Source organism: Tachypleus tridentatus, chromosome 3 (assembly GCF_004210375.1).
Source record: "Tachypleus tridentatus isolate NWPU-2018 chromosome 3, ASM421037v1, whole genome shotgun sequence".
Taxonomy (NCBI): Eukaryota; Metazoa; Arthropoda; class Merostomata; order Xiphosura; family Limulidae; genus Tachypleus; species Tachypleus tridentatus.
This window is the reverse complement of record NC_134827.1, coordinates 32,424,405-32,496,493: the sequence shown is the minus strand read 5'-3', so window position 1 is coordinate 32,496,493 and position 72,089 is coordinate 32,424,405. Positions and strand designations below refer to the sequence as shown.

Sequence of the window (72,089 nt, the reverse complement as noted above, 5' to 3'; positions counted from 1 at the left end):
AATGTCTTTAGTCACACATCATACTGTAGGTGTGTTATTATACTTATATATACAAGTATTATATCTGTATTAATGTCTTTAGTCACACATCATACTGTAGGTGTGTTATGATACTTATATATACAAGTATTATATCTGTATTAATGTCTTTAGTCACACATCATACTGTAGGTGTGTTATGTACTTATATATACAAGTATTATATCTGTATTAACGTCTTTAGTCACACATCATACTGTAGGTGTGTTATGATACTTATATATACAAGTATTATATCTGTATTAACGTCTTTAGTCACACATCATACTGTAGGTGTGTTATGATACTTATATATACAAGTATTATATCTGTATTAATGTCTTTAGTCACACATCATACTGTAGGTGTGTTATGATACTTATATATACAAGTATTATATCTGTATTAACGTCTTTAGTCACACATCATACTGTAGGTGTGTTATGATACTTATATATACAAGTATTATATCTGTATTAACGTCTTTAGTCACACATCATACTGTAGGTGTGTTATGATACTTATATATACAAGTATTATATCTGTATTAACGTCTTTAGTCACACATCATACTGTAGGTGTGTTATGATACTTATATATACAAGTATTATATCTGTATTAACGTCTTTAGTCACACATCATACTGTAGGTGTGTTATGATACTTATATATACAAGTATTATATCTGTATTAACGTCTTTAGTCACACATCATACTGTAGGTGTGTTATGATACTTATATATACAAGTATTATATCTGTATTAACGTCTTTAGTCACACATCATACTGTAGGTGTGTTATGATACTTATATATACAAGTATTATATCTGTATTAATGTCTTTAGTCACACATCATACTGTAGGTGTGTTATGATACTTATATATACAAGTATTATATCTGTATTAACGTCTTTAGTCACACATCATACTGTAGGTGTGTTATGATACTTATATATACAAGTATTATATCTGTATTAACGTCTTTAGTCACACATCATACTGTAGGTGTGTTATGATACTTATATATACAAGTATTATATCTGTATTAACGTCTTTAGTCACACATCATACTGTAGGTGTGTTATGATACTTATATATACAAGTATTATATCTGTATTAACGTCTTTAGTCACACATCATACTGTAGGTGTGTTATGATACTTATATATACAAGTATTATATCTGTATTAACGTCTTTAGTCACACATCATACTGTAGGTGTGTTATGATACTTATATATACAAGTATTATATCTGTATTAATGTCTTTAGTCACACATCATACTGTAGGTGTGTTATGATACTTATATATACAAGTATTATATCTGTATTAACGTCTTTAGTCACACATCATACTGTAGGTGTGTTATGATACTTATATATACAAGTATTATATCTGTATTAACGTCTTTAGTCACACATCATACTGTAGGTGTGTTATGATACTTATATATACAAGTATTATATCTGTATTAACGTCTTTAGTCACACATCATACTGTAGGTGTGTTATGATACTTATATATACAAGTATTATATCTGTATTAACGTCTTTAGTCACACATCATACTGTAGGTGTGTTATGATACTTATATATACAAGTATTATATCTGTATTAACGTCTTTAGTCACACATCATACTGTAGGTGTGTTATGATACTTATATATACAAGTATTATATCTGTATTAATGTCTTTAGTCACACATCATACTGTAGGTGTGTTATGATACTTATATATACAAGTATTATATCTGTATTAACGTCTTTAGTCACACATCATACTGTAGGTGTGTTATGATACTTATATATACAAGTATTATATCTGTATTAACGTCTTTAGTCACACATCATACTGTAGGTGTGTTATTATACTTATATATACAAGTATTATATCTGTATTAACGTCTTTAGTCACACATCATACTGTAGGTGTGTTATGATACTTATATATACAAGTATTATATCTGTATTAATGTCTTTAGTCACACATCATACTGTAGGTGTGTTATGATACTTATATATACAAGTATTATATCTGTATTAATGTCTTTAGTCACACATCATACTGTAGGTGTGTTATGATACTTATATATACAAGTATTATATCTGTATTAATGTCTTTAGTCACACATCATACTGTAGGTGTGTTATGATACTTATATATACAAGTATTATATCTGTATTAACGTCTTTAGTCACACATCATACTGTAGGTGTGTTATGATACTTATATATACAAGTATTATATCTGTATTAACGTCTTTAGTCACACATCATACTGTAGGTGTGTTATGATACTTATATATACAAGTATTATATCTGTATTAACGTCTTTAGTCACACATCATACTGTAGGTGTGTTATGATACTTATATATACAAGTATTATATCTGTATTAACGTCTTTAGTCACACATCATACTGTAGGTGTGTTATGATACTTATATATACAAGTATTATATCTGTATTAACGTCTTTAGTCACACATCATACTGTAGGTGTGTTATGATACTTATATATACAAGTATTATATCTGTATTAACGTCTTTAGTCACACATCATACTGTAGGTGTGTTATGATACTTATATATACAAGTATTATATCTGTATTAACGTCTTTAGTCACACATCATACTGTAGGTGTGTTATGATACTTATATATACAAGTATTATATCTGTATTAATGTCTTTAGTCACACATCATACTGTAGGTGTGTTATGATACTTATATATACAAGTATTATATCTGTATTAATGTCTTTAGTCACACATCATACTGTAGGTGTGTTATGATACTTATATATACAAGTATTATATCTGTATTAACGTCTTTAGTCACACATCATACTGTAGGTGTGTTATGATACTTATATATACAAGTATTATATCTGTATTAACGTCTTTAGTCACACATCATACTGTAGGTGTGTTATGATACTTATATATACAAGTATTATATCTGTATTAACGTCTTTAGTCACACATCATACTGTAGGTGTGTTATTATACTTATATATACAAGTATTATATCTGTATTAACGTCTTTAGTCACACATCATACTGTAGGTGTGTTATGATACTTATATATACAAGTATTATATCTGTATTAACGTCTTTAGTCACACATCATACTGTAGGTGTGTTATGATACTTATATATACAAGTATTATATCTGTATTAATGTCTTTAGTCACACATCATACTGTAGGTGTGTTATGATACTTATATATACAAGTATTATATCTGTATTAACGTCTTTAGTCACACATCATACTGTAGGTGTGTTATGATACTTATATATACAAGTATTATATCTGTATTAACGTCTTTAGTCACACATCATACTGTAGGTGTGTTATGATACTTATATATACAAGTATTATATCTGTATTAACGTCTTTAGTCACACATCATACTGTAGGTGTGTTATGATACTTATATATACAAGTATTATATCTGTATTAACGTCTTTAGTCACACATCATACTGTAGGTGTGTTATGATACTTATATATACAAGTATTATATCTGTATTAACGTCTTTAGTCACACATCATACTGTAGGTGTGTTATGATACTTATATATACAAGTATTATATCTGTATTAACGTCTTTAGTCACACATCATACTGTAGGTGTGTTATGATACTTATATATACAAGTATTATATCTGTATTAAGGTGTGTTATGATACTTATATATACAAGTCTTTAGTCTTATATATACACATTAACATACACATCATAGGTGTGTTATGATACTTATATATACAAGTATTATATCTGTATTAACGTCTTTAGTCACACATCATACTGTAGGTGTGTTATGATACTTATATATACAAGTATTATATCTGTATTATAGTCACACATCATACTGTAGGTGTGTTATATACTTATATATACAAGTATTATATCTGTATTAACGTCTTTAGTCACACATCATACTGTAGGTGTGTTATGATACTTATATATACAAGTATTATATCTGTATTAACGTCTTTAGTCACACATCATACTGTAGGTGTGTTATGATACTTATATATACAAGTATTATATCTGTATTAATGTCTTTAGTCACACATCATACTGTAGGTGTGTTATTATACTTATATATACAAGTATTATATCTGTATTAACGTCTTTAGTCACACATCATACTGTAGGTGTGTTATGATACTTATATATACAAGTATTATATCTGTATTAATGTCTTTAGTCACACATCATACTGTAGGTGTGTTATGATACTTATATATACAAGTATTATATCTGTATTAACGTCTTTAGTCACACATCATACTGTAGGTGTGTTATGATACTTATATATACAAGTATTATATCTGTATTAACGTCTTTAGTCACACATCATACTGTAGGTGTGTTATGATACTTATATATACAAGTATTATATCTGTATTAACGTCTTTAGTCACACATCATACTGTAGGTGTGTTATGATACTTATATATACAAGTATTATATCTGTATTAACGTCTTTAGTCACACATCATACTGTAGGTGTGTTATGATACTTATATATACAAGTATTATATCTGTATTAACGTCTTTAGTCACACATCATACTGTAGGTGTGTTATGATACTTATATATACAAGTATTATATCTGTATTAACGTCTTTAGTCACACATCATACTGTAGGTGTGTTATGATACTTATATATACAAGTATTATATCTGTATTAACGTCTTTAGTCACACATCATACTGTAGGTGTGTTATGATACTTATATATACAAGTATTATATCTGTATTAACGTCTTTAGTCACACATCATACTGTAGGTGTGTTATGATACTTATATATACAAGTATTATATCTGTATTAACGTCTTTAGTCACACATCATACTGTAGGTGTGTTATTATACTTATATATACAAGTATTATATCTGTATTAATGTCTTTAGTCACACATCATACTGTAGGTGTGTTATGATACTTATATATACAAGTATTATATCTGTATTAACGTCTTTAGTCACACATCATACTGTAGGTGTGTTATGATACTTATATATACAAGTATTATATCTGTATTAATGTCTTTAGTCACACATCATACTGTAGGTGTGTTATGATACTTATATATACAAGTATTATATCTGTATTAACGTCTTTAGTCACACATCATACTGTAGGTGTGTTATGATACTTATATATACAAGTATTATATCTGTATTAACGTCTTTAGTCACACATCATACTGTAGGTGTGTTATGATACTTATATATACAAGTATTATATCTGTATTAACGTCTTTAGTCACACATCATACTGTAGGTGTGTTATGATACTTATATATACAAGTATTATATCTGTATTAACGTCTTTAGTCACACATCATACTGTAGGTGTGTTATGATACTTATATATACAAGTATTATATCTGTATTAACGTCTTTAGTCACACATCATACTGTAGGTGTGTTATGATACTTATATATACAAGTATTATATCTGTATTAACGTCTTTAGTCACACATCATACTGTAGGTGTGTTATGATACTTATATATACAAGTATTATATCTGTATTAACGTCTTTAGTCACACATCATACTGTAGGTGTGTTATGATACTTATATATACAAGTATTATATCTGTATTAACGTCTTTAGTCACACATCATACTGTAGGTGTGTTATGATACTTATATATACAAGTATTATATCTGTATTAATGTCTTTAGTCACACATCATACTGTAGGTGTGTTATGATACTTATATATACAAGTATTATATCTGTATTAACGTCTTTAGTCACACATCATACTGTAGGTGTGTTATGATACTTATATATACAAGTATTATATCTGTATTAATGTCTTTAGTCACACATCATACTGTAGGTGTGTTATGATACTTATATATACAAGTATTATATCTGTATTAATGTCTTTAGTCACACATCATACTGTAGGTGTGTTATGATACTTATATATACAAGTATTATATCTGTATTAACGTCTTTAGTCACACATCATACTGTAGGTGTGTTATGATACTTATATATACAAGTATTATATCTGTATTAACGTCTTTAGTCACACATCATACTGTAGGTGTGTTATGATACTTATATATACAAGTATTATATCTGTATTAATGTCTTTAGTCACACATCATACTGTAGGTGTGTTATGATACTTATATATACAAGTATTATATCTGTATTAACGTCTTTAGTCACACATCATACTGTAGGTGTGTTATGTAGGTGTGTTATACTTATATATACAAGTATTATATCTGTATTAACGTCTTTAGTCACACATCATACTGTAGGTGTGTTATGATACGTATTATATCTGTATTAACGTCTTTAGTCACATCATACTGTAGGTGTGTTATGATACTTATATATACAAGTATTATATCTGTATTAACGTCTTTAGTCACACATCATACTGTAGGTGTGTTATGATACTTATATATACAAGTATTATATCTGTATTAACGTCTTTAGTCACACATCATACTGTAGGTGTGTTATGATACTTATATATACAAGTATTATATCTGTATTAACGTCTTTAGTCACACATCATACTGTAGGTGTGTTATGATACTTATATATACAAGTATTATATCTGTATTAACGTCTTTAGTCACACATCATACTGTAGGTGTGTTATGATACTTATATATACAAGTATTATATCTGTATTAATGTCTTTAGTCACACATCATACTGTAGGTGTGTTATGATACTTATATATACAAGTATTATATCTGTATTAACGTCTTTAGTCACACATCATACTGTAGGTGTGTTATGATACTTATATATACAAGTATTATATCTGTATTAATGTCTTTAGTCACACATCATACTGTAGGTGTGTTATGATACTTATATATACAAGTATTATATCTGTATTAATGTCTTTAGTCACACATCATACTGTAGGTGTGTTATGATACTTATATATACAAGTATTATATCTGTATTAACGTCTTTAGTCACACATCATACTGTAGGTGTGTTATGATACTTATATATACAAGTATTATATCTGTATTAACGTCTTTAGTCACACATCATACTGTAGGTGTGTTATGATACTTATATATACAAGTATTATATCTGTATTAACGTCTTTAGTCACACATCATACTGTAGGTGTGTTATGATACTTATATATACAAGTATTATATCTGTATTAACGTCTTTAGTCACACATCATACTGTAGGTGTGTTATGATACTTATATATACAAGTATTATATCTGTATTAATGTCTTTAGTCACACATCATACTGTAGGTGTGTTATGATACTTATATATACAAGTATTATATCTGTATTAACGTCTTTAGTCACACATCATACTGTAGGTGTGTTATGATACTTATATATACAAGTATTATATCTGTATTAATGTCTTTAGTCACACATCATACTGTAGGTGTGTTATGATACTTATATATACAAGTATTATATCTGTATTAACGTCTTTAGTCACACATCATACTGTAGGTGTGTTATGATACTTATATATACAAGTATTATATCTGTATTAATGTCTTTAGTCACACATCATACTGTAGGTGTGTTATGATACTTATATATACAAGTATTATATCTGTATTAACGTCTTTAGTCACACATCATACTGTAGGTGTGTTATGATACTTATATATACAAGTATTATATCTGTATTAATGTCTTTAGTCACACATCATACTGTAGGTGTGTTATGATACTTATATATACAAGTATTATATCTGTATTAATGTCTTTAGTCACACATCATACTGTAGGTGTGTTATGATACTTATATATACAAGTATTATATCTGTATTAACGTCTTTAGTCACACATCATACTGTAGGTGTGTTATGATACTTATATATACAAGTATTATATCTGTATTAACGTCTTTAGTCACACATCATACTGTAGGTGTGTTATGATACTTATATATACAAGTATTATATCTGTATTAATGTCTTTAGTCACACATCATACTGTAGGTGTGTTATGATACTTATATATACAAGTATTATATCTGTATTAACGTCTTTAGTCACACATCATACTGTAGGTGTGTTATGATACTTATATATACAAGTATTATATCTGTATTAACGTCTTTAGTCACACATCATACTGTAGGTGTGTTATGATACTTATATATACAAGTATTATATCTGTATTAACGTCTTTAGTCACACATCATACTGTAGGTGTGTTATGATACTTATATATACAAGTATTATATCTGTATTAACGTCTTTAGTCACACATCATACTGTAGGTGTGTTATGATACTTATATATACAAGTATTATATCTGTATTAACGTCTTTAGTCACACATCATACTGTAGGTGTGTTATGATACTTATATATACAAGTATTATATCTGTATTAATGTCTTTAGTCACACATCATACTGTAGGTGTGTTATGATACTTATATATACAAGTATTATATCTGTATTAATGTCTTTAGTCACACATCATACTGTAGGTGTGTTATGATACTTATATATACAAGTATTATATCTGTATTAATGTCTTTAGTCACACATCATACTGTAGGTGTGTTATTATACTTATATATACAAGTATTATATCTGTATTAATGTCTTTAGTCACACATCATACTGTAGGTGTGTTATTATACTTATATATACAAGTATTATATCTGTATTAACGTCTTTAGTCACACATCATACTGTAGGTGTGTTATGATACTTATATATACAAGTATTATATCTGTATTAATGTCTTTAGTCACACATCATACTGTAGGTGTGTTATGATACTTATATATACAAGTATTATATCTGTATTAACGTCTTTAGTCACACATCATACTGTAGGTGTGTTATTATACTTATATATACAAGTATTATATCTGTATTAACGTCTTTAGTCACACATCATACTGTAGGTGTGTTATGATACTTATATATACAAGTATTATATCTGTATTAATGTCTTTAGTCACACATCATACTGTAGGTGTGTTATGATACTTATATATACAAGTATTATATCTGTATTAACGTCTTTAGTCACACATCATACTGTAGGTGTGTTATGATACTTATATATACAAGTATTATATCTGTATTAACGTCTTTAGTCACACATCATACTGTAGGTGTGTTATTATACTTATATATACAAGTATTATATCTGTATTAACGTCTTTAGTCACACATCATACTGTAGGTGTGTTATGATACTTATATATACAAGTATTATATCTGTATTAATGTCTTTAGTCACACATCATACTGTAGGTGTGTTATGATACTTATATATACAAGTATTATATCTGTATTAACGTCTTTAGTCACACATCATACTGTAGGTGTGTTATGATACTTATATATACAAGTATTATATCTGTATTAACGTCTTTAGTCACACATCATACTGTAGGTGTGTTATGATACTTATATATACAAGTATTATATCTGTATTAACGTCTTTAGTCACACATCATACTGTAGGTGTGTTATTATACTTATATATACAAGTATTATATCTGTATTAACGTCTTTAGTCACACATCATACTGTAGGTGTGTTATGATACTTATATATACAAGTATTATATCTGTATTAATGTCTTTAGTCACACATCATACTGTAGGTGTGTTATGATACTTATATATACAAGTATTATATCTGTATTAATGTCTTTAGTCACACATCATACTGTAGGTGTGTTATGATACTTATATATACAAGTATTATATCTGTATTAATGTCTTTAGTCACACATCATACTGTAGGTGTGTTATGATACTTATATATACAAGTATTATATCTGTATTAATGTCTTTAGTCACACATCATACTGTAGGTGTGTTATGATACTTATATATACAAGTATTATATCTGTATTAACGTCTTTAGTCACACATCATACTGTAGGTGTGTTATGATACTTATATATACAAGTATTATATCTGTATTAACGTCTTTAGTCACACATCATACTGTAGGTGTGTTATGATACTTATATATACAAGTATTATATCTGTATTAATGTCTTTAGTCACACATCATACTGTAGGTGTGTTATGATACTTATATATACAAGTATTATATCTGTATTAACGTCTTTAGTCACACATCATACTGTAGGTGTGTTATGATACTTATATATACAAGTATTATATCTGTATTAACGTCTTTAGTCACACATCATACTGTAGGTGTGTTATGATACTTATATATACAAGTATTATATCTGTATTAACGTCTTTAGTCACACATCATACTGTAGGTGTGTTATGATACTTATATATACAAGTATTATATCTGTATTAACGTCTTTAGTCACACATCATACTGTAGGTGTGTTATGATACTTATATATACAAGTATTATATCTGTATTAATGTCTTTAGTCACACATCATACTGTAGGTGTGTTATTATACTTATATATACAAGTATTATATCTGTATTAATGTCTTTAGTCACACATCATACTGTAGGTGTGTTATGATACTTATATATACAAGTATTATATCTGTATTAATGTCTTTAGTCACACATCATACTGTAGGTGTGTTATTATACTTATATATACAAGTATTATATCTGTATTAACGTCTTTAGTCACACATCATACTGTAGGTGTGTTATGATACTTATATATACAAGTATTATATCTGTATTAATGTCTTTAGTCACACATCATACTGTAGGTGTGTTATGATACTTATATATACAAGTATTATATCTGTATTAACGTCTTTAGTCACACATCATACTGTAGGTGTGTTATGATACTTATATATACAAGTATTATATCTGTATTAACGTCTTTAGTCACACATCATACTGTAGGTGTGTTATGATACTTATATATACAAGTATTATATCTGTATTAACGTCTTTAGTCACACATCATACTGTAGGTGTGTTATGATACTTATATATACAAGTATTATATCTGTATTAACGTCTTTAGTCACACATCATACTGTAGGTGTGTTATTATACTTATATATACAAGTATTATATCTGTATTAACGTCTTTAGTCACACATCATACTGTAGGTGTGTTATGATACTTATATATACAAGTATTATATCTGTATTAATGTCTTTAGTCACACATCATACTGTAGGTGTGTTATGATACTTATATATACAAGTATTATATCTGTATTAATGTCTTTAGTCACACATCATACTGTAGGTGTGTTATGATACTTATATATACAAGTATTATATCTGTATTAATGTCTTTAGTCACACATCATACTGTAGGTGTGTTATGATACTTATATATACAAGTATTATATCTGTATTAATGTCTTTAGTCACACATCATACTGTAGGTGTGTTATGATACTTATATATACAAGTATTATATCTGTATTAACGTCTTTAGTCACACATCATACTGTAGGTGTGTTATGATACTTATATATACAAGTATTATATCTGTATTAACGTCTTTAGTCACACATCATACTGTAGGTGTGTTATGATACTTATATATACAAGTATTATATCTGTATTAATGTCTTTAGTCACACATCATACTGTAGGTGTGTTATGATACTTATATATACAAGTATTATATCTGTATTAACGTCTTTAGTCACACATCATACTGTAGGTGTGTTATGATACTTATATATACAAGTATTATATCTGTATTAACGTCTTTAGTCACACATCATACTGTAGGTGTGTTATGATACTTATATATACAAGTATTATATCTGTATTAACGTCTTTAGTCACACATCATACTGTAGGTGTGTTATGATACTTATATATACAAGTATTATATCTGTATTAACGTCTTTAGTCACACATCATACTGTAGGTGTGTTATTATACTTATATATACAAGTATTATATCTGTATTAATGTCTTTAGTCACACATCATACTGTAGGTGTGTTATGATACTTATATATACAAGTATTATATCTGTATTAATGTCTTTAGTCACACATCATACTGTAGGTGTGTTATGATACTTATATATACAAGTATTATATCTGTATTAATGTCTTTAGTCACACATCATACTGTAGGTGTGTTATGATACTTATATATACAAGTATTATATCTGTATTAACGTCTTTAGTCACACATCATACTGTAGGTGTGTTATGATACTTATATATACAAGTATTATATCTGTATTAATGTCTTTAGTCACACATCATACTGTAGGTGTGTTATGATACTTATATATACAAGTATTATATCTGTATTAACGTCTTTAGTCACACATCATACTGTAGGTGTGTTATTATACTTATATATACAAGTATTATATCTGTATTAACGTCTTTAGTCACACATCATACTGTAGGTGTGTTATTATACTTATATATACAAGTATTATATCTGTATTAACGTCTTTAGTCACACATCATACTGTAGGTGTGTTATTATACTTATATATACAAGTATTATATCTGTATTAATGTCTTTAGTCACACATCATACTGTAGGTGTGTTATGATACTTATATATACAAGTATTATATCTGTATTAACGTCTTTAGTCACACATCATACTGTAGGTGTGTTATGATACTTATATATACAAGTATTATATCTGTATTAATGTCTTTAGTCACACATCATACTGTAGGTGTGTTATGATACTTATATATACAAGTATTATATCTGTATTAACGTCTTTAGTCACACATCATACTGTAGGTGTGTTATTATACTTATATATACAAGTATTATATCTGTATTAACGTCTTTAGTCACACATCATACTGTAGGTGTGTTATGATACTTATATATACAAGTATTATATCTGTATTAACGTCTTTAGTCACACATCATACTGTAGGTGTGTTATGATACTTATATATACAAGTATTATATCTGTATTAATGTCTTTAGTCACACATCATACTGTAGGTGTGTTATGATACTTATATATACAAGTATTATATCTGTATTAACGTCTTTAGTCACACATCATACTGTAGGTGTGTTATTATACTTATATATACAAGTATTATATCTGTATTAATGTCTTTAGTCACACATCATACTGTAGGTGTGTTATTATACTTATATATACAAGTATTATATCTGTATTAATGTCTTTAGTCACACATCATACTGTAGGTGTGTTATGATACTTATATATACAAGTATTATATCTGTATTAATGTCTTTAGTCACACATCATACTGTAGGTGTGTTATTATACTTATATATACAAGTATTATATCTGTATTAATGTCTTTAGTCACACATCATACTGTAGGTGTGTTATTATACTTATATATACAAGTATTATATCTGTATTAATGTCTTTAGTCACACATCATACTGTAGGTGTGTTATTATACTTATATATACAAGTATTATATCTGTATTAACGTCTTTAGTCACACATCATACTGTAGGTGTGTTATGATACTTATATATACAAGTATTATATCTGTATTAACGTCTTTAGTCACACATCATACTGTAGGTGTGTTATGATACTTATATATACAAGTATTATATCTGTATTAACGTCTTTAGTCACACATCATACTGTAGGTGTGTTATTATACTTATATATACAAGTATTATATCTGTATTAACGTCTTTAGTCACACATCATACTGTAGGTGTGTTATGATACTTATATATACAAGTATTATATCTGTATTAATGTCTTTAGTCACACATCATACTGTAGGTGTGTTATGATACTTATATATACAAGTATTATATCTGTATTAACGTCTTTAGTCACACATCATACTGTAGGTGTGTTATGATACTTATATATACAAGTATTATATCTGTATTAACGTCTTTAGTCACACATCATACTGTAGGTGTGTTATGATACTTATATATACAAGTATTATATCTGTATTAACGTCTTTAGTCACACATCATACTGTAGGTGTGTTATGATACTTATATATACAAGTATTATATCTGTATTAATGTCTTTAGTCACACATCATACTGTAGGTGTGTTATGATACTTATATATACAAGTATTATATCTGTATTAACGTCTTTAGTCACACATCATACTGTAGGTGTGTTATGATACTTATATATACAAGTATTATATCTGTATTAACGTCTTTAGTCACACATCATACTGTAGGTGTGTTATGATACTTATATATACAAGTATTATATCTGTATTAACGTCTTTAGTCACACATCATACTGTAGGTGTGTTATTATACTTATATATACAAGTATTATATCTGTATTAACGTCTTTAGTCACACATCATACTGTAGGTGTGTTATGATACTTATATATACAAGTATTATATCTGTATTAACGTCTTTAGTCACACATCATACTGTAGGTGTGTTATGATACTTATATATACAAGTATTATATCTGTATTAATGTCTTTAGTCACACATCATACTGTAGGTGTGTTATGATACTTATATATACAAGTATTATATCTGTATTAACGTCTTTAGTCACACATCATACTGTAGGTGTGTTATTATACTTATATATACAAGTATTATATCTGTATTAATGTCTTTAGTCACACATCATACTGTAGGTGTGTTATGATACTTATATATACAAGTATTATATCTGTATTAATGTCTTTAGTCACACATCATACTGTAGGTGTGTTATGATACTTATATATACAAGTATTATATCTGTATTAATGTCTTTAGTCACACATCATACTGTAGGTGTGTTATGATACTTATATATACAAGTATTATATCTGTATTAACGTCTTTAGTCACACATCATACTGTAGGTGTGTTATGATACTTATATATACAAGTATTATATCTGTATTAACGTCTTTAGTCACACATCATACTGTAGGTGTGTTATGATACTTATATATACAAGTATTATATCTGTATTAACGTCTTTAGTCACACATCATACTGTAGGTGTGTTATTATACTTATATATACAAGTATTATATCTGTATTAACGTCTTTAGTCACACATCATACTGTAGGTGTGTTATGATACTTATATATACAAGTATTATATCTGTATTAACGTCTTTAGTCACACATCATACTGTAGGTGTGTTATGATACTTATATATACAAGTATTATATCTGTATTAACGTCTTTAGTCACACATCATACTGTAGGTGTGTTATGATACTTATATATACAAGTATTATATCTGTATTAACGTCTTTAGTCACACATCATACTGTAGGTGTGTTATTATACTTATATATACAAGTATTATATCTGTATTAATGTCTTTAGTCACACATCATACTGTAGGTGTGTTATTATACTTATATATACAAGTATTATATCTGTATTAATGTCTTTAGTCACACATCATACTGTAGGTGTGTTATGATACTTATATATACAAGTATTATATCTGTATTAATGTCTTTAGTCACACATCATACTGTAGGTGTGTTATGATACTTATATATACAAGTATTATATCTGTATTAACGTCTTTAGTCACACATCATACTGTAGGTGTGTTATTATACTTATATATACAAGTATTATATCTGTATTAACGTCTTTAGTCACACATCATACTGTAGGTGTGTTATTATACTTATATATACAAGTATTATATCTGTATTAATGTCTTTAGTCACACATCATACTGTAGGTGTGTTATGATACTTATATATACAAGTATTATATCTGTATTAACGTCTTTAGTCACACATCATACTGTAGGTGTGTTATGATACTTATATATACAAGTATTATATCTGTATTAATGTCTTTAGTCACACATCATACTGTAGGTGTGTTATGATACTTATATATACAAGTATTATATCTGTATTAACGTCTTTAGTCACACATCATACTGTAGGTGTGTTATTATACTTATATATACAAGTATTATATCTGTATTAACGTCTTTAGTCACACATCATACTGTAGGTGTGTTATTATACTTATATATACAAGTATTATATCTGTATTAACGTCTTTAGTCACACATCATACTGTAGGTGTGTTATGATACTTATATATACAAGTATTATATCTGTATTAATGTCTTTAGTCACACATCATACTGTAGGTGTGTTATGATACTTATATATACAAGTATTATATCTGTATTAACGTCTTTAGTCACACATCATACTGTAGGTGTGTTATTATACTTATATATACAAGTATTATATCTGTATTAATGTCTTTAGTCACACATCATACTGTAGGTGTGTTATTATACTTATATATACAAGTATTATATCTGTATTAATGTCTTTAGACACACATCATACTGTAGGTGTGTTATCATACTTATATATACAAGTATTATATCTGTATTAATGTCTTTAGTCACACATCATACTGTAGGTGTGTTATTATACTTATATATACAAGTATTATATCTGTATTAACGTCTTTAGTCACACATCATACTGTAGGTGTGTTATGATACTTATATATACAAGTATTATATCTGTATTAACGTCTTTAGTCACACATCATACTGTAGGTGTGTTATGATACTTATATATACAAGTATTATATCTGTATTAATGTCTTTAGTCACACATCATACTGTAGGTGTGTTATGATACTTATATATACAAGTATTATATCTGTATTAACGTCTTTAGTCACACATCATACTGTAGGTGTGTTATTATACTTATATATACAAGTATTATATCTGTATTAATGTCTTTAGTCACACATCATACTGTAGGTGTGTTATGATACTTATATATACAAGTATTATATCTGTATTAACGTCTTTAGTCCTACATCATACTGTAGGTGTGTTATTATACTTATATATACAAGTATTATATCTGTATTAACGTCTTTAGTCACACATCATACTGTAGGTGTGTTATGATACTTATATATACAAGTATTATATCTGTATTAACGTCTTTAGTCACACATCATACTGTAGGTGTGTTATTATACTTATATATACAAGTATTATATCTGTATTAATGTCTTTAGTCACACATCATACTGTAGGTGTGTTATCATACTTATATATACAAGTATTATATCTGTATTAATGTCTTTAGACACACATCATACTGTAGGTGTGTTATCATACTTATATATACAAGTATTATATCTGTATTAACGTCTTTAGTCACACATCATACTGTAGGTGTGTTATTATACTTATATATACAAGTATTATATCTGTATTAATGTCTTTAGTCACACATCATACTGTAGGTGTGTTATTATACTTATATATACAAGTATTATATCTGTATTAATGTCTTTAGACACACATCATACTGTAGGTGTGTTATTATACTTATATATACAAGTATTATATCTGTATTAACGTCTTTAGTCACACATCATACTGTAGGTGTGTTATGATACTTATATATACAAGTATTATATCTGTATTAATGTCTTTAGTCACACATCATACTGTAGGTGTGTTATGATACTTATATATACAAGTATTATATCTGTATTAACGTCTTTAGTCACACATCATACTGTAGGTGTGTTATGATACTTATATATACAAGTATTATATCTGTATTAACGTCTTTAGTCACACATCATACTGTAGGTGTGTTATTATACTTATATATACAAGTATTATATCTGTATTAATGTCTTTAGTCACACATCATACTGTAGGTGTGTTATTATACTTATATATACAAGTATTATATCTGTATTAACGTCTTTAGTCACACATCATACTGTAGGTGTGTTATGATACTTATATATACAAGTATTATATCTGTATTAACGTCTTTAGTCACACATCATACTGTAGGTGTGTTATGATACTTATATATACAAGTATTATATCTGTATTAACGTCTTTAGTCACACATCATACTGTAGGTGTGTTATGATACTTATATATACAAGTATTATATCTGTATTAATGTCTTTAGTCACACATCATACTGTAGGTGTGTTATGATACTTATATATACAAGTATTATATCTGTATTAATGTCTTTAGTCACACATCATACTGTAGGGTTGTTATTATACTTATATATACAAGTATTATATCTGTATTAATGTCTTTAGTCACACATCATACTGTAGGTGTGTTATGATACTTATATATACAAGTATTATATCTGTATTAACGTCTTTAGTCACACATCATACTGTAGGTGTGTTATTATACTTATATGTACAAGTATTATATCTGTATTAACGTCTTTAGTCACACATCATACTGTAGGTGTGTTATGATACTTATATATACAAGTATTATATCTGTATTAACGTCTTTCGTCACACATCATACTGTAGGTGTGTTATCATACTTATATATACAAGTATTATATCTGTATTAATGTCTTTAGTCACACATCATACTGTAGGTGTGTTATGATACTTATATATACAAGTATTATATCTGTATTAACGTCTTTAGTCACACATCATACTGTAAGTGTGTTATGATACTTATATATACAAGTATTATATTTGTATTTATGTCTTTAGACAAACATCATTCTGTAGTTGTGTTATAATACTTATATATACAAGTATTATATCTGTATTAACGTCTTTAGACACACATCACATAACTGTTGTCTCATAATTTAGATACATAAGTATTATTGTATTAATTAAGGCTTTTATATTGTTTATTGTATATTTATTTATACTCATGTATGTTGGTTGTGTTTATGTCTCTGTACATACATTATAATACATATGTATGGTGGTTGTGTTTAGGTCTGTGTATATACATTATAATACATATTTATGGTGGTTGTGTTTAGGTCTGTGTACATACATTATAATACATATGTATGGTGGTTGTGTTTAGGTCTGTGTACATACATCATAATACATATTTATGGTGGCTCTGTTTAGGTCTGGGTATAGACATTATAATACATATGTATGGTGGTTGTGTTTAGGTCTGTGTATATACATTATAATACATATGTATGGTGGTTGTGTTTAGGTCTGTGTACATACATTATAATACATATGTATGGTGGTTGTGTTTAGGTCTTTGTACATACATTATAATACATATGTATGGTGGTTGTGTTTAGGTCTGTCTACATACATTATAATACATATGTATGGTGGTTGTGTTTAGGTCTGTGTATATACATTATAATACATATGTATGGTGGCTCTGTTTAGGTCTGGGTATAGACATTATAATACATATGTATGGTGGTTGTGTTTAGGTCTGTGTATATACATTATAATACATATGTATGGTGGTTGTGTTTAGGTCTGTGTACATACATTATAATACATATGTATGGTGGTTGTGTTTAGGTCTTTGTACATACATTATAATAGATATGTATGGTGGTTGTGTTTAGGTCTGTCTACATACATTATAATACATATGTATGGTGGTTGTGTTTAGATCTGTGTATATACATTATAATAGATATGTATAGTGGTTGGGTTTAGGTCTGTGTACATACATTATAATACATGTATGGTGGTTGTGTTTAGGTCTGTGTACATACATTATAATACATATGTATGGTGGTTGTGTTTAGGTCTGTGTACATATATTATAATACATGTATAGTGGTTGTGTTTAGGTGTGTGTACATACATTATGATACATGTATGTTGGTTGTGTTTTAGTCTTTGTATATACTCACCTGAAATGGTTGTTCAATAGATCTTAGATTTGTGTTACACCCATAGGGGGCGGAATACAACTGACTGTGTAGTTGTTTGATTTAGATATAATCAAAAATTAAATTGGTTCAAAATGTCTTCACAATATTTTGTTTAGGACCAACCGTATACTTACTGTCGCCCTGTTTATATATGTATTTAATATCTTTTAAAACCATGTTTTAATTTTTGATGTTCTGTGTCTTCCTCGAGATACGAGATTTACATGCCTGAAGACAAACACTGGGGAATGGAATATCCAGATGGAACATGGAGTGGAATGATTGGAATGCTCCACAACAACGTGAGTTCATCTTTTATCATAACGAGATGTAAGGAAAAGAATGTTTGATGAGAATAATGAAAAGAATAAAAGACGAAAAATTTGAATTTGAAAGTAAAATATCTCAATGTAGGCTAGTAATGTGTGTACGGATATCTGATAATATCGAGAAAAAGGGTTACTGTTGTGGATTCAAGTTAACGAATCTTGGGCCTAGGTTAATGTACTGAGCTATCGATCTGAAGGTCCTGAGGTCCGTGCCTGCGATATGTCGTTGAAAACAATTTGCGGTTTCAACAGCGGTCGCGTTGTAACATAACAATAAATCCTTTTATTTTTTTAATCAGTATCAACCCTGCAAGCTGCAAGTTTGTTGATAACTAGTCAACAGTTACAAATTAGGTTACAGCTGTGAATGAAACCATTGTCTCGCCCTGGCACTGAAATCCGTATGTCGACCAAGATTATGTTCAGGGTAAAAATAGTTAGCAGGGGCGTGATTTGTCCTGATGGGGAAGCAAAGGCGTAAAAAATGGATTAAAAATAAATAAATAAAAAATATACATGACAGCCAATAAAGATAAAATTAATTATTTGTAGGCATTAATCGTATTTAATATTAAGAACTTTCAATTAAAGATAAAAACAAGACATCCGACTACTTACTGTATATATATCTTAATACCATCTTTCTTTATAATATGTTGATTAATGTTTTAACATGTATCTATTCCTGTTTTTGTTGTGTGTTTACACAATTATTTTATGTTGGCTATTTGGTTGAAATTCAATGTAACTAGGCCTACAGGCCCGGCATGGCCAGATGGGTTAAGGTGTGCGACTCGTAATCTGAGGGTCGCAGGTTCGAATCCCTGTCGCACCAAACATGCTCGCCCTTTCAGCTGCGTGGGCGTTATATTATGACGGTCAATCCCACTATTCTTTGGTAAAAGAGTAGCCCAAGAGTTGGCGGCTGGTGTTGATGACTAGCTGCCTTCCCTCTAGTCTTACACTGCTAAATTAAGGACGGCTAGCGCAGATAGCTCTTGTGTAGCTTTGGGCGAAATTCAAAACAAACCAGCACTGCTTCTGTTGCGTCCGTGAATGGCCTTTAATGGTTAGGTAAGGTGTTTGTTGAATATTGTGTACGAACGATATAACTTTTGGCTTTGTTTTAATTGTATTAATAAACAAAATAAACGTATTAAGTTTTGCACATTAAGGTCAACGTGACTGGTCCGTTGTTTTCAGGAAGCAGACGTTGCCCTTGGGCCATTTGCTACCACATATGCTCGGTCAAAAGTAGCTACGTTCACCTCAAATCTCGCCACTGGCTACCTGGCAGTCATGGCGGGCAGGATGAAAAGAAAGACTACCAACGTTTTTGGCTACATTCTGACCTTTGACTGGCAGGTAACGAAACTTTTGATATACTCTAATATGATAAGTAAAAATATTTATCGTGCTTAGAAAAAACCCAGTCAAAACTTGGTTGTTTCTTTGGGAATAACGTTAATATACGATTTTCCTTTTAAGTTTTATATATTATCACTTCACCCATCCAGTGGTTCAGCAGAAAGTCTTAGGGCTTATAACACTAAAAATTTGGGTTTGATACCCACATTCAGCACAGCACTGGTAGCTTAAGAAGAAACAAAAATCTTTTTTGACAAATAAAAATGTAAACAAACTTTAAAATTCAAAAGCAGCTAAAGTGGGATAAAAAATACACCATTTTATAATCAACGCTTTGCTGTGGTTAATGTGGCATTGTCAGGTATACAACCAATTGGTAACGTCAGCCATATGACGTATTTATATTTTTACCCAGGAAAATAAGATTAATATAACAATTAAAAAAAAATTACAGTGTAGAATGTATGGACTGTAAAAAGTTCTATATAAGGGGTGGCAGGTAGAAATGTAAGTGTTATAATAGCAGAACGTGAACATGTTACTTCACATGTCTACTAAACGTTGTACAGATCATTGTAATGAAAATACAACTGTTAATATTATTTGTCGACTATGTAATATTAATAAATGTGAAATAAAAAAGCCATTTTAATAAAGGAATACGAACCTTTAATAAATAAAACACAAGAAGCAGGTTTTTATTTATGTTGTTTTTAAATGATGCATTATTGTCTGTTCCACTTTAGCATTTTTTGAATTTTAGATTCGATAAAGAAATGTTTTTTTTACGAAAACCACAACGAAATATAACAAGTTCGACAAACAAAAAGTAAAATGTCTCAGCTGCAACAAACTATATGCAGAAATAGCCCTCCAATCAGATTATGTGTAAAGTATAATGTAGAAATAACCCTCCAATCAGATTACTTGTAAAGTATAATGTAGAAATAACCCTCCAATCAGATTACGTGTAAAGTATAATGTAGAAATAACCCTCCAATCAGATTATTTGTAAAGTATAATACAGAAATAACCCTCCAATCAAATTATGTGTAAAGTATAATGCAGAAATAACCCTCCAATCAGATTACATGTAAAGTATAATGCAGAAATAACCCTCCATTGTTTGTTTGTTTTTTGGAATTTCGCACAAAGCAACTCGAGGGCTATCTGTGCTAGCCGTCCCTAATTTAGCAGTGTAAGACTAGAGGGAAGGCAGCTAGTCATCACCACCCACCACCAACGCCTGGGCTACTCTTTTACCAACGAATAGTGGGATTGACCGTCATGTTATAACGCCCCCACGGCTGGGAGGGCGAGCATGTTTGGCGCGACTCGGGAGCGAACCCGTGACCCTCAGATTACGAAGCGCACGCCTTAACGCGCTAGGCCATGCCAGGCCCTAAATAACCCTCCAATCAAATTATGTGTAAAGTATAATGCAGAAATAACCCTCCAATCAGATTACATGTAAAGAATAATGCAGAAATAACCCTCCAATCAGATTACGTGTAAATAAAAGGTTTTGGAAAAACTAATTTTTCGACGTCGTCTTTAGACTTACAATTTTCATTGCGTTATAAATTTCATTAAGAGATTGTTTAGTCATAAGTTACTCACTCATTTCCTACAATGGAGAGCAACTTAGTAAAAAGAATCAATAATACTTCGGTGTTGGCTGTCGGTTTTTCTAATTACACATAGTTTCTACCTAGTCAGTCTAATCTTTAGTGCCACTGCTGTTGCCAGCCGACAATGTACATAATCCATATATTTACTTAGTTATTGGAGCTGAGTGGAAGTGTTTTCTTGTAACACGTTACAAAACGACAAGGACCACAAGGGAACCATCTTTTACATAAATGTTAATTAATCTATTTTTTAATCTAATGAAATACGGTTGTTTATGTTTTGATACAAGAAAATAGATATATAAGATATTGGTAAATTTTTACGTAAACCGTTATTACTAGCGCAGATAACCCTCGTATACCTTTGCGCGAAATTAAAAAAACAAACCGTTGCTCCTCGCAATAATATTTATACATTCGAATGGTGTATAATGCATCGAACTATGGATCTAACGTTCAGATTTCGTGTCCTGTTACCGTGAAAACACTATGGATTGTGGGTACGTTCAAATTATACTGTTTAATCTAATGAGAGCATCCTAAGAGTTGGAAGTGGGTGGTGATGACTAGCTGCTACCTTCCCTCCAGTCTATAATTTCAAATGTAGCGATGACTTTCGTGGTTCTGCTCAGAATCGTATAAACAAACTCTCTTTTGAAGTCCCCCATTGGCCATATCGCTAGAAATCGGGTTTCGATACCCGTGGTAGGCAGAGCACCGATAGCCCATTGTGTACCTTTGTGCTTAATTACAAACTAACAACTCTTCCTCAAAACGACTTCTATAGCTGAATGTAATTTACAGTTTAGGTTAGGGGCGCTCGACTCGTAATCTGGAGGTCGCAGGTTCGAATCCCCGTCACACCAAATTTGTGCTTTCCTTGTGGGCGTTATAATGTAACGTTGCTAAAAGAAGAGCCAAGAGTTGGCGGTGGGTGGTGATGATTAGTTGCCCTCCCTCTAGTCTTATACTGCTAAATTAGTGTAGCTTTGCGGGATAGGGACCTGGCATGGCCAAGTCACTTCTGAGAACAGTGAACTAAAATCAGATAAGTCTTGAAATTTAAAAGTCGTAAAGTAACATTAAAGAAAATATATCACGACAAGTGTAATTTTATTTATACATAAACCAATAAAAGATCTTCCACTAGCTATAAAGTGAAGCGCTTCTTTCGCAATGATTTAAAAAACACGAAAACGACTAAACATTTTCTTCAATAACTTTAGTGTTTGGTAAAACATGATCACAAAAAAAAATTGTTGCGTGCTAAATTAATAGCAAGAAAACAACATTTTAGTAAGTAGATTTAACAAACTTTAGGCCCGGCAGGACCAAGTGGTTAAGGCACTCGACTCGTGATCCGAGGGTTGCGGGTTCGAATCCCCATCACACCAAAGATACTCGCTCTTTCAGCCCTAAGGACATTATAAGGTGACGGTAACCCAAGAGTTGGCAGTGGGTGGTGATGACTAGTTGCCTTCTCTCTAGTCTTACACTGCTAAATTAGGGACGGCTAGCGCAGATAGCCCTCGAGTAGCTCTGCACGAAATTCAAAATAAACAAACAAACAAACTCCCCTTCTGTCTCGCATTTAATGATACTGGAATTAGTCTGAGAGTTAGTTTTTTGTTTTGTTTTGGAATTTTCCATAAAAGCTATGGGAGGGCAATCCGTCTCTGATGTAGCAGTGTAAGACTAGAGGGAAGGCAGCTAGTCATCACCACCCACCGCCAACTCTTGGGCTGCTCTTTTACCAACGAATAGTAGGATTGACCATAACATAATAACGACCCAATGGCTGAAAGAGCATGTGTGATGGGACGGAGATTCGAATCCGCAATCCTCTGATTACGAGTAGAGCCCCATAATCACCTGGCCATGTGGGGCCTCTGAGGTTTAGGCTAACTGCAAAAGGGTCAATGAAAAAAAACTGAAGTAATATCTAGACCCTTCCGTCACCTTATAAGCTTGTTGAACAGCGAATGGTCAAGATAATATGTCATAGAATGGTAAAACAGTCAGATGTTAGTTTTTTTACATGAATTATACTTCCTACATGTGTTCAACAGTGATCTTCTCTGAAATACCGTTTGGTAAAACATCTAGATCATACATCTGTTAAAGTTCATCATTGATATGTTAATTAAGTGTGATCGTGATGATGATATCAGAGGGTACAATGTCTAGATGTCAGGTCTGTTGAAGATGTTTAATCTGTAGATTTGAACCATATGTTTACCGAGAGATGGCAGCACTTTTAACTTGCTGAAAATTAATTTTTGAGCCTATGATAACCTACCGACAAACTTCCGTTTGTCGAATTTCACTTTAATAGTTTGATCATTGATGTGTATTTTTTTGTCTGTAGGTGTGGTTTATCTTGATAATAGCCATGCTGGTGATGGTTTCTTTGTCTTTCTTCGTCAACACCATTACCGACCCAAAGTACAGGTCGAAGCCGATGATAAGGAAACAGATTGGAGAATATATCTGGTTGTTTTACAGTTCCATATTTTGCGAAGGTTTGTTAAGTATTTTGTTCTTACTAGAAAACTAAATTATTTTTCAACGTTAAGATGGCTAGTGACTTGTGATTAATTGAATATTTATTTACTAAACATTTTATCTCACACATCCTAAGGTTTAAATTCTTCTTCAGCTGTTGTCAATAACACAATCCCATTATATTTATATTTTCCCTTAGCAACCATGCATACTGCAAGTACCCGTTGTATTTACCTTATATCATATCAATAACACTATGTAACACAAATATTGTTTCTGGATAGTATGTGTTATTTCTTAATTGCTTATGTTGTAAAAGTACAGAAAATGACCATTATTCCTTTCAAACTTTGCTTTTGTGACCTGGATAATGCAATTTACAAATTAACCTATTTTCTACGTAAAAACGGACAAATTTGCACATTTTCATTTACATAAGGTCTGAATAAAACAACATATGAATCAAGATTTACATGTATTTATACTAAGGTTATACAGAAATGAATAAAAATGTTTAGAAGTGAGTAGTTTTTTCAAGATTTGCGACTGTAATATAAATCACTTTTACGTATTAGCTCCCAAACATAGTCATCCATCATGTTTTCGTTATACGCTTCTTGGTAGTGACGTTCAAAGTCCAGTACATCTTGATGGAAGTGCTCGCCTTGCTCCTCTGAGTATGCTCCCATTTTCTCCTTGAACTTATCAAGATGAGCGTCAAGGACATGGACTTTCAGGGACCTCCTGCAGCCCATTTTGCCGTAGTTCTTCACCAGAGCCTCAACCACTTCCACATAATTTTCGGCTTTGTGATTGCCCAAGAATCCCCGAACCACTGGACAAAGCTGCTCCAAATTTTTTCCTTTCTACTGAGCTTCTTGGGAAATTCTGTGTACTCCAGGATCTTCTTTATTTGTGGTCCAACTAAGACACCAGCTTTGACCTTTGCATCAGACAGCTTAGGGAAGAAGTCTCGAAGGTACTTGAAGGCTGCAGACTCCTTATCAAGAGTTGTGACAAATTGTTTCATAAGACCCAATTTTATGTGCAATGGTGGGAACAACACCTTCTGGAGGTCCACTAGTGGCTCACAATTGACATTGTGCGTCCCCACAGAGAACTCAGTCCGTTGTGGTCAGTGCTTCCTGTTGTAGTGTGCTGTGGTGTCCCAAAGGCAAAGATAACAGGGAAACGTGGTAAAGCTTTCTTGGAGACCCATTAGGAATGCCACTATTATGAAGTCTCCAATAACATCCCAGCCATATTCATCATACTTCTAGGCTTCTAGCAAGGTCTTGACGCTGTTGTATTCCTCTTTGACAACAGAGAAACTTGGTAAAGCCTCCTTGGATAGGTCTATGTGTTCACTTAGGAAGCTGGAAATAAACTGAAGTTTTGAGCCCCTGTATATATATATTACTATGGAAAGATCTAGAAAATTCTAAAAGGTTCATGAAAACTCTTGTAAGTTCGAGAAAATTCTCTATTAGCTACTCAGCACTGAATCTACATGGAATGTTCTGGAAAATGGATAAATTTGAAAATTTCATTACTCAGGTCACAAAAGCAAAGTTTGAAGAGAAAAACATGTCTTTTCCATTTACTTTAGGCCAAACAACTGGGAAATAACACTTTCTGTCCAGGAACAAGAAAAAGTAAAATTTTGTTACATAGTGTATTTTATATGGCATGAATTTTGTAATATTTACAGTTACCTCCCGCTACCAAATATTCTAAGGTATTTGAAAATTATACTTTAATAACTTATACAAATAATCATGTCTTATTAATGAAACAAATCACTCCTTTTCTTTATCACCATAAGACCCTGAATTAAACGAAAAATATCTATTGGTTTAATAAATCTTATGAAGTGAAAATATTTGTACGTCTTTTGGCCTTATTGATTTTTTACTTCTTTGTTCAGAATTATACAAAAATTTGGTAAGAGTTTGTTTTGGCAGATAAATGTTTTGATATTTTCAACAAGCCTCATGTGAAACCGTCAGCTTCTATCAAAGTTAGAAAGTGATTCATTAATATCTCTCTTTACACATTTATATTTAGGTTGCTACAGATGTTACCATGTTGCCACGTACAGTCATTATCTATCTTACAGCCGTACACATTGACAACAACTCTATGGCGTAGTTTTCATTCCAAATCCGTCTTAAGGCCATCATGTAAAAAATACACCACTGTTCTCTGCTTGATTCTCAATAACCATCTAGTGTATGATGATGACAATTTTACAGTGCCTGTTCCACATCTGGCGACTTCACATGAAATAACGTGAATATGTGTTTCATTCTCCAAGTATTGAACGGTTGAGTCGAAGAAGCAACTTATGTACGTGTCACTTTGTCTTTTAAAACACATGGATAGCCTTTTCCATTGACATTTTATTCGTGGTTTCTCGCCTTTTACAAGACACCGCAATTTGTTTAGAACTACCGGAGTACAACTTGACAGGTCTCTTTCTGGGTGGTCCCGTTTTCCCCAAGTTGATCCATATTTCTTGTTTTTCAACTTTATTAAGTACAAATGATATCTTTTTTTTTTGTCTTAGAAATTATAAATGCTCGATCTCAATACATTTGTATAATCTAAGTATACAAATATTTTGTTGGTTTGTTTAGAATTAACCACAAAGCGACACAATCGATTTGCTGTGCTCTGTCCACCTTGTTTCCAGCTGTGTCAGTCCGTCGTGCTCCTGGAGGGCTAAATATTTTGTATTGAAAACGGCTGTTAGCTACACCTTCCTAAAAGCGATCAATTTCCGGTCGCACCACACTACCTTCTTAATACCAACCATTATGAAAATGTGGTTATGTTACAATTGTTCCACTGCGACTTCATACCAGCACTAAATGCCAAGTGGTTTTCTGTTTTAAATTTTAAAATATTCCGTATTCAACCTTATCTATAGCGTGATTTATGTCTAAATATTTTACGGTACAAAAATCAGTTGTAACAAATACATCTAGGAAATTTTAACCGAACAAACACAAATTAAGTCAGATATAATATGGTTCAAATATGATTTGTACATTTTCCTATATTTCACCTATAAGTTCTTAAAATTGTCAGTTTGTGATGTTTCAACACATCCGACCGACTAGTAGTAATAACCGGTCAATTAATAACCACGTGCTAACACTCTTAGTATAATCTTATTGTGATATTTAAGACATTCCTCTTGATTGTACCAGTTCAGAGTCAGTGATAAACGTATTTCTTACATTGTTAGTATAATCTTATTGTGATATTTAAGACATTCCTCTTGATTGTACCAGTTCAGAGTCAGTGATAAACGTATTTCTTACATTGTTAGTATAATCTTATTGTGATATTTAAGACATTCCTCTTGATTGTACCAGTTCAGAGTCAGTGATAAACGTATTTCTAACATTGTTAGTAGTGTTATTGTGATACTTAAGACATTCTTCTTGATTGTACCAGTTCAGAGTCAGTGATAAACGTATTTCTAACATTGTTATTAGTGTTATTGTGATATTTAAGACATTCTTCTTGATTGTACCAGTTCAGAGTCAGTGATAAACGTATTTCTAACATTATTAGTAGTGTTATTGTGATACTTAAGACATTCTTCTTGATTGTACCAGTTCAGAGTCAGTGATAAACGTATTTCTAACATTGTTATTAGTGTTATTGTGATATTTAAGACATTCTTCTTGATTGTACCAATTCAGAGTCAGTGATAAACGTATTTCTAACATTGTTAGTAGTGTTATTGTGATAGGTCTGCATTGAAAGCTAAAGACACTTTGGGTTTTTTAGTGTTATCCACTTCATAACATCTAGTTTTGGTTAATCTGCTGTTCATAATTTGTTAAGTGATATTATGTGGCCTTCAACTGTATTGTATCTTAATCCTTATGACCAAGAGATTTAACATCAGAAGTTATTAAAATGATGTAACTGTAAACTTAATCAGCTTTTGTTTGCTTCAAATTTTATTTTTCTATTTTAGTGTTAGAATGTGTATTGTTATTACGCTTCAAGTATAATGTTTTATGGTTTATCATTTGGAACAACAGAACAAAAACCAGGTTTCGTGTAAGTGAGCGATTTTAGTTTGAAGACATAACTTTTCAATGAGTTAATAGTATTGTAGTAAAGACACCAATTTATTAAATGATGTATGTTGTAGGTTTCATCCTCTGAAAAAAACAAAACAAAAACCTAACACTATATATGAAATGCGCCACCTGATTTCTTCTCTATAGATCATCCAGTTGATATTATTTTAATTAATAAACACGTCTGTTTTATAATTTTTATTATACATATCAAACATTTCTTTTTTGATGGGTTTTTAGCTTCACCCAAGCTTCCAAACACTATCTCAGGACGCCTTCTGGTGGCAGTATGGTGGTTAGGAATTATTGTTTTAATGAACGCGTTCAGCGGACATATGAAGGCCAGCATGATGGTGAAGGCAGACTTTGACAGAATCGATTCTCTGAAAGACTTGGCACTGAAGTCGACAGTAGTTCCTCTCGTATGGAAAGGGACTGCTTACGAGTCTTACCTGGAAGTAAGGTGTAGGATATGTTAAGTTAAATAGTTACGTTTAAAATGAAAGGTTTTTATATTTCTCAACTAAGTTAAGTTATTTTTACACTTCGTTAAGAAATCAAGCAATTAATTATTGGTTAACGTATCGTATCAAAATGTGTTTTTGTTAGTAATTCGACCTCTTGTAGTAAACCATATTTAACAGTTTGCGAGGAGAAATATCTACCTTTTGCCCGACTTTTGAAAACTTGTTAAACTTGCTTTATATTTTACAATTTTTCTTTCTTAACTCAAGAATACCGTACATGTATCAACGTTTAGATCGAAAATAAGTTCCACCGTTGACAGGTTACAGCACTGTCAATTATACTTGTACGGGAATAAAAATATTAGTTTTTTAAAAATTATTATTTGTACATACTTGTGTTAAACGTGCATTAGTAGGTTAAGAAATGGACATAATGCATGTAAAAGAAAATACAAAACTATATAGAAAACCCTTAGCTATTAAAACGTCGTATCAAATATGGATATTTATTTGTCTGACACAACTGACATTCACATCAACTAGGGATACTTTATCTAACATAATTGACATTCGTATAAACTAGAGAGATTGATTTATCTGACATAACTGACTTTACATCAACTAGGGAGACTTTATGTAACATAACTAACATTCCCATAAACTGGGAGATTGATTTATCTGACATAACTGACATTCATATCAACAGGGAGACTTTACCTAACATAACTGACATTCCTATAAACTGGGGAGATTGATTTATCTGGCATAACTGACATTCATATCAACTAGGGAGACTTTACCTAACATAACTGACATTCCTATAAACTGGGGAGATTGATTTATCTGACATAACTGACATTCATATCAACTAGGGAGACTTTACCTAACATAACTGACATTCCTATAAACTGGGAGATTGATTTATCTGACATAACTGACATTCAGATGGTACAGACAAATAAATGGATTAAACGTTCGGATCTTATTAATCGATATAATGTGAACATTTGATTATTTTTAAAATGAGATTCCTTGGTGGGTCAGTGGTAAGCTTACGAACTCACAAGCTAAAATCCGGGGTTCGATTTCTTGTGGATAGTGTAGATAGTCCACTGTAACTTTGCGCTAATAAAAATAACAAACCTCTTTATGAGGTGATATACAATTTATTGGTTTATTTTTTATATCAGTGTGGCTGATAAATTTTAAATATTCAGCTCGATGGGCTGACCAGTCGTCCAAACCGTGATGGTCAGTTTACTGTTTCAAAGAGAAATCAAAGCGTACTGTGATCGCAGTTGGTTAGTCTCAAAGACATATTCATCTGAACAGATGTCACGCAGTTAAAGATGCAATATTCGCAAGTGTACAAACCTCCACCAGTTACGGAGGCATAGAACTGTGTAACTGAAGTGTTTGTTAACTGAGAAAAGGAGTGACAAACATCACTGTCAGGATAACAGTGTAGAGAAAGAAAAGAGGGATAATTAACACCTAATGAAACTGTGACCAGTAATCCAGCAAACAAACTAGGAAGTTTGCATTTAACACCATTTGTGTTACTAATAACATTTATCAACACCAGGGCTTAAATGTCAACATGTGGACAAGATATACAAGGACGTTCTACTTGACAGTTTCACGAGAGTTATGGGGAGACTCTGGAATTTCAGAGATAATCATTTAGTTAAAAACACACCTAACTTAACACTGATGAACCATTCCAACAAGACCAGAAAATTCGATCAAATGTTTCATTGTTTCAAACAGATAAATATATCACTATAGAGGTCTGAATTCGTTTTATCCATAAAGTTTATTTCTATTCTGGAATCCGATAGCGAATAAAGCTCCACCTATATTTCAGTACTAAACAAAATCTTTTATTTATTTTTGCTTCATTTGTTTCTTTGTAGTTAAGCACAAAATCACACAGCGGGGTACCTGTGCTGAGTCCTCCAAAGGTATCGAAACCCGGATTTTACCGTTGCAAGTCCGCAAACTTTCTCTTGTGTTACGAAATGGAGTTTCTGCTCATATTAACATAAATATACTCGGTTAGAAATTAAAACATTGTAAAGCCTTGACACTTACATTTTTCTGACCTACACTGACCTTATCTTGTGCTTTTGGTCATCAATATTGCTCTGAGAAAAAAAGTGATGACCATCTGGACATCATTGAAGGACAACATCTCCATGACCAATAAGTGCACCAAGGATTTTCTTAATGTCTTCTTCATATATTATAGTATATAACATCGACGTAAATATCATAATGACCCAATTGATTGCTTTTAAAAAGTCCTTCAAGGGTGTAACGTGCAGTTGAATGTAGGATATCGTTTGATATCAGAATTTTAAAGTTAGTTTTGAGAACATTCCTTCTATATTTCTATTCTGTTGTCCCGGTCATCATACCAGAATATTCAGAGATTTTGAGAGTAATACGTGTTTGTTTGTTTTTTTTTATAGCAAAGCCACATCGGGCTATCTACTGAGCCAACCGAGGGGAATCGAACCCCTGATTTTAGCGTTGTAAATCTGTAGACTTACCGGTGTACTAGCGACAGTCTTGAGAGTAATAATGCATTGACTATTTTGTCGAAGTGCGACCATAACTTACAAAACGGAATGCTATAGTATACTTATGTGTAACTCAGTTGTTTCTCTTAGTATAGGCCCGGCATGGCCAAACGTGTTAAAGCGTGCGACTTGTAATCTGAGGGTCGCGAGTTCGCATCCCTGTCGCGCCAAACATGCTCGCCCTTTCAGCCGTGGGGGCGTTATAATGTGACGGTCAATCCCACTATTCGTTTCTAGAAGAGTAGCCCAAGAGTTGGCGGTGGGTGGTGATGACTAGCTGCTTTCCCTCTAGTCTTACACTGCTAAATTAGGGACGGCTAGCACAGATAGCCCTCGAGTAGCTTTGTGCGAAATTCCAAAACAAATAAACAACAACAAAACTCTTAGTTTACTCGGTGAACGGTTTTAAACACGTCCGTCAGTAGATACAATGAAGGTAATGTGTTTATTTATAAACACTTTCTGAGCGCTTGTAGAAATCTTTGGTTCATGGTTTTTGTTTCGTTACAATTACTAATAACTGAAACTATAATAGGACAGTTAACGAAAAACCTTTTTTAAGAACAAGAAGTACGTGTTGGGATGGCTAATATCAAACCTTCAGAAACAATGTAAACAATATAGTAAGGATGGTGTTTGTATCATTCCTACATAATATCACAGGCACACTGTAGTAGAACGTTAACAGACAAAATTAGGTTAAATTAAACTGTTTCATTATTATTATTACTTACACTTAACTTTTGAAGTTGTTTTGGTGTTTTTTTAATGCAGTGTTTCAATAGATATAGAAGGGTTTTATTTATAACCAAGTTCTAAAGTCGGTGAGGATCAAACACTAATATTTATTGTTTATCTGTTATTGGCTGGTAATTCATGTTTTACCCTTTACTTAACCGTTTCAATGAAACATCAAATTTCTGTAAGAAAGCTACCTACAAGGGGTAATGATAACATCGTCTAAACTAGAATTTTTTCTTTACTTACTACTAGTTATTACTAATACCTATAAAAACGGATACTCCGTTTGAAACTGTGTCACCTCAGTGAAGTTGACTGACACCATTGTTCTGGTTTTTGAGTTATTATGTAATAAGAGACAGAAGAATAAGAAATTCAAACTTATTACTATGATATTCACAAAGATTACCAGAACTTGTGACTCAGTTATTACATGGATATTGTTATAAAAGGTAACACTGTACATTAATGTAAAGTTATGATGACCTATTGAGAAGATACTTAAAATAACAGTTGGTTAAGAATCGGAGATATTCCGCAGTGCTGCCACCTGTTTAAATATGCAACGGTGTAGGGCCTGACATGACTTCCCATTTTGAGAGTCAGGGGTTCGAATCTATATCATTGAACATAGTTGTCTTCTGAGCTGTAGGGGCTTGATAAGGTGACGGTCAACCACACTGTTTATTAGTAAAACAACAGCTCAAGAGTTGGCGGTGGGTGGCAGCTTTCCCCTCTAATCTATCATTGGTAGTGTTAACTAGCTGCTTTCCCTCTAATCTATCATTGGTAGTGTTAACTAGCTGCTTTCCCTCTAATCTATCATTTGTAGTGTTAACTAGCTGCTTTCCCTCTAATCTATCATTGGTAGTGTTAACTAGCTGCTTTCCCTCTAATCTATCATTGGTAGTGTTAACTAGCTGCTTTCCAATCCCACTATTCGTTGGTAAAAGAGTTGCCCAAGAGTTGGCGGTGGGTGGTGATGACTAGCTGCTTTCCCTCTAGTCTTACACTGCTAAATTAGGGACGGCTATCGCATATAGCTCTCGTGTAGCTTTGCGCGAAATTCAAAACAAACCTATTGAAGAACCAAACAAACGAAACACGAAAGTATATTAATTAATTGTTTTTACGTCTTCGTGTCATTTGTTATGACTAGCTCTAGGCTAATAATGTTTTTTATTATATTTTCTATACTGTTGATTTTGATCGCACATTGTTTTCTTTTAGAAATCCACATCAACGGATATCAAACGAATATGGAAACGGGTATACGAAAACAACGGCCTCTTGTTACCTTCAGAACTTTACCGTCAAGAAAATCTCAAGGCGCTCCAGAAAGGTACCAACGTCATCATCAGTGACGTCATCACCATGAGGTACATCGTATCCAATGAATGCTCAAAGCTTCCGGAAGGGGAGTTTTATTTTGCCAAGGAGACGTTCTTTCCTCACACTTTTGTAATGGCAGTGAGAAAAAAATTACCAAAACGTATCCAGAATGGCATAAATGAAAGGTAAATGAACAATGAAGTTAGGTTTCAGTTTCCTTTTAATTAATGAACTGTAAATTAGGTCAAAGGCGCGGATTAGAGGAAAGAAGGCCCGGTATGGCCAGGTGGATAAGGCACTCGGCTCGTAATCCGAGGGACGCGGGTTCAAATCTCCGACACACCAAACATGCTAGTCCTTTCAGTCGTGGGGGCGTTATAATGTGACGGACAATCCCACTATTCGTTGGTAAAAGAGTAGCCCAAGAGTTATCGGTGGGTGGTGATGTCTAGCTGCCTTCCCTCCAGTCTTACACTGCTAAATTAGGGACAGCAAGCGCAAGTTGCCCTCATGTAGCTTTGCGCGAAATTCAGACGAAACCAGAGCTATGGAATTTAACTTGTGTAGATGAGAATGCAACTGCATTAATAACAGTTGTCCCCTAGTGGCACAGCGGCATGTCTATGGATTTGTACCGATAGAAACCAGGTTTTAATATCTGTGGTTACTGGCTAAAAGTTGGTCTTAAAAAGAGAAAACTTAAAACTGTTTTATCAAAATAACAATAATTTATACCAAAAAGTCAACATATAAAAAATACACGATTTATTTCAATCAGTTAAATGCTATCTTGCGTTCTGAGTATAAAACTAACACTTATTTCTGTACAGGTGTGACGTATAAAGGTATCATTCTAAGACTAGTGTAGGAGTGTAACGTAAAAATAATTATTTTATTTGAATATTCGCTCGAAGCATATATTCGAGAACCTCGCTAAGGGTACGTGTTAAAGAAACAAACATTGTATAACAAACGAAAGGGGAACATTGTATAATAAAGGACAATGTTAGATAATGTTCCCATTTTGTCTGTTATTAAATTCTTCTCGACTTCACGCTCCACAATGGCACAAAGGTATGTCTGCGGACTCACACCGCTAGAAACCAGGTTTCGATATCCTCGATGGGCCGAACACAGTTAGTCCATTGTGTAGGTTTGTGCCAGGCCTGGCATGGCCAAGCGTGTTAAGGCGTGCGCTTCGTAATCTGAGGGTCGCGGATTCGCGCCCGACTCGCGCCAAACATGCTCGCCCTCCCAGCCGTGGGGGCGTTATAATGTTAGGTCAATCCCACTATTCGTTGGTAAAAGAGTAGCCCAAGAGTTGGCGGTGGGTGGTGATGACTAGCTGCTTTCCCTCTAGTCTTACACTGCTAAATTAGGGACGGCTAGCGCAGATAGCCCTCGAGTAGCTTTGTGCGAAATTACAAAACAAACAAACAAGGTTTGTCCTTAATTGCAAACACACCTCATGAGCTTATTAGATGCATACCTTGTTTTATGGAAGGTAATAATTGATTCATTCAACTAATTAAGTACTCGTGTCTTTAAATGCAAAGTCAAAAGTATGTAAAAAGCGTAAATGTACCCTATTTAATGATCTGTATTTATGTCTCTTTTTTTTTTTTCGAGAACAATCCAGAAATAAACAAACCCATGTACTTCGCTCGACAGTTTCCAGTTAACAAACAGACATAATGGAAGAAATATAAAAGAACATATTACATTATGTTTTCAGAGAAACTTTTGAACATACTGTCTATCTTAAAAACTTTGTATTTGTGGTGTTTCAATACTTCCTTCTTTTTTTTGCAACAAAAGTGTTTTACCCTCCCACTAGATGTCGCCTGAGTAGAGTGTTGTACATTTAACAATATGTATGTATATAAATGTCCACTCCTTCATAAAAGCCTAAATAACTCACAAAAAGTTATGTGTAAAAAATTTCATTATCAGGAATTTTCTAAGAATAATGTAATCAAGAAATTGCTACAACAGAAGTTATTTTGTGGGCTTACAACATAGTAATTCAAGTTTGTTTGTTATTAAGCACAGAGCTTTACAAAGAACTATCGGTGCTCTGCCCGTCACGGGTATCGAAACCCGGTTTTGTATAAGTCCGTAGACATTCCATCTAGCAACTGGGGGGCTGTTATTCAACTTGTGTAGATGAACAGTGATCTTGAAAGATGTTTAGACTTAAGACGTAACTCGATGCTAAATGAAATATTACACCAGAACTTATTTTACTGACACCGTTTTCTGAAAGTAATTGTCTTCCAGTAACTTGAGAAAATATAACGCTAAACAACGAGGTTCGATACCTGCGGCGAACATATCGCAGACAGACCAATGTGTAGCTTTGTGCTGAAGCAGAAAAGTAAATAAATCGAAAATATTCTGTTGGTTAAGCAGAAAATGATGAAACAAGGTGTTCAGTAACAATTATTGATTAAGGCTTAACACAAGTCAGTTGAGTAATTTGTAAATAGGCTTAGGTGTTCGTCTTGGTGCCTTTCGGTTCACACACGTTTCAGTTCATTGTCTCATTTCTTTTCATCTTTTATATCACACAATTACTGAGTTGGAGTCTATCGATTTCTTGTTAGGTATCTTACTTTCTTCTTTCAGGTGTTTTTTTTTTTAATTTTGAAATAATGATAGCTGCACGTGCGACTTAACATCGAGAGTCTGACCACTGTGACATGCTCTTTTTCAGATTTTGTCAATGATTTCTCATCGCTTTTCTAGGATTACTGGTTATTTTTATTTATGCTACAAAATATGAAACCCTGCCAATTTCGGTGACTTATTGTGAGAAGTGTGTACTTTGTGTATTACAACATTTGTGTGAAGGTGATTTCTGTATGAATATTACCACTTTGAGAATTGTATAGTTTAATTTACAGGTACGTTTAGAGGTTCACAAAGGCCTGCTTATCTGTATGACCTCGAAGGCCTGTTTATTTGTATATCCTGAAATGCCTGTTTATATATGTCTTAAATAGTCTGTTTATCTGCACAACCTGGAAGGCCTCTTTTTCTATATGACTTGCATAGTCTGTTTATCTACATGGCCTGGACAGCCTGTTTATTTATATGACCTGTTTATATATGTATGTCTCACCTGATTATTTCTTTTGGATGATTTATTTAGATGATTGTTTTTATCCTGCTGTTTAACTCAGTAAGTAATCTTTTTAATGCACAAGTTTGGTTTTTCTTCATATGAGGGATAAATTGGTGCTAAGTGAAACTTATAGTTCACATTAATAGTTCTTTGTAGCATCTTTTATTAGGATGATCATTGTTTCCTGGTAGCTAAACTGTAAGACTGAGGACTTATAACGCTAAAATTGAGGGTTATCTGCGCCAGCCGTCCATAATTTAGTAGTGAAATACTAGAAGGAAGACAGCTAGTCATCACCACTATTTTACCAAAGAATAGTAGGATTGACGGTCACATTACAACGCACCCATGGCTGAAATGGTGAGCATGTTTGGTGGGAGAGGGATTCGAACCCGTTACCTTCAGACTGCAAATAAAGTGCTCTAACCACGTGACCATAACAGTCCAGAATTAAGGATTTTATTACCGTTAAGGACATAATAAAAGTAACATTATTTATTGGTAACTGTCCTGTTTTGTAAAGCTTCAGATTTATGAATTTTCCATTCTGGATCAGGGTTGATATATTTAGTACAGTAAGTTTTTATTTGTGACAAAAAAAGCTGTTTAAAACCAGTGTGTATGGCATAATTTAGACAAAGGCAAAAATCTGAATTACAGTCAGAAGTGTGTAACTTGTTGTGCTTAAGTACTCTTTTTACTTACGTTAATTGGCTGGTATTAAAGAGTGATAACTACTCTTCCACACGAGATGAATTACCCAATAATCCTGTCAGTGAGACAGATGCTCCAAACTTCCAACGAGTTGGAAACCCAGCATTCTCACGATCGAGGTGTACCAGCACTCAACAAATGAAATAACCCAGTATTCCCACCAAGCGAGATACAACTACACTTCCAGCCAGTGAAATACACTAACCCTGCCAATGAGAACGCTACACAAGTATTTCTGACAAATGAAATGCTCAAATACTACCACCTGTTGAAAAACTTAGAACTTCTACCAAGCGAATTACACGAAAAACAAAGGAAAACTGTGTACTCCAGCAAGCCTGTTTATGTTCTGGATGTCTTGGTTTCTTGTGTGTTTTTCCAGACCTGTTTATGTTTTGGGTGCCTTGGTTTCTTGTGTTCTTTTTGCAGTTCTGTTTATGTTCTGGATGTCTTGCTTTCTTGTATGCTTTTTGCAGACCTGTTTATGTTCTGAATGTTTTAATTTCTTGTGTGTTTTTTTCAGAACATAAACAGGTCTGGATGACTTCGTTTCTTGTGTGTTTTTTCAGCCTGTTTATGTTCTGGATGTCTTGGTGGCCTGCATGTTTCACGTGTTTCAATACCACCAACAACTGAGAAACCAAATATTCTACCCAAGCGAAATATTACTACACCCTCTACAAGCGATATTCATACGCGATCCTGCCAAAGGAAATACTCCAAAGCTTCAGTCGAGATATACCCTCACCCCACTAAGTGAGATACGCTAACACTCACACCAGGCGAGACACTGAGAGCAGGAACATTATTTTTGAAAAACAACATTATTAATATATTTAAACACACCCTGTTGTCGTTAAAACACCACAATTAAGTTGTCATGATACAAATCAAACCGTGTCCCTGAAAGAGTTTATATAGCTGAGAAATTATTATTACTATCTATTTAGAATTCGTTGGATGGTCGAAGCAGGCATGGTGGACAAATGGCTGGATCAAATGAACGGTGATCTTGACAGATGTTTGGACCAAGATGGAGGAGACAGGGCAAGGGCTCTGGCAGTAGAAGATCTATGGGCCATCTTCATCCTCTGGGCTATATGTATTGCCATAGCAACTACTGCCTTTGTGTTTGAATTACTTTTTTATAAACTCCGGAAAGTTTCGGAAAACAAACTCCAACGAATTTAAAGACATGGATAAAGGCGCTAATACAAAGTATATCGCCAAAAGCACTAAATTAAGTTATATCACTAAAGGCCTCGAATGAGATATATCACCCTAAAGGCACCGATGTTGCGGAAAACACTAGGATAAGTTACACGGTGAAGATGTTAGCACTTGAAAACAACACGAAACTACAAACTAGCTTTACATGTATTATGTCTGTTTCATTGTTACAGAAGTTTACGGTTTTATTTTATTACATTGTGCTCTGTAGCATTGTTTTCACTGATAAACAATATTTCTCTTTAAAAGAAGAACGGTTACAAATTATAAATAAGTAAGTAGAACTGTGTGCACGTGTTATAAAATGATGTAAAATGCAGGCACTTCACAGTATGAAGTAAATATATAGAGTTATAACTATGGTTCAGTTGGTAAAATGTATTTTAGCCTAAGCCTAGATAAATCAACAATATTGTTAAACCTTGCAATAATAAGTTATAGTAATCTTATAGTATTCAGTTTGACATATGTATAGTGAGAAAAGGCCTCGAAATTCGTGAACTAAAGCAAGAAAGAACTTTCTAAAACAGCAAATCTGAAGTTAAAGATAAAAGTTAGAATTGATTTAGTCCTATTTTAGCAGAAAAGTTATTTAGGCCTAAATCTAATACTTTATATAACGATTTAATAACCGAAAAGCGAATTAACAACTTCTTTAAACTACCGCCCTCTCGTGGCACAGAGGTATGTCTGTAGACTCACAACGCTAGAAATCGGGTTTCGATACTTGTGGTGGACAGAGCGCAGATAGCCCATTGTGTAACTTTGTGCTTAATTCTAAACAAACAAATTTTAAACTATGAAACCACTACGAACTACCAAACGGTTTTATGAGTAATGCGAGATATTAAATTTCACTTAAGTAATAACACAACACATGAAGAAAATACGAGCATCCGTACTATGCCAACATTTCTGAATCTTTGGTTCCGTATAAACAACACCATTGTGTAAAAATTCCACTGTTGACTGAGATTAAAGTATTCAGGTGGTGTTCGAGAACAACTGGACTACATCACTGAAATCTCACAGAAAACCGTGTTTACACTAAACTAAAAATATTAACGTAGACTAGCTGTATGTAGTGTTCACAATATACGCTGTTGAAAACAGTAGAAGTAATTATTACAATACTGAAGCCAACACAGACAATAATTAATTACTACAATACTGAAGCCAACACAGACAATAATTAATTATTACAATACTGAAGCCAACACAGACAATAATTAATTATTACAATACTGAAGCCAACATAGGCAGTAAGTAGTTATTACAATTACTGAACTTAACACAGGCAACAAGTAATTACTACAGTACTGAAGATAACACAGACAAGTAATTATTATTATACTGAAGCCAACACAGACAATAATTAATTATTACAATACTTGGTAGACAACAATTGTAGAAATAACAAAACACAACTTTACACTACATTACTAGACAACAAGTGTAGAAATAAACCACAACCTCACAACACATTACTAGAAACTAGTGTAAAAATAACAAACCATAACCTTACAACACATTACTAGAAACTAGTGTAAAAATAACAAACCATAACCTCACAACACATTACTAGAAACTAGTGTAAAAATAACAAACCATAACCTTACAACACATTACTAGAAACTAGTGTAAAAATAACAAACCACAACCTTACAACAGATTACTAGAAACTAGTGTAAAAATAACAAACCACAACCTTACACTACATTACTAGACAAGAAGTATAGAAATAAACTACAAAATCACAACACATTACTAGAAACTAGTGTAGAAATAACAAACCACAACCTTACACTACATCACTAGACAACAAGTATAGAAATAACAAACCACAACCTTACACTACATCACTAGACAACAAGTATAGAAATAACAAACCACAACCTTACACTACATTACTAGACAACAAGTATAGAAATAACAAACCACAACCTTACACTACATTACTAGAAACAAGTATAGAAATAACAAACCACAACCTTACACTACATTACTAGACAACAAGTATAGAAATAACAACCACAACCTTACACTACATTACTAGACAACAAGTATAGAAATAACAACCACAACCTTACACTACATTACTAGACAACAAGTATAGAAATAACAAACCACAACCTTACACTACATTACTAGACAACAAGTATAGAAATAACAAACCACAACCTTACACTACATTACTAGACAACAAGTATAGAAATAACAAACCACAACCTTACACTACATTACTAGACAACAAGTATAGAAATAACAACCACAACCTTACACTACATTACTAGACAACAAGTATAGAAATAACAAACCACAACCTTACACTACATTACTAGACAACAAGTATAGAAATAACAAACCACAACCTCACAACACATTACTAGACAACAAGTATAGAAATAACAAACCACAACCTCACAACACATTACTAGACAACAAGTATAGAAATAACAAACCACAACCTTACACTACATTACTAGACAACAAGTATAGAAATAACAAACCACAACCTTACACTACATTACTAGACAACAAGTAGAGAAATAACAAACCACAACCTTACACTACATTACTAGACAACAAGTATAGAAATAACAAACCACAACCTTACACTACATTACTAGACAACAAGTATAGAAATAACAAACCACAACCTTACACTACATTACTAGACAACAAGTAGAGAAATAACAAACCACAACCTTACACTACATTACTAGACAACAAGTATAGAAATAACAAACAACACCCTTACACTGCATTACTAGACAACAGGTATAGAAATAACAAACCACAACCTTACACTACATTACTAGACAACAAGTATAGAAATAACAAACCACAACCTCACACTACATTACTAGACAACAAGTATAGAAATGACAACCACAACCTTACACTACATTACTAGACAACAGGTATAGAAATAACAAACCACAACCTTACACTACATTACTAGACAACAAGTAGAGAAATAACAAACCACAACCTTACACTACATTACTAGACAACAAGTATAGAAATAACAAACAACACCCTTACACTACATTACTAGACAACAAGTATAGAAATAACAAACCACAACCTTACACTACATTACTAGAAACAAGTATAGAAATAACAAACCACAACCTTACACTACATTACTAGAAACAAGTATAGAAATAAGAAACCACAACCTTACACTACATTACTAGACAACAAGTATAGAAATAACAAACAACACCCTTACACTACATTACTAGACAACAAGTATAGAAATAACAAACCACAACCTTACACTACATTACTAGACAACAAGTATAGAAATAACAAACAACACCCTTACACTACATTACTAGACAACAAGTATAGAAATAACAAACCACAACCTTACACTACATTACTAGACAACAAGTATAGAAATAACAAACCACAACCTTACACTACATTACTAGACAACAAGTATAGAAATAACAAACCACAACCTTACTAGCTACAAACCACAACCTTACACTACATTACTAGACAACAAGTATAGAAATAACAAACAACACCCTTACACTACATTACTAGACAACAAGTATAGAAATAACAAACCACAACCTTACACTACATTACTAGACAACAAGTATAGAAATAACAAACCACAACCTTACACCATTACTACAAACCACAACCTTACACTACATTACTAGACAACAAGTACAAACAACACACTACATTACTAGAAACAAGTATAGAAATAACAAACCACAACCTTACACTACATTACTAGACAACAAGTATAGAAATAACAAACCACAACCTTACACTACATTACTAGACAACAAGTATAGAAATAACAAACCACAACCTTACACTACATTACTAGACAACAAGTATAGAAATAACAAACAACACCCTTACACTACATTACTAGAAACAAGTATAGAAATAACAAACCACAACCTTACACTACATTACTAGACAACAAGTATAGAAATAACAAACAACACCCTTACACTACATTACTAGAAACAAGTATAGAAATAACAAACCACAACCTTACACTACATTACTAGAAACAAGTATAGAAATAACAAACCACAACCTTACACTACATTACTAGACAACAAGTATAGAAATAACAAACCACAACCTTACACTACATTACTAGAAACTAGTGTAGAAATAACAAACCACAACCTTACACTACATTACTAGACAACAAGTATAGAAATAACAAACCACAACCTTACACTACATTACTAGACAACAAGTATAGAAATAACAAACCACAACCTTACACTACATTACTAGACAACAAGTATAGAAATAACAAACAACACCCTTACACTACATTACTAGAAACAAGTATAGAAATAACAAACCACAACCTTACACTACATTACTAGAAACAAGTATAGAAATAACAAACCACAACCTTACACTACATTACTAGACAACAAGTATAGAAATAACAAACAACACCCTTACACTACATTACTAGAAACAAGTATAGAAATAACAAACCACAACCTTACACTACATTACTAGACAACAAGTATAGAAATAACAAACCACAACCTTACACTACATTACTAGAAACAAGTATAGAAATAACAAACCACAACCTTACACTACATTACTAGACAACAAGTATAGAAATAACAAACCACAACCTTACACTACATTACTAGAAACAAGTATAGAAATAACAAACCACAACCTTACACTACATTACTAGACAACAAGTATAGAAATAACAAACAACACCCTTACACTACATTACTAGAAACAAGTATAGAAATAACAAACCACAACCTTACACTACATTACTAGAAACAAGTATAGAAATAACAAACCACAACCTTACACTACATTACTAGAAACAACAAGTATAGAAATAACAAACACACACCTACTTACACTACATTACTAGAAACAAGTATAGAAATAACAAACCACAACCTTACACTACATTACTAGACAACAAGTATAGAAATAACAAACAACACCCTTACACTACATTACTAGAAACAAGTATAGAAATAACAAACCACAACCTTACACTACATTACTAGAAACAAGTATAGAAATAACAAACCACAACCTTACACTACATTACTAGACAACAAGTATAGAAATAACAAACCACAACCTTACACTACATTACTAGAAACTAGTGTAGAAATAACAAACCACAACCTTACACTACATTACTAGACAACAAGTATAGAAATGACAAACCACAACCTTACACTACATTACTAGACAACAAGTATAGAAATAACAAACCACAACCTTACACTACATTACTAGACAACAAGTATAGAAATAACAAACCACAACCTTACACTACATTACTAGACAACAAGTATAGAAATAACAAACCACAACCTTACACTACATTACTAGACAACAAGTATAGAAATAACAAACCACAACCTTACACTACATTACTAGACAACAAGTATAGAAATAACAAACAACACCCTTACACTACATTACTAGAAACAAGTATAGAAATAACAAACCACAACCTTACACTACATTACTAGACAACAAGTATAGAAATAACAAACCACAACCTTACACTTATTGGTAGACAACAACTGCAGAGAGAACATGACACAGAAAGTTTACTAGAAAGCAACTGTAGAGACAGCGAGTGATCCAAATAGTTTGTAACAGAGATTTTACAAATTACAACGTTTATAGTGTAGTACTGCATATGAATATATAACGTTTATCCTAACAACTTGGAAACAGGTGTAACTTTGGGCGAAATTCAAATCAAATTTGGCAAGAGATAAAAATACAAAAAACCATAATATTTAAGCTATCGTAGAGCGTGTAATACTTAGAAAGACAAGTTATTGTAATTATTGAGAAATAACTTAAATGTTTTGGGATTTTGGCGCTAGGATCAGAGGTAACGTCGGAATTCTTTCATCAATGTTTGACCTTTACCCTTTCCTTAAATATGGAATGATTGAACTCTGCTTAAGGACATTTGCCCTTTCCCTGAAATACAAGTAATAATCTGGGATATGATATAAAGTCATGGTGAGTAAGGGCTTTAGTTAAGCCTCGAACCAAGGACCTGGAAGTATCGGGAGATTTTAGTGTTTACAATAGAAAATGTATCTATTTAAAAATTTCTTTCATCAAGAATTTCGATATAGATAAATTATACAAAATGAAAGAATAAAAAGATCTGAGTTTGGAAAAGAACAATTATTTTAAAAGTTATCTGGACTGATCAATTCAGCAGTTCAACCACAGTGGCCACCAACTCTTATTGGGGTTTGATTATTATACTTTTAACAAACTCTCGACTCCAAAGTGAGGAGTATATTCTAGCAGCAACGAGGCTCGTATCACAAATCCTCGCATTTACATGCAGACAAATTAACTAGTTGGTCACACCTGGCTCAACAAAACAATGAATCAAATGTTTAAGACTATGCGGACAATTTCTCGTGGTTTTACAGTTTTTACTGTGGCCAAAGGTATAAGGCCTTTACATTAAATTTACTGTGTTATAAGCACCGTAAAATTACAGCAGTTTTATTAACGTTTCTCGTTGCTATCAACAATAGTTCCAATCAATGAACACATGTAATCGGCAATACCTAGATACACCCATAAAGCACTGTTTGTTGGAATAGGACACATATACTCACATCTGCTGTTGTGAGTCATCTAGAGTTTGGTGCCTTCGACAAAATTTGGATTACGAAGCAATGTTTTATTGATTTTATTGCGTCTCTTAAGTTAACTTTACGCTGCGTCATTGTGATTAAAAACTGAACTAAATAAGACACTGATATTACATCACAGGATAAACTGGTATTGCAGAGATAAGGCAACGTACGTAAATGTGTTCTGATTATATTCACTGTAGTTATCTTAAGTAAGGATAATTTTGTCGAGCGGTTTGTTTTTTTAATTTGGTAACCCGGTTTCTAACGGTGTGAGTCTACAGGAATACCGCTGTGCCAATAGGAGGCGTTGGTAAAAATAATGCAAAGCCTGTTAATTAACGAAACTTAATTCGTTTGTTCTGGAGCAAAGCCTTATTGGACTAACTGCTGTGTCCATCGCAAGGAAACATTGTCAATCCATAGACCTACAGATGCCCCACCGGGAGACACGGAAATGAATGCGTTTTATTCATTTCAACACAAATTCTACAAGCCAGCACGAACGAAAGGTCTATTAAATAAAACTAAACAGTCAAATACTTGTAAAATAATCTCTCGTATCTAAACTCCAAACATATCACAACTCCCTCTAGCAAACAGTGCAAAACATCTAAAGAAAATATTGAAAAGAGTTCAAACATTACCATGTAGATTTTGGATTAGTAGAGACACAACGATAACCGAATAATATTGTCGTTACAACTTAATAGTATTTTGTAGATCTTGAAACAACTTAATAATTCCTACGTAATACTACTCTTGACACGAAACGATAAGACCCACGCTAGTACAGCGGTAAGTCTACAGATTTACAACACTAAAATTAGAGGTTCAATTCCTCTTGGTGGGCTCAGCAGATAGCCCGATGTAGCTTTGCTATAAGAAAAAAAATACAAATGAAACGATAATTTTGTATCCCGAAACACCTTAATAATAACCAAATAGGGCCCGACATGGCAACTTGACTCATGTTCTGAGAATCGCGGGTTCGAATCCCTGTCACACCAAACATGCTAGCTCTTTCAGTCGTGGGGGCGTTATAATGTGATAGTCAATCCAACTATTCATTAGTAAAAGAGTATCCCAAGAGTTGGCGGTGGGTGGTGAAGACTGTCTGCCTTCCTTCTAGTCTTACACTGCAAATTTATGGACGGCTAGCACAGATAGCTATCATGCAAGTTTGCGCGAAAGTCAAAACAAACAATTCTTGGATGCAGTTTTTCCCACTAAATCTATTGCATTAATCCTTTTTCTGGTTACGTTATTTGAATCATTAACACCAATGCTTTCAGTTTTCTTCTTTGTAAGTTCTGGTACAATTACAAACTTGTCTACCTTGGCTAGTACTCTGCTCTGGGTTACCTTTTTCTTGACTTCTGTTTGGCAGTTTTGTTGGTAGTGGTTCACTACACAGTTTCTAGACGGATGTGAAATTCCCGAGCTCTAATACTGTAGGTTTCGTTTTTGTTTGTTTTTTTGAATTTCGCGCAAAGCTCCTCGAGGGCTATCTGCGCTAGTCGTCCCTAATTTAGCAGTGTAAGACTAGAGGGAAGGCAGCTAGTCATCACCACCCACCGCCAACTCATGGGCTATTTTTTTTTTACTAACGAATAGTTGGATTGACCGTAACATTATAACGCCCCCACGGCTGAAAGGGCGAGCATGTTTGGTGCGACCGGGTTTCGAACCCGTGACCCTCGGGTTACGAGTCGAACGCTTTAACACACTTGGCCATGCCGGGCCATAATAGTGTAGGAATGATTTTCCTGAACAAGGACAACAACTAGAGAGCTTTATCACCGAAAATCCCGCAAATTCGCATAATAAATATAACTATGTATGTTTTTTAAATGCTTCTGTAGATTTTGGTAAAAAAGTTCTTATTTGTAGAAATCTTACATGTAGAGTAACTTCTACTAAGCTGGAAACAGAATCCAAATGATACCTTATATTTGCACCTTCACATGTATAGTTGTAAAGCATCAGTGCAAGCGATACGATATTTTAGCTTAAGAAACTGTTACGTTTGTTTATTTTAAAGCAGAGCCACAGTGGGGCATCTGCTATGTCCAAATGTGAGAATGAAACCCAGGATTTTAGCGTAGTAAGTCCATAAAGTTAACGCACTTATACTGAGGGTAAACAATATTTTAGGAAGGATATTGTAATATATGGAGGATAGTGTAGATACAGCTTTCTTGTCTTACAAATCTAGTTATTTCTCTAACTAAAAGGTTTGTAACTGAAGATTGGCTGACATATCTAGCCGTTTCTCTAGTTAGAAAACCAATAACTGAAGATTGGCTGACATATCTAGCCGTTTCTCTAGTTAGAAAACCAAGAACTGAGAATTGGCTGACAAATCTAGTCATTTCTCTGGATAGAAAACCAATAACTGAAGATTGGCTGACATATCTAGCCATTTCTTTGGATAGAAAATCAATAACTGAAGATTGGCTGACATATCTAGCCATTTCTTTGGATAGAAAACCAATAACTGAAGATTGGGTGACATATCTAGCCATTTCTTTGGATAGAAAACCATTAACTGAAGACTGGCTGACATATCTAGCCATTTCTTTGGATAGAAAACCAATAACTGAAGATTGGCTGACAAATCTAGCCATTTCTTTGGATAGAAAACCATTAACTGAAGATTGGCTGACATATCTAGCCATTTCTTTGGATAGAAAACCATTAACTGAAGATTGGCTGACATATCTAGCCATTTCTTTGGATAGAAAACCAATAACTGAAGATTGGGTGACATATCTAGCCATTTCTCTGGATAGAAAACCAATAACTGAAGATTGGGTGACATACCTAGCCATTTCTTTGGATAGAAAACGAATAACTGAAGACTGGCTGACAAATCTAGTCATTTCTCTGGATAAAAAACCAATAACTGAAGATTGGCTGACATATCTAGCCATTTCTTTGGATAGAAAACTAATAACTGAAGATTGGCTGACATATCTAGCCATTTCTTTGGATAGAAAACCAATAACTGAAGATTGGGTGACATATCTAGCCGTTTCTCTAGTTAGAAAACCAAGAACTGAGAATTGGCTGACAAATCTAGTCATTTCTCTGGATAGAAAACCAATAACTGAAGATTGGCTGACATATCTAGCCATTTCTTTGGATAGAAAACCATTAACTGAAGATTGGCTGACATATCTAGCCATTACTTTGGATAGAAAACCAATAACTGAAGATTGGCTGACATATATAGCCGTTTCTCTCGCTAAGAACTGAAGCTTTTCGAACTCCTGTTCCCACTTGGTCGTTCATGTCTCCTTTCTTGCAAATTGATCTATAAACATAATATTATAAACTTATTAACCTTATTTCTTACTTGTTTGTTGTCAGCGCGGAGGCACACGATGGACTGTCTGTGATATGCCCGCCTCGAGTGTCGAAATTATATTTTTAGTGCTATAAGTTCCCTTAGATTTACCATTGAGTCAACAGGGACATTTTTCTCTCTTCACTGAAACTATTTATACCTATTTATTACAGTATCTTCTTTCCTCAGACTCTCGTACCTTTCCTTAAGGCATTCATCTCGTAATCCGAAGGTCGCGGGTTCGAATCTCCGTCACACCAAACGTTTTCGCCCTCTCAGCTATTCGGGCGTTATAATGTGACGGTCAATCCCCGTATCTGTTGGTAAAAGAGTAGTCCAAGAGGTGGCGGTGGGTGGCGATGATTCGTTGCCTTCCCTCTAGTCTTACATTGCTAAATTAAGAACGTCTAGCTCAGATAACCCTCGTGTATTTTTGCGCGAAATTCAGAAACAAATCTAAACTTTTTTCAAATAAAAACATTATCGACCTGTTCAGTTTACTTTCGCAAAATTTTGCACTAATAACTTTACAAAAGGGAAAACTCGTATTTATATTTTTATTCTTTTTTCAAATATTGTTAGAAACGACATTAAAGTTAAAATCCACATTCACGTTATTCAAATTTAAACTTAAGGACTTTATAAGCGGATCTAAAATTGACTACGTTTTAAAAGTTTTACTTAAGTATGGGCCAATCGCAAGGAGTCATTGCTCGCTTTGTTATTATTTAGGCCTTGGTGATTAGGGCGTTCCACTCGCAATCGAGTTCGAACCTCCGTCATTAAACCTGATCACCCTTTCAGCCTGGTAACGCTATAATGTGACGATCAATCACATTAATCGTTTTCGAAAGTGTAGCCCAAGAACTGAAAGTGAGTGGTGAAGACTAGCTGCCTTCTCTCATGTCTATCACTGCAAATTTAAGGTGTGGCTGATGCAGAGAGCTCCCATGTAGTTTTGCGCACAATTCAAAACAAAATAATTTTAGTTTAGTCAGCGGTATTTCTGCAGGCATACAACGGTTCAAAACCGGGTTTTGATACCCGTGGTGGGCACAATACAGATAACCCATTGTGTAGCTTTGTGCTTAAATTAAAAACAACAAACAATAACAACTTCCCACTACAGAACCAGATCGAAATAAAGTATTTTTAACATTTGCATTGAAAAACTTTAAAGTAATAAACAAAATACACGTAATATTGTTGCAACAAAAGCAGTAATTACGCACTCTGTCTTTTAATTATAAATAATCATTGAAATATTCGCTTCAACAGCACTTAACAGCCTGTCATCAATAAATTCGCACTTTTGACGCATGGAACAAACCACATTAATTTCCCTCTGGTGGTTTCCCTATTAAATAACAAAAAGTTTTTTCCGTAAGTAATCAAATGACGTATTATTTCCATTTATCAATCTGCTTTGAAAAACCTTAATTAAAACCTCTTACGACGTAAGGATAAAAATGTAATTTAATTCAACGTGATGGATTAACATTAATTAACGTTAATATTTAATGTGAATCATTCGTTACGAGAAGAGAGAATAAATATTTAAAAGTAAACGTATAGATTAACAAAAATTAATATTTTTTTCAGAGACGTATGTAATTATGAACATAAATCATATTAAATTAGGTTTGTTTGTTTTTTACAGTTAATCTTCAAATTATTCACATGTTTATGTACTGTTAACTACTAGTGGGGCCCAGTCATTCACATGTTCATATACTGTTAACTACTAGTGGGGCCCAGTCATTCACATGTTTATGTACTGTTAACTACTGGTGGGGCCCAGTCATTCATACATGTATATACCGTTAACTACTGGTGGGGCCCAGTCATTCATACATGTATATACTGTTAACTACTGGTGGGGCCCAGTCATTCATACATGTATATACTGTTAACTACTGGTGGGGCCCAGTCATTCATACATGTATATACCGTTAACTACTGGTGGGGCCCAGTCATTTATACATGTATATACCGTTAACTACTGGTGGGGCCCAGTCATTCATACATACATATACCGTTAACTACTGGTGGGGCCCAGTCATTCATACATGTATATACTGTTAACTACTGGTGGGGCCCAGTCATTCATACATGTATATACCGTTAACTACTGGTGGGGCCCAGTCATTCATACATGTATATACTATTAACTACTGGTGGGGCCCAGTCATTCATACATGTATATACTGTTAACTACTGGTGGGGCCCAGTCATTCATACATGTATATACTATTAACTACTGGTGGGGCCCAGTCATTCATACATGTATATACCGTTAACTACTGGTGGGGCCCAGTCATTCATACATGTATATACTATTAACTACTAGTCATTCATACATGGTTAACTGGTGGCCCAGTCATTCATACATGTATATACTATTAACTACTGGTGGGGCCCAGTCATTCATACATGTATATACCGTTAACTACTGGTGGGGCCCAGTCATTCATACATGTATATACCGTTAACTACTGGTGGGGCCCAGTCATTCATACATGTATATACCGTTAACTACTGGTGGGGCCCAGTCATTCATACATGTATATACTGTTAACTACTGGTGGGGCCCAGTCATTCATACATGTATATACTGTTAACTACTGGTTAGGCCCAGTCATTCATACATGTATATACTGTTAACTACTGGTGGGGCCCAGTCATTCATACATGTATATACCGTTAACTACTGGTGGGGCCCAGTCATTCATACATGTATATACCGTTAACTACTGGTGGGGCCCAGTCATTCATACATACATATACCGTTAACTACTGGTGGGGCCCAGTCATTCATACATGTATATACTGTTAACTACTGGTGGGGCCCAGTCATTCATACATGTATATACTGTTAACTACTGGTGGGGCCCAGTCATTCATACATGTATATACTGTTAACTACTGGTGGGGCCCAGTCATTCATACATGTATATACTGTTAACTACTGGTGGGGCCCAGTCATTCATACATGTATATACTGTTAACTACTGGTGGGGCCCAGTCATTCATACATGTATATACTGTTAACTACTGGTGGGGCCCAGTCATTCATACATGTATATACTGTTAACTACTGGTGGGGCCCAGTCATTCATACATGTATATACTGTTAACTACTGGTGGGGCCCAGTCATTCATACATGTATATACTGTTAACTACTGGTGGGGCCGAGTCATTCATACATGTATATACTCTTCACAAGCAGTAGAGCCCACGATGTGTAAAGAAGTGAATACAGAAATGTGGATGAAGCGATTTATTTTAAAATGTACTATTACTATTACTGTTACTATTACTATTATGTACTATTAACTGGATATCCAAGCTGTACTAGTTTGTTTTGTTTTGAATTTTGGTCTAAGTTAGTTGAGGACTAGCTGCACTAGTCGTCTTTAATTTAGCAGTGACAGACAATAGAAAAGTTGGTTAGTTAACACCACCTACCGCCAACTGTTGGGCTCCGCTTTTACCCACGAATAGTGGGATTGACTGTCATATTATAACGCAAGCACGTTCGGAGACGGAGATTCGAGCCCACGTCAAAAAGATTGTGAGTCCAGCACTCTAATACCAGACGACGCCAGGCTATGCCCGCTTACACCTTTGGGGATTAATGCAGAGTTGAGGTTATTTGTTTAAATTGTTTTATATGTTATGAAAGACCCTGTAATATAGACCCCCAGAAGAAATGTGGGGCGCAAACAGTTTACACATAGATGGAAGTGCATGTAATTCTATGGAGAACTTATTTAAGTTTTTTTAACCCAATGAAACATTTCTTCATGAGAAAACAGAGAGTTGTACAAATCTAATTTAGCTTTACCGATTGAAGACAGATTCAGTGAAATGGAATAATAAGGTTAGACTTACCTTTTCTTGTTACAGTTCAATGGAGAAAAAATCGAATTTGAAGAAAATACTAGAAGGTTGGTTAACTTATGAAAGGTTATTAGATTCAACTCAGTCTTAAAAGTTTAAAATTCATTAGATCCCTCTACCGATGAATAACAGATCAAATCTAATCTTAAGACAAGAAGTTACGTACTTTTGTCCACCAGTGATTATTAGACCAAATCTAATATTAAACATTTTAAGACATGAATTTTTAGTGTCATCAGTAATTAATAGATCCAATCTAATCCTAAATATTAGGGGTTACGTACTTTTATCCACCAATGATCATTAGATCAAATCTAATATTACAGATTTTAAGACAAGAATTTTTAGTCATCAGTAATTAATAGATCAAATCAAATCTTAAGACGATGGGTTACGTAGTTTTGTCCACCAGTGATTATTAGGCTAAATCTAATATTGGATATTTTAAAACAAGTAATTTCAGTCATCAATAGTTATTAAACTTAACATAGGCTTAAAAATATTTAACTTACTAAGCTAAGGCCATCATTGTTTATCCATTATCGAATCTTCTGGGCTATGTTAATCAGCGATTAGCATGGATAATCTTGTCTTCAAGATAATCCATTCCGATCAATAGCGATTGTCAGACGTTTCTTAATCTGAAAAATAGTTGGGATATAAAATTAATTTTTAGAAAGAAGCAGATGATACGTGAGGATATTATTTATTAATTGTAAATGCTCAAAATTATTGGAGAGTAAAATAAACACAATTCGTATGCTCTATAATTATTTAGTTTTATTCGTACTTTAAAATATTCATTTAAAACGATCATATTCTACGAGTTATGTGAATAACAGGTTAACCTTTGGGCTCATTTTTTAAAGATATTCGCGCAAAGCTACCCAAGGAATATCAGCACTGTCCGTCACTAATATGGAACTTATAAACTAGAGGGAAAATAGATATTTAACAACACTTGCTGACAACAGTTGGATAGATCTTATAAAATAGTGGTACTTGACTATATTGCCACAAAATGAGAAATGTAGTTTTTTGTAGTAACAAGCCAAGGGCACTCGAATCTGCAACACTATCCACTGGTCACACCCGATCCATAAGTTAAACTGCGACTGTGATATAAGTGTTAAATGGCAAATTAGATTGTACTAAGTCTAGTACAGACTTAAGCGTGGCCTAGCGGTTAGCGCGTGCCAGGCTATGAATACGTGGGACTAACTTTTGCGTCCCATTAATGGAGAAGAAACAAAGAGCAGTTCGCAATTTTGACAATGAATGCATTATAAGCGTGACAGTCATATCTCACACTATAGTCAGACAAGAATTGCCCAAACGTTAGCGGTAGGTATTGTTCACTAGTGTCTTACCTGCAGTTTATCATTTCAAGTTGGATGGCGAACATCAGAAAAACAAACAATGATATCCTTAAATAGGTACAATTATGTTCATTATTTTATGAAATTCTGATTTTTTTCTCACTGCTGATGTGTAAGTGTTTTGACCGTAGGTACAATAAATCAAAGGGTTTCAACATGTGCTTCTCAGCTGTTCCAGAAACTTGCCTTTTATTGTAGCAAAAGAATGTAAAAACTGATTTCTTCGTCAATTTTCAGGCCCAGTATGGCCTGGGAGTTAGGCTTTGAATCCTCATCACCGAATATGTTCGTCCTTTCAGGTGTGGGGCATTCTAATGTAACGACCAATCCCACTATTCTTTGGTAAAATAGTAGTTAAAGAGTTGGTGGTAAATGGTGTTAACTAGCTGCTTTCCTTTAAGTCTATCACTCCTAAATTAGGGACGGTTAGCTCAGCTAGCTCTCGTGTATCTTTGCGCGAAATTCAAACCAAATCGCTAATTTTCGAAAATTTCAAATTCTTTCTCTTCGACTTAATGCAAACGACTACCGTAACTGTGGAAGAAGGAAGGAAAGTTTTATTTCTCATTCGATATACAAAACCTGCTTTCTTCTGGAATTACAGTGAATAAATAGTATATTTTGTTAGATTAAACGTTAATTCCAACCATTAACATAGATGTCACGAAAGAAATCCGACAATTTCTTGATTTATTGGTCAAGTTCGTGCTGCTGGAAGTCACGACTAGGGTTAGTAAAGATGACTAAAAAAAAAAGTCGATGAATCTCAAGTCTTCATCTATCAAAACCAATTTAACGACTCGCAAAGCAAGAAGTCACGGAGAATTTAGAGCGTTCCAGGAAGTTCCATCAAGTTATTAGTTTTAATTTTTAATTATCAGTCGATCATCGAACTGTGCAAAACAGGATATTCTTTTTTGGTATAAAAGACACACATAATTCTTCTATCGGTAAATTAATAACAGGATAGCAACTGACATCACCAATAAAAACGATAATGTATGTGTAAGAACTCAATGTATACGCAAATTAGGCCTAATATTTTACGTGTTACGGTAAGTGATACTTCAGCATAATATATTTCTTGGTATTAGAGCGAGTTAATTAAAATTATTACATGTTCCAGTGTAATGATGTAATACTCCATCGACTACAAACTAAATACTGTAATTTCATAAAATATCTAACTAACCTCTCGCACTTATCTCTTCCACTACTACGAGTAGAAAGTCTTGCTATTACTCGGTAAGTCAACCATGACACGGTAAAAATAATGTTTCTTTGTTCTTTTTGATCACACCAAGGTTACCTGTCTACACTCGGGTAAGGAACCGAAATTGTTGTACGAGTTGGCGTATTTGGACTACACTGAGGCACGTTTGTAAGATAATCATCTTTGATTGACATGTTGAAAGTTTCGCATCGCTGCAGACACGAAAGTCATCTGTAGAAAAAAAAGTCACATAAGTTGGTGATCAAACATCAGTCACTGAATGCCAAGGTTAGACAGTAAAATCAGGCTCAAGTAACTAAAACAATGAAAGTCGTTCTTTCACTTATTTCAAGAACAATAAATCCACACAAAAGGATAAATAAAAATAAACGTAATGTTGTTCATTTCTGTGATTATACAAACATAACATCATGGAAGGAAAATAATAATCCGGGAACTTTCCGAAAGCTAGATTTGATTTTTCCTATTGGTCCTTTTTGCAATTGAATATCGTAAATAAAACACATAAATACAGACCAATACATATATAACCATTTGCTAAGATAAATTTAACCTTAAACCCTTGAGTCGAGTGTATAGAAGCTACAATGTTTTAGCAACCACTTTGAACAAGAGAAAGACTATTAGACAAGTGAGACCATTATTAAAATTCTGTGTACGTTTGAACTCTTGCTTCGACAAATGCAACTAAATTCCCAAAAGCAGTGGTAATTATGTTCAGAATTACTCCACTTTGAATTTTACTTGTACTGTAAAAATGTTTACAGGATATTATCTGGCAGCTTAGTCATACGCCTACAGGACTACATCTCTAAATATTGGGTTTTGATACAGAATTTTAGCGTTAAAAACTTTCATATTTACTGATGAGCCACAAAAGGCAAAACATTATACATATTCACACATATGATATAAGAAATGCCAGATAAATTCGACAAATGTTTGAAGTTATCACGATAGAGGGTGAGATAAACTATAACAAATAAATGTTTTTCAGAAACGAAAATGAACGAAGCTTCGTTCTCATAGGCATGGCCAGATTATTATGACGATTGACTCGTAATATGAGGGTCGTGGGTTCGAATCCCCGTCTCACAAAACATGCTTGTCCTTTCAGCCGTGGGGGCGTTATAGTGAGGTGGTTAATCCCAACGAGTACACTAAGAGTTGGTGGTGATGACTAGTTGCCTTCCCTCTAGTTTTACACTGCTAAATCAGGGGCGAATAGCGCTGATAGCCCTCGTGTAGCTTTGTTACAGAAATCCATTGTCATAATGTGGCTAAGACTGTTGACGCCTTCATTAAAACGTCGAGAGTTGGGTGAGTTTGTTTTATTTTATTTGTGGCTTTAATAATATAGCTTAATGTGCTCCCACTCGACGACACATTTAAAGTTAGTTCAAAATTTTAACAATTGTTAAAAGTGGACGTAACTTCGTTCCTAAGTTTGTTAAGGACGAAACTGTATAATTCTGCATCGATAAGTCAGCTGGCCTGAGTGTGTTTTAACTATTATACGAATTAACTCTAACAACACAGTAGCTTTTGATTTACCTTCAGTATCAGAGTTACGTAGACGATTCAATTCCTTTAATATGAGGTTTCGGCCGCTTAATTAACACAGTTTATTTAACATAAAAGCTGGTTTCTTTGTTACTTTTAGCGATAACCTTGTGTGGGTTTAGTTTATAGCAAAACCACGTTAGGTTTACTGCTGCTTCACCGCGGGAAGTCTAACATCGGACTTTAGCATTCCAAGGCCTAAGGTTTACCACTGTCCCATCAGGGAATACAATAATCTTCGCGAGAGCTAGCATAAAATGCAATGATTGAAGCAATGTTTCAAACCATGTATATTACAGAAAGTACGTAGCTGGTTGTTTTCGTACACACAAAAAATCTAACGTTCTTTAAGAATTTACTTGACCAGGTTGTGATGCTAGGTATCTACCGCTAGATGGCTTGATTGTTTGTTTTTGAATTTTTATTTTTATTTTTGGCGTAACGGGACGTGAGCCATGGATTCTTAACTCTAGTCCAACACGCTAAATACTGGGTAATTTTCGCTCATAGAATTAAAAAAAACCTTCAGTTTTGTTTTGAAGCAGTTTATACAAAAAGTCGCCCACTCGGAGCTGCTAAACCTCATGCTATTTGTATATGCAAGCTAAACTGTTAGAAGTCCAACCATCTTAATGTTCTTGAATTTTATTTTAGAAACGTTTTATTACTATTTCTCTAATGTTCTTACTCTAATTCCGTAATGGATTGTTAAACCTAAAATAACCATGGGAACCAACGCTTTTTCAATTATACTGATAGCCAATATTACCAAACGAAAGTCAGCTCTATGATTTGTTACAAGTTTTCCGCAACATAGGAAATTACCTCGTGTTTTGAGGCTGTTATCTAAGTCACTGAGACTGTACGAGAGGAACTAGGTAATGAAGTCTGCGAATAATAGTTGCTTTTAAAGAGCAATCACTCCAAAAAGACAGACAGTAACTAACTTATGGATCACCACTTGACAGCATCTGGAAATGGTCACGAAATTCGTTATTAAAGAGTTCTGGAACATGCGGATACATTATGTAGCAAGAGTTAATACATATAAGAATATAACCAAGATACTCTTATCGTGTTTAACAGCCGTCTCATTAATCACGAATGTTTTGTATTGGATTACTTATAGCACGATTATACACTTAATTCCATGAATTTTGAACATAATGGTCTGTAGAATTCTTGGCGTAGGATGGATAGCGCGTGTTTACTTTCATTTTTAAAACGTGATAGAAGCGCGTGATAAGATAATGAAACTTGTTTTTGTTGTTTAAATATTGCTTCTTCTTTATGAGAGACCAAAATAAGGGAAGTTGTTGAGTATCATTTCATGACTGACAAACAAATCAAATTTTAAAATTGTAGTTACTTAAGCCAACGTAGTCATTTAGGAAAGTCCTTAACGTTTCAATAGGAAAACAAATTATACTCACAAGGTTTAGCCAACTTAGGTTCCAGTTCGTCCTAAATCCAATTATACATTTAAAAATGTGCAACAGTTTTTATGGTAGTTTAATTAACAAAGATAATCAAAATTATTTTCAACATTAACACTAATCATATTAATGAGGTAAGTTCTAAGAAAATGAAAATATATTATTACTTGCAAAATATTCAAACACCACCCGTTTGTTCCTAAAATTCACAGAGTTTACTGATACCGTGAGGGTTAAAAAAGACAAAAAGATAAGAAAATTTCTATCATATTTCATCATAAATGTTGAACAAACGGAAATAAAATATGTGATTTTTTGTGCTCAGTGGCGTAACCTGGTTTTACAGTCAATAAATTAAAAAAACTAAAATTTATCTAGTTTTTTAATAAAATGGCCTTTAAAAACAGATCATATCAAATGTAATAGCGTTTATATATAAGTTTTATTGTTTATTAAATGATACAAAACTAGTTTATCATATATATAAAAAACTGAAAACTAATATGTAATCAAAATGACTAGATTTTAGGGGGGGCAGGTCCCCTGGCTACACTTCTGTTTGGGTTATGACTTATTTACCTCGTCTATTTCTCCAGGTATATTATGCAACCACACAAAAGCATTGATTGTACTTTCAATAAAAATAAATGAATAGTAAATTCAACCACACTTTTGTTTGATGTCATTCCACCTTAAACGATTTAAGCACATCATGGATAACTTAAGGACATCTAAGAGTGATACCATAAAATACTCGTTCTCTCTTATATATTTGTTTCATAGCTCCTCCCCCTTCCCTGGTGGTTTAAGAGAAGCTCACCGTACTAGTCAGGCTCCTCCTGGTTCAAGGGAAGCTCACCGTACCAGGCAGGCTCCTCCTGGTTCAAGGGAAGCTCACCATATCAGGCAGGCTCCTCCATTATCTCAAGTTACCAAAGTTTCTTTAGGTACCCTAAAATAACATTGGAGCATCTGCCCGAGCGTAGTTGCCAAATGTGGTCCCTCCAGCTTGTGAGTGGAGAGCGAAACTCAGTTCAAATATAGCACTCATGAAATTTCGAGAGGGCAAGAAACAAGTAATCCGAAAATTGGATGCAACGAACTAAAAACTTTCTCTTATACCTCATCCTACCTGTGTGGTTTCTCGGCCGCATTTTGTCCCCCCTTGGTAAAAGAGCCACGCCTTATAAACAAGGACTTCCCTCAACCCCTGACCACCTTTATCCATTCATCTGTGACCAGACCTGACGAGAGGGGGTCAGAGTGGCTACAGTCTCGGGGCCCGGGGTCAATTAGGAAGCCTGGAAAAATATGTGATAAAGAATAATGTATTCTCATTTTCATAATATACTTGAGGAGAAGTCGCAGTACTGCGGGAAATCGCTTTGCTTCAAAAAATACCTTTTTGTCCCCAAAACGAAAATTCTTAACATATTTCACTTCCGCCCACTGAAAAAATTCTTCATACGCCCATGAACGTACCATGAATTCATGAAGATTTCAAAAAGGGGCCCGTTGACATAATTGATCCCGGGGCCCGACATGCCTCTCGACGCCCCTGTCTTTGACTACTTTCTTTGTGGTTATTTTTCTCTAAAACCAAAATACGTGATTGAAAACAATAAACATTAAAATAGAGTAACACAAAATCGACATGCTTATTTTTTATAAGTAAAACAGAGCTTAATAACGAAAATACTTTGTAAGGATACACGACAATTTTAACCATAGTTTCACAGGTATTCTCATTTAATTAATTTAACGTTTTAGTCACGTATTTAACATAAACGTTTCATGCTAACACTAATCTGTTTGTTACTTTAGGCCTAACCTTTGCTCGCAATTACGATGCTTCGTGCTTGATTTGTTGCCTCTTGGTAGATTTGCACGTTCCAGCGCCCTGGTTTACAGCCATCTAGGCCCGGCATGGCCAGGTGGGTTAATGCGTTCGACTCGTAATCTGAGGGTCGCGGGTTCCAATCCCCGCCGCACCAAACATGCTCGCCCTTTCAGCCGTGGAGGCGTCATAATGTGACGGTCAATCTCACTATTCTTTGGTAAAAGAGTGGCCCAAGAGTTGGCGGTGGGTGATGATGACTAGCTGCCTTTCCTCTAGTCTTACACTGCTAAATTAGGGACGGCTAGCACAGATAGCTCTCGTGCAGCTTTGCGCGAAATTCAAAACAAACAAAAAACACATTTTTTTTTCATTTGTCTGAGCTTTGTAAACCTTTCTTACATTACTTAAATAAGTTTCCTGCGACTGGTCTGAGAGTTTAGATGTTAACTGAAAACAAAGGATATATGCTAATTTAACCGTATCACTTGCTCGAGGTTATCATTTTCTATTTCGATGAACATTTATTAAAGACAATATCTTTGGTACGTGTTGTCGTTATTAGTGTGAGTGTCATATCACATGACTAGACACATTGAAATTAACATCTGTCGTTTCCTGTGTGTATCTGAATTAGGTTTACGTAAATCTAGCATTGCGATGAAAGAGCCACCTGGGTAACAGATTCTAGCAACGGTACTAACGTACCACCGTAACCTTTGCAGTTATATTGGAACTAAGTTTTTGTCTATTACTCCAGATGTAATAGGATAATAAGACACATACTTTCTTCTTCGTCTGGTTGGATTAAACTTACGTTTGTTAAGGTGAGGAACGTTCACTATTTCATTCAGCAATGATTTATATAAAAACAAAACAAGAAATAATAATCAGAGATTAGGAGATCTTCCAAGGGAGTTATTAAATTGGAAGTTGTGTATTGTGCAAAGTATAAATACGTATGTGTATAAATATGCAGGATAAACAGCAGATAATTAAAAAAATCTAACGTTTCTCGAAAATCGATTCGAACGACCTAAACGCACCAGACTTACGAATATAAAAAGTCTGATCCTGAAAAATTCCTTTTCATAACAGAGTGGACACTCGTTGCCATGGTAACGACAATCGGAAGTGTAGCAAAGATGAAGTCAGTTTCAGTAAAGTTAAAAGTTTTCTGTTTAAAGTTTCCACAATTTTTTTTAAACCAAAACTTCTTCGAAAGAGTTTCTATTTCAGCTAAGGTGTTAAAATTAGCACGTCTCATAATAGGTGGAAGTGACGTCACATCTACGGCTTCCACGGCTAATTTCTATTTTAGGCATACAAAGATGGCGCTCCTCACGGAAAGTTTCGTCGACTTAAGTGAGTTTTTTTTGGCACCTCCAAATTTTCAGGAGCTATAATTACAATCGTGCTCTGAGAATAATTTCACGTGTCCTGATTTACAATTTGACAAATCGTTTGGTGTTAACTATCCAAATAGTACCTAGGTTTCACATATTTATACATAAAAATATATTTTTGAAGACCCGTTTGATTTATCTTACAATGAACAAAAATACTCACTGGTAAGCCTCGTTTTTTTCATTTTTTGAGAATGAAGCATAACAATGTCAAAACAACACTTAGGGGAGCGTAAATATATTAATTTATTCTCAATCTAATTGCTAAAAAAAACCATCTTTCTTCAAATGATTAGCAGTGCCACGTTGTTTATCATTATCTCTTGTTATTTATTACACTATTCAAATAACAGTGAATAAGGAAGCGAAAAGCTCGTGACACATACATATAATTACTTATATATACTTTATGACTGCTTGAGTATAAGAGCATTTTCAAAGCCAGGCATGGGGGGCGCTCGACTAGCAGCAGTCCGTAGTTCGAGGCGTGGATTGAAATCCCCGTTCAACCAAGCATACTCGTCTTTTGAGCCTTGAGGACGTTACCATGTAACGATCAACCCCATTATTTGTTGGTGAAAGAGTAGATGAAGAGTTGGCGGTGGGTGGTGATGAATAGCTGTCTTCCCTCTTGTCTTTCACTACTAAATTAGGGACGGCGAGCGCAGACAGTCCGCATGTAGCTTTGCACGAAATTTATATATCAAGTCACATTTTCAATTAATCATAGATCCACGTGGGTATTGAGTTGGAATTATGTGATCGCCATCTATCGGGTGATAAAACAGAATGAAAAATAAAAAAATATGGCGGTTCTAAGTTGAATCTGCTTCTTAAACTTTAGCTAATATCCTATAAGTAACATAGCCACAAAATTAGCAGCTTTTTATATCCTGTAAGTAACATAGCCACAAAATTAGCAGCTTTTTATATCCTGTAAGTAACATAGCCACAAAATTAGCAGCTTTTTATATCCTGTAAGTAACATAGCCACAAAATTAGAAGCTTTTTATATCCTGTAAGTAGTTAACATAGCCACAAAATTAGCAGCTTTTTTTTTTATATCTTGTAAGTAACATAGCCACAAAATTAGCAGCTTTTTTATATCTTGTAAGTAAAATATCCTGTAAGTAACATAGCCACAAAATTAGCAGCTTTTTTATAGCCACAAAATTAGCAGATTTTTATATCCTGTAAGTAACATAGCCACAAAATTAGCAGCTTTTTATATCCTATAAGTAACATATCCACAAAATTAACAGCTTTTTATATCCTGTAAGTAACATAGCCACAAAATTAGCAGCTTTTTAAAGATATATCCATCCTGTTCTTCAGTTTTTGTGCGTGAAATGAGAAAATAAAACAACATCAAAGAATTATTAAATCTCGAGAAAGGAGCGTCAAAAACAATGTTTTTTGTGACCTGAAGATCTAACTGACAAAATACAAGTTGATACTTACTGAAGCTTATTACTTAATAAGTAGCTGAATTTAATCTCAGACAGGAGGCTCCAACTGTAATATGACAAAAACTCGCTGTTCTAAAATTACGCCTTCATTAACGTGCTTGTCTCACGTGCTAATTGCCACTTCATTTTCCTCTTTTGTGTGTGTGAAAATGTTGGAGGTAAAAGAATAATCAAAAGAATAAGAGAAACGTCCAGTTAGTGTCACGTGACTTTTACCGGTCTGTTGTCAAATAAGTTAAAGAAGTTTCCAAGCGTCTATATGTATATATACATAAGTATATATTATATATATACATAAATATATATTCTATATGTACATAAATATATATTCTATATATACATATATAGAAGTAAAGAAAAACAAAATCAAAAGGAAAAACTGAATTAAAAACGGTAAATCCAACCTTTGACTAGTGATAACACTATGTAACAAAATTGTTACTTTTTCTTGTTCCTGGACAGAAAGTGTTATTTCCCAGTTGTTTATGTCTGAAGTAAATGGAAAAGACATGTTTTTATCTTCAAACTTTGCTTTTGTGACCTGGGAACGTATAACGAACATATGATGGGAGACTATATTTGGGGGCTGATACGTGAAAGTGACTTACATTACAGTCACAAATCTCAAAAAACTACTCACTTCTAAACATTTTTGTATAACTTTAGTATAAATACATGTAAATCTTGATTCATATGATGTTTTATTCAGACCTTATGTAAATGAAAATGTAAAAGTTTGCCCGTTTTTACATATAAGATAGGTTAATTTCTAAATTTCATTATCCAGGTCACAAAAGTAAAGTTTGAAGGGAATAATGGCCATTTTCTCTACTTTTACAACATAAGCAATTAAGAAATAACACATACTATCCAGGAACAAAATTTGTGTTACGCAGTGTAATATAAACAAAAACAAGTCCAAACAAAAATAAAAAACGCTGCACTAACTGAAAGAATCCCAGGGTACAGACTTTTAATGTTGGATATAAATGTACCCTAAGTTGTGGAGGTGATTACGAAAGTAGGACCCACATTGCGGTGGGGCTACATCTCCGTTCGCCAGTCTCACATGAAGAATAATTATTTAACAAAATAATAAAAAATTACAAATAGCATTCAGGAGAGCGAGATGTGGGTGCTCAAAACCACAACGTCCCACATCTATATCACCCTTCACTACCTGTAGACAGTTGTGGGAAGGTGACTTCTCTCCAAAGTAAAAACAAACAAATAAACAAAAAGCACCTTGCTCTCCAAATCTCTATCTCTATTTTTGCTTATTTTATTATTTAATTGTTCTTCATGTGACACTGGTGATCGGGAGTTAAGACTGGTAGACGGTGTATCCCCACCGCAATGTGAGTCCAACTTCCTCAATCACCTGCAAAACCTAGGGTAATTTTATATTCCACATTATAGCTTGCACCCTAGGAATCCTCTCGATTAGTGAGCGTTTTTTAAATTATTGTTTGGGCTTGTTTTTGTATATAACAAAGTGTATATATTATATGTATATTTTGGCACCCACCAAAAAAACAAACATTCACGTAATGAGAAGCATTTTAGCTTATCAATTGGATCCTGCTGCAAATGTCGCTACAACAACAACAAAACCATATTTCTCTTCGTTTTCTTCCTAGTGCGTCACCACTTGAAAAGCTAGAAGGTCCTTATTTCTACGATAGAACAAAAACAATTATTCCAGAATGACTAAATTAATTTGTTAGTACCACTGAATACTGGCTCACCATCCTCCGCATCTAGTGGCAAAACGGTATGTCTACGGATTTATACCAGTAGAAAGCGGGTTTCGATACCCATGGTGGTCATAGCTCAGTTAGCTCATTGTATAGCTCTGTGCTTAGCTACAGTCAGTCGTCACCCCACTTAGTAAAAAAGAGAAAAAAAAAACTTATTTGAAATTCTATATGGCTCGGTATGGCCATGTGGTTAGGGCGCTCGAGTCGTAATCGGAGGATCACGGGTTCGAAACCCCTTCACACCAAATACGCTCGCTCTTATAGTTGTGAGTCGTTATAAAGTGACGTTTAATCCCACTGGTTATTTGTAAAAGAGTAGCCCAAGAGTTGGCAGTGAGCGGTAGTGATGACTAGCTGCCTTTTCTCTAGTCTTTCACTGCTAAATTAAAGACCGCTAGCGCAGATAGTCCTCGTTTAGCTTTGCGGGAAATTTAAAAGAAACAACACTTTTCAGTGTTCGTTTTCTTATGTTCCACCTTGGTATATTTTGGCAAATTACACTTTATAAAAACACTTCGCTGTACTGTTAGGTGAAATAGTAAATCTCGAAATATATCGATGATAATTTGACTGTATAGTACAGTTACTGTTTCAAAAATATATCTCAGAACGGCTGGTATGGGTATTAACACTTTTATTGATAAAGAGAGAACAACGTTTCGACCTTCCTAGGTCATCTTCAGGTTAAGAAAGAGAGAGTTTGCAATGATCGTTGCCGGACACATGTCTTAGGAATGAGAGTATAAACGGGTACGGGATTGTAGGGGCGTTGCAGTTGGATATTAGGTTATTAATTAGTATAGGTATCTGAGTTTCGTTAAGACTGTACGAGCGTGTAGGGTTAACAATGGCGTAATGTAGGTAAGTTCGTGCGTAATGGTGTTTAAACAGATAACAATAACACAAAGAAACACAACATCGCCGTGGTGAAGTAATTCTTGATAACTGTTTTAATATCAGAGTCATCATCACTGTGTTATAAAGTGTGTTTTATTAATTGTAAATTTGTCTCTTTTAATTTTGGTAAATTTATTAATGAAAACCTTTTTATTTTCCCATTTCCCAAGTTTGATAGGCTATGGTGAAGTACAATATCTGAAGGTCTCAAACATGGAATATTAATTATTAAGTATATAAACGTTTTGTTTATTATTCAAGAAAAGAACACTGAAATGAAGCAGTAACTTAGAAAGGTAACCATGATGATAAGTTAGAAACTAATACAGTGTTAAGAACTATACATAAATAAAAATAAAATACAAACCCTATAACTCGAGAACTTGCGAAAGGTAGAGATTTCTTCTTCAGGGGCAAACTGGGAGTAGTAGTGTGATTGAACGTGTGATATATATAGAGGGTGTTAAATGACCCCATGATGCTACTAACCCCTCTCTATATATATCACACGTTCAATCACACTACTACTCCCAGTTTGCCTCTAAAGAAGAAAGGTCCATCTTTCGAAAGCGCTCGGGTTATACTGTTTCTATTTCATCCATCCTACAATGATGGTCTCATCATTCCTTTATAGTACAACTTGGAAGTATCTACCCATAGTGGCACAATTTGGAACTTTTCTCTTTTAATAACACTTCATTAAGCTGTGCGCTGACGACAACGTATAAAACTATCACATCGTGTGAACTTCCCACCCTCAAAGGATTCTCCCTCCCACTAAACAGCACCCTCTGATGAACCCTCCTTTTCATGTCGCTATACGACGGTATTCGACGTAATGAGGTTATGGGGGTCAACTACTAATAACATTTGTAATTAATCTTAAGAGAAATTCAGTTTGTAATAATACTATTGTTCACTGGTGGATGCAAGGCTCTGTGTGTAAGAGAAATACGGAAACACCAAATTAAATTTGAAATGTAATATTCACGTAGCCATTAATCTTCGTTACACAGGTATGAAATAACAAGAACAGTAACCAACACTGCGTTATCTTAAATTATATTTATCATCAATTCTAAGTAACCCGGTATGTTTTGTTACACTGGTAAAAATTACGCTAATACATCACAGTGTTACTTTTCATGATCTTTTCAGATGCGAAGCTTTCATTAATGGGTGTGTGTGTGTTATTCTTACAGCAAAGCCAGATTGGGTCATCTGCTGCGTCCAACGAGGGAAATTTAGTAATAGAGTTCTTGACGTTACATTTGTTAATAAAAATCACTGAAATAAAAAAAAAAATATCTTGCCTTTCACAGGTCCGGTATCACATGGTGATTAGCGCGCTCAACTCCTAATGTGAGGGTCACGAGTTTGGTTCCCGGTCATACTATCACGCTCGTCTTTTCAGCCGCGTGGTCGTTATAATGTGATGGTCAATCCCACTAGTCGTTGGTAAAAGTGTAGTCTAAGATTTAGCGGTGGGTGGTGATGACTGGCTGCTTTCCCTCTAGTCTTATACTGCTAGATGAGAGATGGCTAACGCAGATAGCTCTTGTGTAGCTTTTCGCGAAATTCAAAATAAACAAACATATAATCCAAACATGCTTCATGTATGTAGTTTTATCTAGTTTTGCTGTAAACTGCCCTGTCTACCAATAAAAAAATTAAATATTTCAGGTGTATGGATAACATAACGTCACAGTTAATTATCCATTATTATTGACTAATTAGTTTCTTCTATTACGAACTGTCTGATCTATCTGTGTTTCTTAGGGTTATTTAACATAATAAAAATACCTTCTTCGTTGCGGCCCGGCATGGTCAAGTGGTTAGGGCGCTCAACTCGTAATCTGAGAGTTACAGATTTGTATCCTCATCACACCAAACGTGTTAGCCTTTTCAGTAATGGGGTCATTATAATGTTGGTAAAAGATCAGCCCAAGAGTTTGTGGTGGGTGGCGATGACTAGCTGCCCTCCCTCTAGTCTTACACTGCTAAATTAGGGACGGCTAGCGCAGATAGCCCTCGTGTAGCTTTGTGCGAAATTCAAAACAAAGTGAGTTTTAGTAGATCTTCAAAATTTCAATTTTGAAAGAAAATAAAAACTTCTTTCGACAGAATTTCACCACAAGAGGTGATTGTAAATTATATATTTTTACAGACTCATGATAGTTTTCAGATTTTTGCAGCAGGTCGCCACCCCCACATATAAATTAAACGCTCCAGTAAATTTGTCTCGTATATTATGTTGTTTGGTTTCTAATAAAGAAATGAGAGTTAATAATTTGCTAGAGTTAAAACATTGTCAATATCCGGATAATATTATGTCACGAGCTTTGGAAATTAATAAGAATAAAGTTTTACTAATAATAATAATAAAAATTTGGAAATTAGTTTGTTTTGAATTTTGTGCAAAGCTATTCGAAGGCTACTTGCACTGCTTGCATCTAAATTAACAGTGATAGACTAAATGGAAGATAGGTAAGTAGCATAATTCACCGCCAAATCTTGGGCTACTCCTTTGTCAACGAATAGTGGGACTGATCGTCACATAATAGCGTCACCATGGATGAAGGAACAAGCACTGGTTTTATGAAGGTAAACATATAAATTAATACAACATACTTTTTAGGGACAACAAGGGGCCTGTTGGTCCATTTCAGCTGTACTATATTTTAAATTAAACTATTATAATTGCAAAAAACAAAAACAAACACTGCTTGGATTATTTTGAATTTCGCGCAAAGCTACTCGAGTGCTATCTGCGCTAGCCGTTCCTAATTTAGCAGTGTAAGACTAGAGAGAAGGCAGCTGGTCATCACCACTCATCTTGGCCATCTCTTGGGCTACTCTTTTACCAACGAATAGTGGGATTGACCGTCACATTATAACGTCCCCACGGCTGAAAGGGCGAGCATGTTTGGTGCGACCAGGATTCGAACCCGCGACCCTCAGATTACGAGTCGAACGCGTTAACACACTTGGCCATGCCAGGGCGCTGCTTGGATGGCTTTAGAGTCTGATTGACAATTACACTAACATTCCTTTCTTTCATGACACTGTTAAGATTATTCCCACTCAAATTATACTTATAATTTAAATTCTGATAATCCACATACATTATCGTTCATTTATAATAATAAAAACTCATCTTCCATTTATTTATCCAACTCACTCAACGCTCTAAACCCTTTTGTAAAACAGCAGCATCTTCATAGCCAGCAACACCAAAGACCTTAATATCATCAGCAAAGTTAACTGATTTATTGACCATTTCTTCATCTATGCTATTGATGTAAACCAAATAGAGCAAAGGTCCTAAGGCTGATGCCTGAGGTACCCCATGCGTGACATTAATCCACTTTGACCGAGCTTCATTTAAAACAACCCTGTGCATTCTTCCATTCAGCCACTCTTCTATCTAGTTGGTTAACTTATTCCTCAATCTATAAATTACATACTTTATTAAATGACACTGCAAAACATCCTTTAATAAACTTCCAAAACTTTTCCCAACTGATGGAAAATTAATGGGTCTATAATTACTGTGACACTTTTAATCACATCATTTGAAAAGAGGAGTTACATTAGCTAACTCTCTATCCTCTGGTGCCTCCCAACTATTCAAGGACTGATGAAATATATAGCAATAAGTGGCTCACATATCAAATCTTTAACCTTTCAGTGTTTTCTTAACAAGCTCAGAATTAACGTAATAATATTGCACAAGTTTTTTTTTTTTCCATCTATCAACTGTTGAAGATGAGGAATATTGCTTAAATATTCATTGATAAACCTGAAACGAATATTATACTTTTTGTAGTGACTCGTTGTCCAGCTATACACATCAATATTTGATTTCTTAGTGAATAATTTAAACAAATAGTAAATAAAAAAGTTGAAGGATGTTTTAAAAGATAATATGTTCCTCAACGAGGGACGTTGAACCGTGCCGGTGAAGCAAAGGATAAAAGAAGCTACTCCACGACCATGGGATATGAATAGTTTTAAACGAAAGTAACGCAAAAAAACAAACAAACAGAGACCATTCTAAAAACATGTAAACAGTTTTGCTTCCCCAGTGGCACAGCAGTATGTTTGAGGAATTATATCGCTAGAAACCGGATTTCGATACTCGTGGTGGGCAGAGCACAGATAGCCCTTTGTGTTTACTAACAAAAGACAATAACAACAAAGTTGATAGAATTATTTTATTAATAGGATAGCTTAAATATATTTGTAGACCACTGAATAAATTTAGCAAAAATATATTTTTCTAAGGAAGGTATTTTTAGTTGTTAAAAAAAAAAAACGTTTCAGGTTACATGAACACTACAAAAACAATAATAAAGATATTTTATTTTCCATTAATAGTTTATTTAATTTTAACTCTAGGAATGTAATACGACTTTCAGATTTGTAAATTGTAGTAGAATCTGTGTTGGGGAAATGGTTAATGTAAAATTAGTATAATTTTACATAAGTTCCATGTTAGATTTTCCGAAAAAAAAAAGCAAACCACTATATGCTATCAAACATTTTAATGAATGTGTTTGGAGAAAATTTAAATTATATAAGAACTACATTTTTCAAGTTTCCTTTTCGTGTATGTAATTTAAAAAAATAAAATATTATTTACGAAAAATATTTCGCAATTATTTTTGGTGCCACTTTAAATAGACAGATGTGAGAGGGCAGCAGTTGTAGTAGTTATGATAGTTTGAATTGTGGAACCGGAAAAACTAGGGCAAAGAATCACCGCGAAGTTATTAATGATTAGAGAAGTAAGCTACTTCTTCGTAACAACAAAATAATTTCATAAAGACGATAAAGGAATATAAATGTTATTTATATTAGATTAACTTAAACCAATTTAATTTTTGTTTCAATACATTCTAATCTACTTAATTTGTACAAAGGTTTTATTTTTGCACGTCTTTGAAAAACATACATATTTAATTTATTTATGATTAGTTGAAAAGTGTCATTTTAATGTATTTATTATACATTCTCTGTAGACTTATATTCTGAAGAGTTATCTTCGAAATCACAAAAAGGAAATTAATAAAAAAAGCAAAAAAAATATTAGAGTCTTAAGTACTGTAGTTTGTTCTTATTCGTCCACAAGTAGAAATGTATATGTTCTTGAATGACATACAAATATACAGGGTGGCCCGTAAGTCCCTACCCATCCATATATCTTATGTATCCAGTGTATCTGTGTGCTGTCCCTCATTCTCGCTGCATAATATTATGCGACGCCATGTTCTGTGAGACATTTTCAAGTGTAAATGGGCTTACATCGGCCATATTTCTCTTTAAAAAAAACATGCGTAGTTGAATATAACATAATAACATGTGGATGGGTAGGGACTTACGGGCCACCCTGTACATATCACAAGAGTATCATTCTTGAAATACATGTAGATAACATTTACATTCTCTA

At 33.3% G+C, this 72,089-nt stretch overlaps 1 protein-coding gene and 1 long non-coding RNA gene across 2 annotated transcripts; one reads left to right on the top strand and one right to left on the bottom strand.

Annotated features, from left to right (window-relative positions):
- The first annotated feature begins 19,757 nt into the window (after nucleotides 1-19,757).
- On the top strand, nucleotides 19,758-40,013 carry LOC143246648 (glutamate receptor ionotropic, delta-2-like). Its single transcript, XM_076493705.1, has 6 exons — nucleotides 19,758-19,893; nucleotides 21,124-21,285; nucleotides 25,288-25,441; nucleotides 29,771-29,988; nucleotides 34,554-34,840; nucleotides 39,447-40,013. Exons 1-6 carry the CDS (start codon nucleotides 19,816-19,818, stop codon nucleotides 39,685-39,687), a joined length of 1,140 nt encoding a protein of 379 aa, XP_076349820.1. The 5' UTR covers nucleotides 19,758-19,815; the 3' UTR covers nucleotides 39,688-40,013.
- On the bottom strand, nucleotides 29,845-56,468 carry LOC143246649 (uncharacterized). Its single transcript, XR_013026086.1, has 3 exons — nucleotides 56,228-56,468; nucleotides 54,169-54,297; nucleotides 29,845-29,982 (listed from the first exon to the last, which is right to left on the bottom strand). It is a non-coding gene; the product is annotated as an uncharacterized LOC143246649 (long non-coding RNA).
- Between the last annotated feature and the right edge of the window lie 15,621 nt (nucleotides 56,469-72,089).

Coding starts and splice junctions, on each gene's coding strand:
- LOC143246648 (XM_076493705.1), top strand. CDS start 19,816: ATGCCTGAAGACAAACACTGGGGAATGGAATATCCAGATGGAACATGG. Junction 19,894..21,123: donor TTGGAATGCTCCACAACAAC/GTGAGTTCATCT, acceptor CGTTGTTTTCAG/GAAGCAGACGTTGCCCTTGG. Junction 34,841..39,446: donor CAGAATGGCATAAATGAAAG/GTAAATGAACAA, acceptor CTATCTATTTAG/AATTCGTTGGATGGTCGAAG.